The sequence below is a fragment of the Hibiscus syriacus genome, unplaced genomic scaffold, assembly GCF_006381635.1.
Source record: "Hibiscus syriacus cultivar Baekdansim isolate YM2019G1 unplaced genomic scaffold, ASM638163v2 tig00110330_pilon, whole genome shotgun sequence".
In the NCBI taxonomy this organism is placed as follows: Eukaryota; Viridiplantae; Streptophyta; class Magnoliopsida; order Malvales; family Malvaceae; genus Hibiscus; species Hibiscus syriacus.
The window spans coordinates 145,736-204,787 of NW_024062686.1; the positions used below are offsets into that span (position 1 = coordinate 145,736).

At 35.1% G+C, this 59,052-nt stretch overlaps 4 protein-coding genes and 1 pseudogene across 5 annotated transcripts; 1 reads left to right on the plus strand and 4 right to left on the minus strand.

Annotated features, from left to right (window-relative positions):
* Window positions 1-1,528: 1,528 nt before the first annotated feature.
* Window positions 1,529-5,417, minus strand: LOC120118934 (annotated as a pseudogene).
* Window positions 5,418-22,500: 17,083 nt separating this feature from the next.
* LOC120118935 (splicing regulatory glutamine/lysine-rich protein 1-like) lies at window positions 22,501-25,034 on the plus strand. 2 transcript variants are annotated; one of them, XM_039138843.1, is made up of 4 exons: window positions 22,501-22,819; window positions 23,711-24,056; window positions 24,167-24,267; window positions 24,373-25,034. In XM_039138843.1, the coding sequence occupies exons 1-4, from the start codon at window positions 22,739-22,741 to the stop codon at window positions 24,820-24,822; spliced, it is 978 nt and encodes a 325-aa protein (XP_038994774.1). In that variant the 5' UTR covers window positions 22,501-22,738; the 3' UTR covers window positions 24,823-25,034. The 2 variants fall into 2 exon arrangements, with proteins under 2 accessions (XP_038994774.1, XP_038994775.1); XM_039138844.1 differs by having other exon boundaries at window positions 24,167-24,200; window positions 24,306-25,034.
* A 1,194-nt stretch (window positions 25,035-26,228) lies between these two features.
* LOC120118937 (rac-like GTP-binding protein RHO1) lies at window positions 26,229-28,519 on the minus strand. Its single transcript, XM_039138845.1, has 7 exons — window positions 28,108-28,519; window positions 27,692-27,779; window positions 27,473-27,582; window positions 27,328-27,391; window positions 27,023-27,087; window positions 26,827-26,892; window positions 26,229-26,740 (listed from the first exon to the last, which is right to left on the minus strand). The coding sequence occupies exons 1-7, from the start codon at window positions 28,204-28,206 to the stop codon at window positions 26,651-26,653; spliced, it is 582 nt and encodes a 193-aa protein (XP_038994776.1). The 5' UTR covers window positions 28,207-28,519; the 3' UTR covers window positions 26,229-26,650.
* A 5,298-nt stretch (window positions 28,520-33,817) lies between these two features.
* On the minus strand, window positions 33,818-34,582 carry LOC120119058 (protein ALTERED PHOSPHATE STARVATION RESPONSE 1-like). Its single transcript, XM_039138962.1, has one exon. The coding sequence runs from the start codon at window positions 34,580-34,582 to the stop codon at window positions 33,818-33,820; it is 765 nt and encodes a 254-aa protein (XP_038994893.1).
* Window positions 34,583-43,996: 9,414 nt separating this feature from the next.
* LOC120119059 (protein ALTERED PHOSPHATE STARVATION RESPONSE 1-like) lies at window positions 43,997-45,073 on the minus strand. Its single transcript, XM_039138964.1, has 3 exons — window positions 44,638-45,073; window positions 44,370-44,566; window positions 43,997-44,290 (listed from the first exon to the last, which is right to left on the minus strand). The coding sequence occupies exons 1-3, from the start codon at window positions 45,071-45,073 to the stop codon at window positions 43,997-43,999; spliced, it is 927 nt and encodes a 308-aa protein (XP_038994895.1).
* Window positions 45,074-59,052: the final 13,979 nt, after the last annotated feature.

Here is a 59,052-nt window from a genome sequence, read left to right on the forward strand (position 1 = left end):
CTGGATTTATTCAACATCAAAATTCCCCCCAATCAGTTGGAGTATATATGCTCAAGTTGCATATATAACTTCTCCATTGGTACTATAACGATCGAGCTTAAGTTCGTTCTCTAACCATGATAGCTTCAAATGCGACCCTTTTAAAATAGATGGCGGCGACGTCTTCCCGATGTACTTCTAACAAACAAAAATCGAGTCCTTTTCATTTTTCCTCACCGCTTCCATCCTATTTATCGGGACTCTGAGTTGTAGGGCCACATCCATGAGAGCGATCGTGCATTTTCCACACGGTAGATGAAATGTATGAGTTTCAGGTCTCCATCGTTCAATCAATGCATTAATCAAACCAGAGACTAGCTTCAAGTCTCGAACAAATGTGACATCGTAAAATCCTGCCAATTTCAAATTATGGATAATATGATTGTGTGGCGTACTACAAACATTGATTTGATTATGAAGGTGTTGCTGCTAGTTTTCTTGCATTTTTTAATCCATTAAATTAATCATAAAATATAATTTTCATATTTAACAAGCTATTCTCAAATAAAATATATTATTAATTAACGTTTCGCATTTCTTAAAATAAAATTCTTTTTTAATTATCAATTAACGTTAACATTGTTTGCTACCATAACATAACAACGATTAAATGAAATTATAACATTATTTATTTACTTATTTTTTATAAAGTTGTGTTATTAAAAAGAATATTAAATATGATTCAACTATAAATAAGAAAATTATGAATTTTCAAGAAATTTAAAATACGACTAATTAAAAGTAATAAATAAATAATAGATAACAAATCGTTAAACCACAATGTCTTCTAGGCCAATAAACGAACGAACGAACACGAATGAGGGTATAATTATATTTGTTCATTTAATTTTAACCGAACAAACGAAAGAACATGAACAACTAAAAGAACAAAATTTCTTTTTCGTGTTCGTTCATTAAGAAATTTAACATGTTCATGTTTGTTTATTTAAATGATAAACAAACACAAATAAACAAACGTAAACGAACATAAACGAACCAACATAAAATTATTTAGTTTTATATTTGAGTTTTTTCTTTTCAAATAATTTTAGGATTTATATTTTCTTCAATTGATTTGAATATTTTTTTATTTAAGTTTGAAATTAATTGAGTTTAAAAATATTAATGAGTTTAAGATTAAAATTTATTAAATCTTAATATTTCAAATGGACTTGAAAAACATAAACGAACAGATTATCGAACGTTCACAAACGTAAATGAACAAACTGATCTTTTATTCGTGTTCGTTCATTTAATTAAATGAACATAAAATCTTATTCATGTTCGTTCAGTTAATAAATAAACAAGGATAAACAAACATCCCACCAAACAATTCGATAAACGTTTGGTTCGTTTATAGGCCTACTGTCTTCGGTTTGGCACTTTGTTCTTTCATCTAAAAGAAAGAACACAAATACACTGGAAATTTGATCCAAAACCACTATACTAATTACCAACTGAAAATCAGGTCTGATACAACAAAAACATATGTTCAATATCCAATAATAATTTCACTAATTTACATATATATATATATATATATATACTAATTACTAACTGAAAATCAGGTCTGATACAACAAAAACATATGTTCAATATCCAATAATAATTTCACTAATATATATATAGAGAGAGAGAGAGATTCAAACGCTGGGAAGCAAGTTTTTAGTACAAAGCTCCCAAGAGAACATTGTCTTTCATGATTCCATAAACTGTGATGGTGGAGGGCTTGTTTTAGTCTTCTCTGAACCTGCAAGTTCATATGAATGTCAATATTATGACATGAAGAAACCATGACATCACACGCATTGTGCGATGGTCCGAGCATTAGGGGGAAAATGAGAGATTTCGACCGTGATGTTCTTGGCATGATATATAAAACATACCATAGATCCCTCGCATCTCTACTTCTCGCCATTCTTGGACAAGGGCACAACAACAGCACATCAAATGCGAAAGGAAATCATCGATAAAGCCACCCTGCCAGAGGAAGAAATAGGTAACGTTTTGATGCCACTGAATTTCGAGTTAGATCAAAACTTACTATGCGGTGTGAAGAATAGGAGAAGAAGGCATAGATTATAGACAAACGGTAGAAGAACATCTGGTGTTAGCCCATTTTATCAATACATAGAATTATGGACACAATTACGCATGATAACAATGTTTAGACAGTTTACCGCAAATCCGCAATATACTTATCATTGTATGATAAACAATGAGACCAAGGTTTTATATTTTTCACTACTAGATTACTCTTTTCTGGCAGAGAAAGATACCGTAATGTTCAACGTCTTGCGAAGCTTCCTTCTAACACAGCAAGTGTAGCAACAGCAAGACAATATCAACGAATACGCCATTAATTCGTTGCATGCTTCTGCAGAAGCTGCCGAATGTTGTTGTGTAAGCTTCAAAAATCAAAATAATACCAAAACCGAAAACAGAATTTTAAAGGTATTGCAGTTTGATAAAAGGCTCCAACCAGCAAGCAAGCCTAAGAGGGAGAAGGTAAAATCCATTCTTGAGGGAAGCAGAATTCTCATAGTAACTTGTTCATGGGTGCTAAGCGATATAAACACACAGATGCATACATATTTTAGGATTCATAACCATTGTAGATTAAATTGGAAATAGTCTTCAGGCTGTGATGAAACAACCAAAGCACTAAAATATATCAGAAACACTTACACATGTGCCTGTTTGTTGCAACGGTAGCAATCTTTGAAAATGTACCACAAGGATAGAAGAATGTCTTTATACCTGAAATTAGAAAAGGTGGCTTAGGATACCAGATGATCGGAAAAAACAGGAAGGTCTTCCACCAGATACGTCTACAGAAAAGGAAAATATACAAAGAAAGTTTCCTTTCCCTCTCTTGGAGCTAAGTAATCTCAAATTTTAAGCTGTAACTTCTATCATGTCAAACAGAATAAAAAGACATTTAACACAATAATGGGGCAGTAATGACATAAAAAGGACTTACACAGAGATGGTTCGGAGCAACAACCGAGCAAATCAGCATTCCATTCTTCATACCGATGCGAACCTCTATGGGAGAGCAGATCATGTCCTGATGAAACTGAAGAAGTGTTTCTGGAAATGCATGACATGACTTTAGAAACCACATTTAAATTTAAGTCATGAAATGTATAAACTATAAGTGCAAATTCACAAGCTTAAGGACTCAAGGCACCAAAACTGAAACAAATGCCAAATTCCTAACAAATAACAAGGTATGAAGATATCAGCAACAAACTCTTGCATTAAAAGCATAAAATTGTAGCCTTTCCACCCAACTTTTAACTTTATTACAAGGTTCTGAGGAGATATATATAATACCTTCTGGCAATGTAAAATTCAAAATGAAAATAAAAACAACCTTGAAGTTGTACGAGAATCGGGCTTCTTAGGGGAGTTTGCATCATATGAATGATCTTTCTCACTATCGGCATCTGAGTAATTACGCTCCACTTTCTTAGACCCTTTGGTGGATGAACTCTTCTCCGTAACAGAAGTTGCAGCAACTTCTGTTACCTCAAGCAAATGCTGGATTACTTCACACTGCTTCACATCATAATTAGATTGCGAACGATGCAGTTCCAATCGAAGCTTCTCATTTTCCTTTTGCAGTGCTTCATTAAAACCCATGTTTGGGTACGAAGAAGAAAGAGTTTTTTTCAAATAATGGCATCATTTTTGAGGGTTCCGGTTTCATTATAACATCTTGCACCCTTCTATCCTCTTCATCCAATGTGTACTCGTGTTGATCTTTCTCAATAACTTCTAGTCTCTCCTGCATGTTATGGAGGAATGAAACAATTAGTAGCATGAAAAGCCTACTCTGCCAGGCTAAACATTCAAATAAATATGGCAAATACCGTCTAGTCATTGTGCTTTAGTGAAGTTAATCAAGCCATTAAGGGACAACAAACTGCAACCTTTTTAATGAATTACATATAAAGATGCATAAGATTAATAAAAACAGTTTCGATATTAGTCGGTACCCTGACTCGAGCATTATCCACCAGAGTGATCAGAGGAACAAGCTTCAAATACTGGTCTATTTCATTCTGGGCCTTCCTAAATTGATAAACAATATTCCACCCCATGGCCAGAACATACAGGTAGCTCCTCTCCTGACAGCTATTTACCAAAATGTAAGACCTCCTCAATGCATCCTCGAGCTGCTCCAACGGCTCCCTCGTCTCGGGATACCTTTTAAGCTCCGTTATCTTGAGCTGCTCCAGCAAGTTACCGATCAACTTCAGATGCTGAGCAAATTGCCTACAACTCTTCCTATGCATTCGTGCTGTGCTTGCAGCTTTAACTATCATAGCTATTAACCGCACAGCATCAAAGCCCGCAAGCTGGGCTATGTTTGCGATTTCTCCAAAATGTTCCCACGAAGATGCCATCCTTCCCTCTCAGTCAAACTTAAAACCTGTTTTTATGTAAAATTTATTAGATTACCGCATAATCCATTTTACATCATCAATCAAGTCAAAATTGAACTTAAATGAACATTAGTTTAATACCCAAAAAATGAAAGGAGCTTAATAGGGTGAACTTCGAAAGTTATGGCTTGTTCTGAGCTAGAACTTCAGTACTTCACCATAACAAGAGCTTTGACTCCAATTGTATTGCCGAAAAAATCCAGGCCTGAGTTATTAAGGGAATTGATGATATGTTGAAACTTGATAATAAATAGAAACTGTTGTTTCAAGCAGGACTTGCCAGGATCTATCCAGAAATCCAACACTCACTCGAGATCCTCAAAGTTTAAGAGCTAAAACAGCCCAATATCCGTTCCAGCAGCTGAAAAGATAAATAAGAACTCAAAATTTTAACTAGAAGATTACCCATCAAGCTTCTTCATTTACTTTCTCGAGTCAAAAAAGAGAAAATCAAAATGCGAAAGGATTCAACACTTGAAGAAGAAGAAGAAGAAGAAGAAGAAGAAGAAGAAGACGAAAGAGAGAGACCCAGAAAAGAAAAGAAAAGAAAAAGTACTGAAGTACAAATGACATGGAGTATATTTGACGGAATCGCTGAGTGAGCTCATTTACGAGTTATGAACTCAAAAGGCCAAAAAGAAAATGAGCGAATAGCAGCGAGACACTCACCTGCTCCTGAGAAACTTCTTCTCTTGTTTTTTATGCTTAACTCAGTTCTTATTTCCTTTCAATCTACAAGAAAGTTTCACTTAGAAGAAGATCATCGTATTCAGAAATTAACAGGCATTGTTTCGCGCAAAACGAAGAACATCTTCGCTCTTCTTCTTCTTTCTCCTAAATGGGCAAAAGCTAAAACCAGAAGAACTTTTTTTCCTTTGATTACTATATTATATGGCTTTAAAACAACGGTGTTGTCTGTTTGTGACCGCTGCAGACGAGCATTGAGTTTTGTCCCTTAGCGTAGGACAGGTGGTGGTAAATTTCCCAAGTGCGAAAATGTCCCCGCTTCTTTTACTTTATTTACGAAAAATGCCAGCGATTTTCACGGACGGCAAATAGTCACAGTAAAGAATAATTATGGTATAATATTAAAATTGCCCCCTCAATATTTTTGAAAATAATCATTTTATCCCTTTATTTTTTTTTTTGAAATATTTTACTCTGAAATTTTTATTTTAGGGTAAAAACACCTTTCATAAATAAAAATTATTTGTTAACATGGCTAATGATCTAAAATAAAAGTGTTTTTATTCTAAAAGAAAACGTTAATGACTAGAATATTATTGATTTAGTTGGTTGAGGTACAAGATTTCTTAAATAAGGTCAGGGGTTCGAACCCTAGCATTTGAGACTGAACCCAATCTGAATTAGTTAGTAAATAAATAAGATATCATTGATTAATTCAAAAAAGGTTAAAATAAATATTTTAAAAAACATTTTGGGTTAATTTTGATATCATGCCATTAATTTTTTAGGTTGACTCTTCTCTCTCCCACACGTCGTCAAATAATTCACCCCAGCTGGCATCATGGACCGCTCGGGTTTGCTTTTTCCGGTTCATCTAAGCACATGGTTAATGGTTCCATAATCCATACCCTTCATTGCATTTACTGCCCTTAACAACAGCCGTCCTACCATGATTAAGACATATAACCCTTTTCCCCCAACTAATAAATACAAGATTAATTAATTATCTAATTCTGATCCCTCGGAAACCGTCTCTGTTTTCCCGGAATGTTTTTTAATTAACTCATTAGATAAAAAATTATTTATTTTAATTAATCAGAAAACAACATACATTAAGCAAGTCTTGGTTCAATATATATATCATTTTTTAAACTAATTTAGACCGATCCGAATGATACACTTGATTTTAGTATGTAAGTCGTCTAACGAAGATTTTCTACATATACAAAGAATTCGATCTTAAAATTTTACTTAAACGATATTAAGGTCTTTTATCACTTTAGGATTGGACATCCATTCTTGTCCCTGCAATGCCATGTGGACCCATTATTGTGACAGTGCCTCACATGCCTTCCATTTCACATGTCTTCCTCTCCCCTCATCTGTTAGTCGCTCTCCTTCCCCTTTTCTGTCTTTCATGTTTAAAAACTCTTTCTGTCAAGCAAATTGTATTTGTTTTATATTTTTATATAGTACAAAATTAGTTTTAATTATTATTAATAGGTATAATAATTATATATCAAATAATTTATTTGTTAAAAAGAACAACAAAGGTCTCCCACGTTTCAACCTTGCCCTTAGCTTTGTTTTCTGTAACAGTTAACAAAGAACATGGCCTACTTACCATAGGTTATTATTCTCTGCTAGATATATCTACAAGGGAAAAAGACCGGGTATAATTGGTAATTTTTTTATTAAATTACAATTCCAACCATAAATATAATTTGGTAAAAAAAAATTGGACATTTCAATTACAATGTAACGCTTCGAATATTGGTCTAGTAGTTTTGTGTTGACTATATAATTTATTCAATATACTTATTATAGCATGAAGGTCCGTTGCTTCGAAATCGGGTTTAATAGGGTAAAAAATTAGTCTTGTAGAAGATAAAAAAAGGAGATTTTTAAACCTAGAAAGAATATACCAGGACCTAGAGTGTAATTTACCCATTTAAGAAAAGCGTGGATGATATTTTGACTTGATTCGATTGGGTAAGATTTAAAAAAACATATTCAAATTCAGGTAGGATCAAGTCGAGTTCTGGTGGAGGGTGAAAATTTGTGATATTTTTTATCAGATAAATCATCGAATAAATTTATGGAAATTGGTATAATACCCCTCTATCTGTTTTTTTAGTTAAGTTCTTATTTTATATTGGATCAGGTCGGATTTATAATCTAAAAATTTAGGTTGATCGGAGCCGAGCAGAATATATATATTTTCGGGTCGGGTCATGTTGGGTGGAGGATATATATATATTTTAGATAAGACCAAATTCAAATAGATGATACATATTTTTCATATCGTGTATAGTTAACCAAAAATCCGACACATTCCGATCCATTGCCATCCCTAAGCATAAATGATGACAAAATAAGGTGATTATATAATAGAAACTAAAACTTTAAGATGCGATTTGCTTTTTCCCCCACTTCTGTTTACCAAATTGTAATCATTAATTTGTGTTTTCTTTAGTTAATGGGGTATTTGTCTTTGTCTAGCGTAGTTATCATATTTGAATCTAATTAGCTGTTCACGTGTAACTTAGGTTGCACCTCAATTTGTCTTCTCCTTTCGATTGTTGGTAGGCGATTGAGCTTTATATTATAAATACTTGATTTTGGCACCCCTACAATATTTCACATAAAAATTTACTAAATAAATAATTTGTTACCAAATCTACAAATATCATTTATTTTATTTAAATATAAATATTATATATATGAAAAAAATAAAAATACACATATAATAATATTATTTACCTATTTAAAAATGATTTTTCAATCAATATTTTATTAATATGTAATGGCAATTCAATTAAAATTTCATTATAATTAGAGATGTCAGAACAAAGAAGTGACGGGCATACATTTTTATTTGTATTAGGGTTTTTTACTCTACCTTTTGGTACGCCTTCATCTGCCTCTGAGTGGCACGTTCTCTGGTATTGTCAGTTATCTAGCTTTGCTAGTTGTGTTTCTTTTGTCTCTCTTTTCTTTTCTTTCGTGGCTAGGGCACGGTATTCTCTTTAAATTTACAAGTTTGATCCTTTATAATGTCATTTTTATTTAATTTAGGACAAAGTATATATAGAGATGACTATCCAGTTCAGTTAGTAGAGCACAAAGTTTTTAACCGTGAGGTCGTGGGATCGGTTCCCACGGAGGGTATTTCATAATTCGGAGGTCTTCTACGGAAGTTGCTTTCAACCTGATGTTGGGGGCAGCCTACTATCTTACCTCCCCTTACCCCATTAGATATGGGAACAAGGGACAACCATTTTAGGATAAAGTATATAAAATAATCTTCAAACTTTTAGGATTTTTGTATTTTGGTCACTCAACTTTTGAAACTTGTAATACAGTTATCAAAAGTTTAGTTCGTTTTCATTTTGGTTCCTATCGTTACCTCCCGTTAATTTTTACTGACGTGACACATCAGCTCCTTTTTATTATTCTCTTCTTCTCCTTAAAATCTCAGCTCTCCTTCTCCTTAAAATCTCACCTCTCCAAACACTGCAGACTTCACTCCCACACTCAAATCCATGAAAGATTAAAGATTTATTCTTTTACCTGAAAATTAGAGTAACAAAAATGAATGTCCTTAATCTTTGCAGCCAAAGAAACGCAAGCAATCGCAATTAGCCTCAAAACCCATGGATTACCTTGCTGCAAAAGTTCAAATCCAGTCAATTATTTATTTTTGACGGCAAAGTGTTCATTATTCCATTTGCAAATTGGAGCAAATCATGAAAATCCCAGCAGCTTTTAACGATACAAATCATTCCATAATCAAACAAATACCATGGAAACCTAAAGCACAGCAAAATTCGGTTCGCGGTAATAAATGGAAGACAATCCTCAAAACAAATACTAATGTTTAACTGCTTCACGGCCATTCTTCGGACCTCTGAGAAGAACCTGCACTTCTACCCAAAGCACATCTTATAAACGTCGGTAGCAGACATATTCTTCTTTCAGAAGGGAAAAAACGACATGCAGTCTGCAGAAGCTGAAAAATCCAGCTCCAAAGCAAGCAACACTATCCACTTTCACGTTGATGGCTTGTTAACTTTGCTCATACACAAACGTTTCAATATAACAGCATTGAATTTGCTCCCAGTTCTTCTCACAAGTAAACGGTAAAGCTAAGACCCAACACAAAAATCAAATCATTTATTCAAAACAGCAAAATAATGAACATTCTTTTTAACGGGAAATGAAGACAAAGGTGAGACCTTGACGAGAAGCTTGAGGTAAATATCATCGGACTTGGGAGCAGTCCTTTTGGTCTTCTTGCTCTTGCTCTTGCCTCCTGCTACTAAATCGATCCCCATTGGTGAAGCTGCAACCCTTGTTTAACTTATATGCGTGTAGGTCGTTCCCTGCTGTCATTGTCTATTGCCATTGGGAAAGAAAATTAATAAAAACAGCCAGCACAGTCGTTGGATTTTAGGAGGAGGACGGAGAAGAAGAAAGAAGGAAGAAAGAGAAGAAGCTGCCACGTCAGAAAAAAATGATTAAGTGTCACATCAGTAAAAATTAACGGTATATAACAACAGGGACCAAAATGAAAATGAACTAAAGTTCGATAATTATATTGTAAGTTTTAAAAATTAGATGACCAAAATATAAATACCCTAAAAATTCGAAAACTTTTCCCTTTAATTTTGTTTTCATCTAATTATATGACAATATATTTTACTAGTGATATTACCACGTTGAAGGATTAAATTATAAAAGTAAATCGAAATTGAAAATATATTATTAAAATTTATAAATAATGAAAACTAAATATATAATCATACTAATTTTATTATTTACCATATCGGTTTTTATGTTAAAAATCATCTACACATCTAAAGATGATTGTCGACATCGTTTTCCGCCCGGGCGAGGGAAAAACTTAGTACAACTTGGAGTTTTCTTTGAAAAGGTTTTGAAAAGATTTTGAAATGATTTGGAGTCGCCATCGACTTTTTGAGTTATGTAGGTCGAATACTTAAAAATTTTCTTTTAAAAGAGTTTTTAAGAAAAACGTCATTTTAAAAGATACACTGATCCACTTGTAACCAGAAATTCATTTTTAAGCAATAATAAGGGTTCGGGGGTCGATTATGTGTGGGGAAGGATAAACACCCCCACAACACCCATAATTGGTACCCTATCGATTATAAATCGTCTCTAACAGTGAAAATCTAAGAATTTGAATATAAATTTAAGTTACGATCCTATTATTCCAGATTCAACCATACAATTTTTATTTAATGAAAAATTCTAAGGAGAAATATAAAATATTCTAATATTTCCAATTGAAGAGAAAATAATCCCTAAAATATTGTAGGACGAATATTTCTCTTTCCAACTGAAATAAAAAAAAATATAATAATTTCTCCCAATAACTCAATATTAAAATAATGTGATTCAACCAAAATGAATAAAACTAAAATAGGCATATTCAAAAGTTTTAGGTTTTTCTAAATAGAGTTTTTATTTATTTTAAAATATCAGAATACGACATATAGTTACTTTAAGACCGTCTCTTCTTAATATTTTAAAATAAATAAATACTACCCTTAATCCAATTATAAAATCAATTAAGTTATGCTTATGAAGCTTTCATACATATTCAAAATATCTAGATCTATATGCACAAACAAATTTTCATGGCAAAAGTTATAAATTAAAAATACTAATTAGGAACAAATAAATGAAAATTAAAGCAAAGATAAAAATTAAATGCTCAATGATGGAAATAAAATTGAACTAAATTAACAAGTGCATACTTTAAAGCATAAATATTACGTTAAATAAGCAAACAAAATATAATTACTAAAATGAACATTACAAAAATTAAAGTTCTAAATAATAAAGGTTAAATAATAAATACTAAAATGAACAATACAAATGTAAATAAAGAGAATAAAGTACTTAAGTTTAAAAAAATAAAATTGTACATTCACCTAAATTATAAATAATAAAATATAAAACATATGCATCACTTAAAATACATACTACAAATTTTACATGCCAAATATAATGTATAATACATTACACCACAACTCGGGACTAAATTAGAATATTACAAATTATATGCCAAATGAGAAATAAAAAAAGTGACTAAAATAAATAAATTACAAATATCACATCCAAATCATAATATAATAAAAACAAAATCCAAACAGTGACTAAAATGAATAAACATAAAAAACAGTGACTAAATTCGAAAGTTAATAAAATCAATATGCATATTCAAAATAAATAACAAAATAAATTACCAGAGTGCAATAGAAGCTAAAATATGAGGGCTTAAGGATGCTTTTACCCTAATAATGACCAAAATGCAAGATACGTTGAAATATGGAGGACCTGGAATGCGATTTGACCCTGAAATAAATGAACAAAACAGAAAACCCCTAGAAATAGGGGACCTGATACGTGATTTAACCATTTTCCATACAAACATAATATTTTCCTCCTCCATTTACGTAAACTGCAGAGAAGCTTATCAAAGCTTCAAAAGATTCATTCGACCGTCGTTCACCGGCCCCCACACGCCGTCCACCGGGCCAGGGACCGACCTACACCCGCCGTCGACCTCAAGCATGACGGAGGAGGACCGACTGACCCCTTGAACGGTAAAAAATCTCATCGTTCTTCATATAACACTCTCTCGTTCTTTCACTCACCCCATGTCGATGAGGCTTAAAACCGACCCTAAACGACGACCAAAACACCTTGGTGACCACCCCATGCTCCGAACGGCGATCGAGCCCGCCGAGGGATGTTAAAACGAAGGTCAAAGTGACCTTCTCCTCTCTCTTTGCTTTCAACCAAGACCCTAACAAAGACCCTCCCTACGCTCACCTCCGGCCACCAACAGCCGACACTCTCACTCGTCGGCCACAACTCAACGGTGGCCACTCTCCTGCAACTCATCAACCCCGAAAAACCAAAGAAAAAGCAAAGTAAGAAAGGAAAAAAGAAAGCCAAAATTGAGAGCCAAGACCAAGTCAAAAATGAAATCTGCTTTTCTTCCCCAAAATCGGGAAAAGGGAGTCTGATGTTACAAGGGTTGGTTAGGGTATTAATAACCCCAACCACTACATTTTAATATTGTTTTTTACATAATAAAATAAAATAAAAATGGGAAAAATGGTGTTTACAGCTGCCCCTCTTTGCTCATTGTTGTGGAACAGGAATAGAGCAAAGATAGTAAGCACCATTTTTTATCTAGCCTAAATTGCTAAAACCTTGAACTCCAATTTCTTTTGACCGGGCGAGTTCTTCTCATTATGAACTCTTCGCTGGGGATGTCAATCCACTTCCTTCTGTGATGGAATCACCAAGGTTGAACAAGTTCTTCTTATTATGAACTTTTTCTCCCTTATCGGATGAGTTCTTCTCATTATGAACTCTCCACTGGAAATGTGATCTACCTTCTTTTGTGATGACATCGAACAAAGTTGAACAAGTTCTTCTCATTATGAACTTCTTCTCCCTTGTCGGATTGGTTCTTCTCATTATGAACCTTTTCACTAAAATGTTGGTCCACCTCCTTCTATGATGGTTGAGCCAAGGTGATACTGATCCAACTCCTTATGTGAGGGACGAGGAAAAGTCGGTGATATTCCAACTCCTTATGCGATGTAAACAAGCTAAGGTTGAACAAGTTCTTCTCATTATGAACTTCTTCTCCCTTATCAGATGAGTTGTTCTCATTATGAACTCTCCACTAGAAAGGTTGATCCCTCGAGTGAGGTGTTGTTGTTTCAACTCCATATGTGACGAATCGAGCTAAGGTTAAACAAGTTCTTCTCATTATGAACTTCTTCTCCTTTATCGGATGAGTTCTTCTCATTATGAACTCTCCATTGGAAATGTTGATCCCTCGAGTGAGGTGTTGCTGATTCAACTTCATATGTGATGAATCGAGCTAAGGTTAAACAAGTTCTTCTCATTATGAACTTCTTCTCCTTCATCGGATGAGTTCTTCTCATTATGAACTCTCCATTGGAAATGTTGTTCCCTCGAGTGAGGTGTTGCTGATTCAACTCCAAATGTGATGAATCGAACTAAGGTTGAACAAGTTCTTCTCATTATGAACTTCTTCTCCCTCATCGGATGAGTTCTTCTCATTATGAACTCTCCATTGGAAGTGTTGATTGGTTTTCCCTCTCTTTGAAGAGTTTTAAACCTGCAAAAGATTATCATATGTCAATAATAATGGTGTTTGAAGTACCCGAAGGTATTGACCCAAAGGTCCTCGAATTTTGCTGAGATCCATTTCTTTCAATGGTGAAAACTATGGATTGATTCTTTGCTGAAGTCGTGAAATGAAATCTTTGTTGGCTCTTTGAAATACTTAATGTTGCAAATTGCTGTGTTTTTGTCTTTGTTGGGTCCATCCTGGAAACGAAACTGCTCATTCTCATTGAAGTGTCCTAGAAAAGTCAAGTTGGAAGAAAGACATAATTGAAAATGCTTTTAGGGAAAAATCTTAAGAAATACTCATGTGATATCCCAGAAAAACGGTCCTAAGAAGTACTCAAACAATTCTCTAAAAAATGATCCTAAGAAGGACAAAATAGTTTTTCAAAATAAACTTTACAGGAATCCTCATGAGAGGGAAATCAAAATTTATCATGTGTATGAAATGATGAAATGTATGATGCAAAGATGCTAGTCATGTATGAATGATGGTTTTCTTGATCTGTTGGAAATGGTTGCAAGAGCAGACTTCATTGCTAGATCAGTCTTCATTCTTAGATTAGTCTTCATTCTTTTCCTGGTTTGATTGTCTTCTTTATCTGTCGCACCTAAGTGTATTTTTTTCGAATCTTGACTTGTGAATGGGCACATCTTTCTCCAGTAAAATTTTTTCTTTTGATAAATTTAACTTCTTCAAAAATATTCATTTACAGTTATCAAGAAACCCCTAAAATTAGGCTTAACTTCTCTAAAAAATTCAAAAAAAATAATCAAGAAACCCCTGAAAACCAGGCTTAATTTCTTTGAAAATTCATTTGAAAACATCAATAAACCCCTAAAAATTAGGCTTAATTTCTTTGAACGTTCATTTGAGAAAAATCAAGAAACTTCTGAAAACCAGACTTAGTTTCTTTAAAAACTCACTTGAAAATCATCATGAAACTTCTGAAAATCAGACTTAGTTCCTAAAAACACATTAGCTGGGTAACATGCCCCACTTCAAAAATGATGATTGTTCTGTGTATTGGTTTCCTCAATTCTTGAGGTTCTGCCACTATTAATGTAATTCCCTCCATTTGAGGCTTGAATTCTGACTTTTATTTTATTTTTTTTCTTGGAAAATCTGTAAGAATTATGTATGTATATGAATGCACTTAAATGAATCTAAATGTAATGTATGACTTTCTTGTATGCAAAAATGTTAATTATTCTTCTTCTCGCTCCAAATTGGAGATCTCAGTCTTCCCTTACTTTGATCACCTTGAATGAATTTTGCCTCAATGGCAATTTATCAACTTAAGCTTGCATCTTCTGAGGAGTAATTTGACTACCTTGTGCAATCGTGTCATTTTGTCTTCTATCTTTGGTTTCTTCGTTACAGTCTTAGAAGAAGTGATCTCCTGCAGTCAGGCATACGATCTTGATACCTTTTTCTGTCTCTAATTCAATGGTTCTATCAGAAACAGTGAGGTAGGCTCTTCTTGTCCTCATATTATGCCCTTGGCACTCCCAAACGGCGAAGCTCATTCACCATGTATTTTTTATTTGAATCATGTATCTTAGCGAGATCTGGTTTTGGTAATGCCTCAATGTGGGTACTTGTGGATTTCTTTGTGCCAAAATCTTAATCTCGAATGGTCTCGCTCTTGTATCGCTAATTAGTAATTTTAACGAATAGCTTGATGGATTCTCTTCATGATACCACGACTAGATGAACACTTAAGAAGTGATCAGTTCTTCTAACAGAAATGTCATGAACATTTGCCATTAGATGAGATATGTGCCCCTTTCAACTAAAACGATCATCTGCTTCTTGATGAGTTACTAACGACGTCACAAGGAAGTGTTACTACTTCTGTCCTCTAGTCCTTATGATCTCTCAAACTATTTGCTTTCAAGAAATGCTTCATTGTTCTGGCATTGTTTGCTCTTTTCTCCGATAGAGGCAGAATGAGCCTCAAGGACCCTTTTCACTTGAGATTGTCATGTTTGAAAATGTTTTTCTCCTTTCTTTTAATTTTAGAAATGTGAAAAAAATTGATGAATAAATTTCAAGAATGCTGTCATTTTCTTTAGGCTCACAATCAAAAGAAATTGTAAAACAAGAGTTCATTGAATATCAAATAAATAAACTTTTCTTTTAATCCTTGAAAAATTATATACATTTGAAAAGGGTAAAGATTAATGCTGATATAAAGCTTAGGCTGACTTGGGTAGGTAATGTGTTTCAAGTTGACTTCTTGTTTCCTTGATTCTGGTGTTCATTGATCTAATGAAGCAACCGACATACTTCTCTTATGGAAATGTTCACTAGTTCTCAGCCCTCGTGAGTGTCTTTGGACTGTGCAATGCTTTATCAATAGATATATAAGATCTTATTCTGTGCAGTAGTTGATAATCTTCATATTCGAGCAGCCTTTTTAGGTTTTCAACTCGAATTCTCCTTTGGTTTCAAGACGTAATCTAAAATTTTACGTCTTGAACCCTCATTTTATTTTTTTCTCCTATCATGCATTAAAGATTTTAGAAAACTATTTTTTTACAAATAAAATTAACCCTGAGGGACGGAATGAAATCTGAAGATAGTCTCTCCACTTAAAAATCCATGTATGATTAGAAGGGACTTTTCAGGCACGTAACGTAGGCTAAGGCTCACGGTTATGAAAGAAAAGGATAAATAGGCCCAAACAAGTGTTTAAGGGTTATCGAACCAAGGATCAATTCGTTCTGCCATCTTCAATATTGCTCGGCCTGATTTGAATCTGCTCATCCGTCTTTTATTCTATTTTCTTTTGGTGTTCTCTAATCTTCTGGCGAATTGATTCTAAATCTTTGAACCGCCCATCTTGAAGTGTTGGATCTGTCTATTTCTTTTTTTTAATCTTTTTTTCTTTTTCTTCTATTTTTTCTCTTTATTTTTTCTCTTTTCCTGTTTTTTTTTGTGTTTTTCTTTTTTTTTTCTTTCTTTGTTTGTGTTTTTTTATATATATTTTCTTTTTCTCTCTATGTTGTCAATTCGATTTGATCATCGAGCGCTTCGTATTTGGTCCACCTTGTAATATCTTGTTATTTCTTCATATGACTCGCCTCTGTAGCGAAATATAGATTGATGATCTTCACACATGCGAGCAGATGTCCTTCATATTTACCCCTCAGTGTGGAGGGTGATCCTTGGTTAGGGTTGGATCAGAAGAAACAATATTATAGGCTCAAAAGGGGACAACAAGGGGTATATATATACATATAAAAGGATAAATGAAACAAAGCCATTCATCATCTCATACATGGAAGTCTTTGTAAACGAGGTATCCCCAGGGGGGACGAGTATTCAAGATTAATTTTATTTACATGAAAAATGTAATTAATGCATGATAGAATTATTTCAATGATACCCTTTATTTTTTTCTTCTTCTATTTGCCCCTGGTATGCCCCAATTATTCTAATCCTCATTCAAAAAACTTGATCTGCAACACTCCATCTTGTCTTTCTTCTTGCAGAAATGGTTCTCGTATATGCAGACATCTTGTACTTTATACCTCCCGATTTTATTGAAATTGGGAAATGAATGGTGGTTCTGTGTATAGGAAGGGAAATGTGTGACTTTAAAGTCGTAATTCTGAAAAATGTAATGTCATGAAAAGATTATTTATGTCTGGGAAGGTAAAAGTACCAGTTTTTGCGCTTTAGGGGATAAGGACATGACTTTATTGTTTCGAAGGGAAGTGATATCAAAGTTTGGTCCTTTGGGAGTAAATATGTGTTATTTCGGGTAAGGAACTCATCAATGGTTATTTCGGCTTTGGATGGGGTATGGAAGGTCTAATCTTGCCCATTGTCAAAGATCTAAAATTAATGAAGTAGTAAAAGAACCTTTAATTCATTCGATATTCAAAGAACTACAAGATTAAAACTTGATTTATTGCTCATAACCTTAGAAAACGACGTAAGTTCAATTATAAAAAATATATATTAAGGAAAGAACAAAAACACGTTCAAACAGGACAAGGCCAGGGCAACAAGGTTTCATGATGGGTGGAAGAATTTCTTGGTAACTGGCCCAGAATGTCTCATTATGAGTTAAAGGTTAATACCCTTGTGTTTAACAAAATCTGGGCCTTGCTTCTCCATGCCCCACGGATCTCAATGATGTGCCTCAAACTTCAGACAGCTCTAACATCACGTCTTTAGCTCTCAATTATTTTCTAAATGCGAAGGGGTGACTTCAATTTGCCTCAAAAGATACAACGAGTTACTCCCAGGATCCGTGATAATGCACGTTGATATGCAATATATATCATGCAATGTACGATGTATGGATGCTAATGTAAATATGTGAAGATGCACATGCAAATGAAAAGATACAAAAATGGGAATGCAAAAATACAAAATGTAAATGCAACAAAGGCATTGATCCCAAAGTAATTGTCATAAAACAACTTCCAAAGAACACACAATGTCTTAATACAATGAGGCAGATGGAAACTACAAATCACGTCATATTGCTCGACTTCTTCAATTTTGATCGAGAATGCAAGGAAACAATCTTCTTTTATCCTTGGCTTGATGAAAAATTCCAACGCTTCGACTTCTTTTCCAGAAATGCATTTGTTGAGCGACCATATGCGACTGACATCATCCACTGTCTCGTGTTGGCTGTCGTTGTTGCCTGATGACTTCAATCATATTTTTTTACTTGTATCAATATCATCGTAGCACCCTTGAAAAGCTTATTTTACTGCATCATTTGAGCTTCATGTATTCCAGCTTGACGTACCTCTTCAGTTGTTTCCTGGAACACCCTTCTGGACCATTGATGCATTTTTGCATTTCTATTATACCTCTTCGAGTGACATTGTCGTATTGAAAACCTTCTAATGTGACTATTAACTCGGGAATCAATACCTTCTATGTCATGATATATATGAAACATGTGTTAATTCCAAGGTAATTATCCTAGAACAACTTTCAAAGAACACACAATGTCTCAATATGTCAAAGTAGATAAAAATATTTTACCCCTTCGTGTGACGTTGTTGTTTTAAAAGCCTTCTAACTTTGATAAATAGCTCGGGCATTAACAACATGTTTATGCACAAATAAAGAAACAATACAAGGAAAAGATGTTAGTAAAAATAATAATCAAAGAGAGAAAATGTATGTTAGTGAAATATGAACAGATTAAATTCAACTAGTAAATAAACCATAAAATATAATGAATAAAACACATAAGGGGAAATAAAACCCTAACCGCATAATTTCTAATTCACATGCAATTATAAAAATAAATAAATAAAAATAAAAAAACAAAGGTTAGAGTTCATTTCTCCTTTGTGTACACTTATTTGGGTATCTATGGACGAGTTTCGGCATTGTCTTAAATCGGGTGGGTTTCTACGGTTTATTGTATGCATGGTTTAAGTTCTAAGAGTAAAGGTACTCGAATTGTCCTTGTCGGTGCCCCCTTGGGCGAGCCAGACCCTCAATCCTCACCCATTATAGGCTTAAGCGGATCGAGTTCAATTCGAGAGGGCACATTTTCCTATGCCTGACACGGAGAATAAATTCTCACGAAGACATAGGACATATGAACCCCGGAAGCTAATTGCTAGGTCTGACACGGAGAATAAATTCTCACGAAGACGTCGCTTTCACTCCCACTTAAAAAGAAGAGCTCGGGTATAGAGCTTATGTTATGCAATGCAAGTGTCGTGTGTGAGAAGAAATTATCAAACCTTTGACAAACAACCACACAAAAATGAACTAAAGCGAATCTGAAACTTTAACATCTGAAAATCAATCAAATACAAATATTAATATACAATGATAAAAAAATAATAAAAGAATTGAAAGAAATCAAAATAATCGTAAATTAAATAAAATCGAATTCTCAATTTACAACTATAGAAACAATATATAATCGATTTAGGGCTTGATCCACAAAATCACCAGCGGAGTCGCCAAGCTGTTGACACCGTTTTCCGCCTGGGCGAGGGAAAAACTTAGTACAACTTGGGGTTTTCTTTGAAAAGGTTTTGAAAAGATTTTGAAATGTTTTGAAGTCGCCATCAAATATTTAAGTTAGGTAGATCGAATACCTAAAAATTTTCTTTTAAAAAAGTTTTTAAGAAAAACGTCATTTTAAAAGATACACTGATCCACTTGTAACCAAAAATTCATTTTTAAGCAATAATAAGGGTTCGGGGGTCGATTACGTGTGGGAAAAGATAAACACCCCACAACGCCCATAATTGGTACCCCATCGATTATAAATCATCTCTAACAGTGAAAATCTAAGAATTTGAATATAAATTTAAGTTACGATCCTATTATTCCAGATTCAACCATACAATTTTTATTTAATGAAAAATTCTAAGGAGAAATATAAAATATTCTAATATTTCCAATTGAAGAGAAAATAATCCCTAAAATATTGTAGGACGAATATTTCTCTTTCCAACTGAAATAAAAAAATATAATAATTTCTCCCAAGAACTCAATATTAAAATAATGTGATTCAACCAAAATGAATAAAACTAAAATAGGCATATTCAAAAGTTTTAGGTTTTTCTAAATAGAGTTTTTATTTATTTTAAAATATCAGAATATGACATCTAGTTACTTTAAGACCGTCTCTTCTTAATATTTTAAACTAAATAAATACTACCCTTAATCCAATTATGAAATCGATTAAGTTATGCTTATGAAGCTTTCATACATATTCCAAATATCTAGATCTATATGCACAAACAAATTTTCATGGTAAAAGTTATAAATTAAAAATACTAATTAGGAACAAATAAATGAAAATTAAAGCAAAGATAAAAATTAAATGCTATTCAATGATGGAAATAAAATTGAACTAAATTAACAAGTGCATACTTTAAAGCATAAATATTACGTTAAATAAGCAAACAAAATATAATTACTAAAATAAACATTACAAAAATTAAAGTTCTAAATAATAAAGGTTAAATAATAAATACTAAAATGAATAATACAAATGTAAATAAAGAGAATAAAGTACTTAAGTTTAAAAAAATAAAATTGTACATTCACCTAAATTATAAATAATAAAATATAAAACATATGCATCACTTAAAATACATACTACAAATTTTACATGCCAAATATAATGTATAATACATTACACCACAACTCGGGACTAAATTAGAATATTACAATTATATGCCAAATGAGAAAAAAAAAGTGACTAAAATAAATAAATTACAAATATCACATCCAAATCATAATATAATAAAAACAAAATCCAAACAGTGACTAAATGAATAAACATAAAAACAGTGACTAAATTCGAAAGTTAATAAAATCAATATGCATATTCAAAATAAATAACAAAATAAATTACCAGAGTGCAATAGAAGCTAAAATATGAGGGCTTAAGGATGCTTTTACCCTGATAGTGACCAAAATGCAAGATACGCTGAAATAGGGAGGACCTGAAACGCGATTTGACCCTGAAATAAATGAACAAAACAGAAAACCCCTAGAAATAGGGGACCTGATACGTGATTTAACTATTTTCCATACAAACATAATATTTTCCTCCTCCATTTACGTAAACTGCAGAGAAGCTTATCAAAGCTTCAAACGATTCATTCGGCCGTCGTTCACCGGCCCCCACACGCCGTCCACCGGGCCAGGGACCGACCTACACCCGCCGTCGACCTCAAGCATGACGGAGGAGGACCGACCGACCCCTTGAACGGTAAAAAATCTCACCGTTCTTCATATAACACTCTCTCGTTCTTTCACTCACCCCATGTCGATGAGGCTTAAAACCGACCCTAAACGACGACCAAAACACCTTGGTGACCACCCCATGCTCCGAACGGCGATCGAGCCCGCCGAGGGATGTTAAAACGAAGGTCAAAGTGACCTTCTCCTCTCTCTTTGCTTTCAACCAAGACCCTAACAAAGACCCTCCCTACGCTCACCTCCGGCCACCAACAGCCGACACTCTCACTCGTCGGCCACAACTCAACGGTGGCCACTCTCCTGCAACTCATCAACCCCGAAAAACCAAAGAAAAAGCAAAGTAAGAAAGGAAAAAAGAAAGCCAAAATTGAGAGCCAAGACCAAGTCAAAAATGAAATCTGCTTTTCTTCCCCAAAATCGGGGAAAGGGAGTCTGATGTTACAAGGGTTGGTTGGGGTATTAATAACCCCAACCACTATATTTTAATATTATTTTTTACATAATAAAATAAAAATGGGAAAAATGGTGTTTACAATGATCATATTAAAATATATTATAATACTGATGGATAAATTATATCTTTCGAAGTGAGTCAATAATTTGATAGTATTATTAGTGAAGGAAAAGTTAAAAACAATAATTAGAATAATGTTATACAAACTAACTTATTTCAATAATTAAAGAAATTATTAATCCAAATGATGAACTTACGCCAAGGAGGCGCTGCCTGAGTATGTCTGGAATGTGGTCCAAGATCCGGAAGCCGGTCAGCTCGCCAGGGCCACCTCGTCTGAAGTCAAGTACACCACTGCTTTCAGTGATGAGAACCCAAATGCTTGTGTTTATCATGTGAAAGATCCTCGCATGCATATGGCGGCTACCTTCAGTTCCACTTCAATTTTGATCATCGTCATATAAATATATTATTTAATAAAATAAATATGAATTATTTTTTATAAAACAATATAAAATACTTAATCTTTGAACTCCCATTACATTATTTGAATTAATATTATTAAAAACATAATAACTAGTCATAACTATTTAATTACAATATAAAATTTAAAAATTCAGAAAACAAAATCTTTATATAGAATCTAAATATAAATAATATCTCACATACATTAAAAGTGCAAAAGTTTTATAAATTAATTAATACATGTAATACAAGTGTTATTATTTTTTAATACTTATTTTTATGTATATTTATTATGCATACTGGGGGTACGAGAACTATTTGTGTACTTTGTTTTTAAATGAAATGGCTTCACCTTAAAACGACAGCGTTTCACTAGTAATTCTCCGAAATAAAGGGTCAAATCCTCTATAAATATTAAATACCCGCTCTTCGCCTGCGTCCAGACAATTTGGATCCAAAGCTCCCATCTGCGTTTGGATCTAAAGAGCGTCTCCTCTCTCAAACCCTAATCTAAGAACGGCCTATCTTTTAATTAGCTTCCCATTTTTCAAAAACTTTCATTTTCGGAGGGAGAAGCTGAAGGTTTTCCCTTAAAACGCCCAATATTTTACAGCTGCAGTTCTTTCTTTTCTTAATCCGACCCCGATCTAGGGTTTCGTTTTCGTTTTCCCTTTTCGGTTTCGTATTAATCGGTTGTTGCTGAATCAATAGATGTCTCGGTGTTTTCCGTATCCTCCCCCGGGGTACTTAAAGAACGGAATCCGCGATGAGGCACTGATTGAGTCGATTAAGGTTTGTTGAGCAAATCCCCAATCGAATGCACAGCTTTTGGGGGGGGGGGGGGTTCACCCTTTCTGCTCGACTGCTATATTTGTCTTTCCTCGATGCTTTGCTTTTGTTTGTATAGCAAAGGGATGGGGGGAAATATATATTTGGTGTCAGAGAGCTGAGTGTTAGTAAGAGCCTTAATTCCTAATGAACATGTGTTGCATATTATGGCTATAAAAGCTGTGAAGAGATTGGATAGAGAATCAAGCAATTTCAAGTAACCGTTTCCTTACCGGCCATGTCATCTGTTCGTTATCTGGATTTATTGTAAAATAAATGGAGAGTTTTTTTTAGTAATGTTAAAGTTTAACTTTGTGAAATTGAACCCAGATAATCCAAGAAATGAATGAGGCCTATTGTTATCCGTTCGTTTGTGTATCAGCATGGTACAGAGGCAGCAATTGTTATTAGTTCAGTATCTAAAGGAACGATGTGAATGTGTGCTCAAGTATATTCATGTATGGACGGTAGTATGGAAGTTCTATTGAAGCTTAAAATTGAATTGTTAAGACGCTAGCTAGAATTTAGTGAAATTGTATTGGCCTCTTAATGAAATGTTGCTTGAAAATGGAACCGAAGTTTTACTAGAGTTGCATGTAAATTTGCGCTGGAGAGAGGAACAAAGAATCGTGTCAATTTTATAATGGGACTAGCATAATCAATTGTGAAGTTTGCAGTCATTTGTAAATGGTAAACTTTACTACATGGTAAGAGTCTAAGAGAGAATATTTCATTTGTAATTCTTCATGCTGAAGTTGGTTCAAGGACTGCCTGTGTTCCCCTGTTTGCATTTGCCTGTTTGCATTTGCTTCCACTGTATGTTCATAAGCTGACTCTTTCTCTTGTAATTTGTAGATTAAAAGAGAAGAAGAGAAGGCCAAGAAGGAAAGGAAGAAAGAAAAGAAAGATAAGAAAGAGAAAAAACGGGAGAAGAAAGAAAGAGACAAGGCCCCGGACATTGGAGAAACCAAAAGTAAAAAGCATGGTCATAAGAAAAGGCATAAAGACGAGAGGAGCCAAGAAGCTCAAAAAGGAGGAGACTATCAAAAGAGAAGAGAAAATGAAGTTGAATGTTATGAGAAGAGTACGCTTACTGAAGAACATGGTCATGCAGTGGGACCCCAGAACTCCTCCGATAGCACCCTTAACAGCAGTAAAAGACAGAAGCTGAGCTTGTCCCCTGACAGTGGGCATAATTCTGGTGAGTGTGTTTGTATCTCTTGCTTACCTGGGAGAGGCTGTTTACTTGGGTTTGTTTTCTTCACATGGGCACTGATACTGTGTATTCGAATTGTTATTATTAATGTGAAGGAAGAATTATCCGGTTCCGGTTGCTTTCTCAAAGGCATAAAGATCCTGAAGTGCTACCCACCAAGGAGCAGCCTTGCTCTACCTCAAGAAAGATTGATGAGGCCTTTGTTCAATCGACGCATGGGTTGCCTTCGCGAAGGCATAAAGATCCTGAAGTGCTACCCAGAAAGGAGCACCCTTGCTCTACCTCAGGAAAGATTGATGAGGCCTTTGTTCAAGGGACGCAGGAGAATGTCCCTAGAACAGGCACAGAACTGGAAGAACATCCTTGTTCTACTGCCAATATTGAACTCCCCGAGTTAAATCCCAAGCTCAGCAAAGAAAAACCTCTCTCATCTTCTGGTGTATCAGAAAGTGTTGCTCGTAGTGCTCAGGCATCATTGCCAACAAGCTTGTGCAGCAGTTGCTCTCCTACACTAGCTTTAGGATTCAAAAATCTTGTGGAGGATTGGGTTGTGCCTACACAGCAGACTGAGTTAACCAGTTTTGTTGATGAGGACTGGCTGTTTCGGAGGAAGCGAAACCTCAACAGTGGGTTCAAAAGTAGCAAAGATGGAAATATTGGTTCGTCTCAAATGAAATCAACAAGTTGGCCACATGCTCACTTCTTGCCCGAGACTGATTTATATGCTTTACCTTTCACGGTACCTTTCTAAACTAAATGTGTCGAGCCGAGAAAAAGGCATGCAAAGCGTGAGAACTAGAAAACGGTTACACCTTTAGTTCTTGGTGCTGAAAGTGTGAAGAGTTTGTTGCCAGCATTTTCAGCTCCTTTCTTCCGGTTTACGTCTGGGACTAGGACTCTGATTGAGGAGGATCAATTTTGTGCGACGGCCCTAACCGGAAAATGGTTACCGAGGCTTTTCCTTTCAACCCTTATTGGTGGGAAAGAAAAAATATATATATATATAATTGATGTATTACAAAATTCATTTATTTCCAGTAATACGAGTATTACCCATTGTTCAAATGGTCGTGTTACCCCTCCATTACCATTTTCTTACATTTCCGTGTCATTGCATTTTGTAAATAAATGGACGTAAAAAATACTTGAATATTCGAGTTCGGATTATAGGAATTATGATCCTTTGCTTCTTGATCCGCCATTGCTAAAACGATAAAATGGTCTACTCGTACGATAAAAGATAAAAAAAATTAACTATATGGATAATCATTTGTGTTTTGTCTAGTTTTTGTCATTGGTTTCAAATAACATAAGATATATCACTTTTGTTTTTATTTAATTAAGACGTGATCATTACATGTTAATTGTAGTTAACAATTAACAGAATATGTGACACGATAGTTGGTATATTCACACATTTAATCTATATTATTTATATATTTTCTCAATTTAGTCATACTTTTAAATAAATTTTAACATAAAATATATATTTTTAAATGAAAATAATTTTTTTTTAAAATTAAGTTAATAATAAAATATATTTAATAAGTTAATATAAAAATATTTTTTAAGTTAATATATATAAATTATTATTAATTTAAGTATTTATACACTAAGATACAAAATATATACACCATGTTATCTATTTTAGACCAAATAATGGTATTGACTTAATGGTTGGATAAATGTTTGATTTTCTAAGTGGCCAAAGTTTGAATCTTTTATGCTCAGCTTGCTTTCTTTTGTTTTCTTTCAACCAGAAGGTGACACATATCACTCTTTGATTAGTGAAAATAATTATATTAATTAAAATAAAATTAATCTTCCAATCAAATGGTGACACATGACATAACATGTGACATCATTCGATTGGAGTATTAAATTTATTTTAATTTATTAAAAGTATGATTAAATTAAGAGAATATGTAAATAATACGGACCAAATGTGTGATTACATTAAAATATTTAATTGTTGTTAATAATAGTTAACTCAAGGTGACCACATTCTAATTAAATAAAAACTAAAGCAAGTGATCAAAAGTGAACAAAACACAAACATAAGTTATCATCTGTGTAGTTAACCCAAAGATAAAATAGGTTTATTCATATATGTTTTTCAAAAATAAATAATCATCCCTCATATTCACTTTCAGCTTCTTGGTGCCTGGTGATTGCAATGTGGTTGACCCGCAGATCCATTGGAAACAAACATGTTGCATTGCAAGAAACTAAGCACAACACCCAACAAACATACCACTGATTTTCTAAAACCAATAACATGCAATAAATTTAACCGTCCGAGCAGTTTACTAACTAGAATGTTCGAGGGGCACTAATACAAAAATCGTATCCGAAACAGAGTGCGGACGGAGGCTGGCATCGTATACTTCATTTTAACGAGAGTTTCAATAAAGCAATCCTACCATCAGATGTGTTACTAAGATCCTGAGCTGTCAGCTGGGTAACTAATATGATATCCAGGGTTTTAGCATCTTCAAGTGCAAGGAGAAGGGGAGAGCGGGATGATGGGACAACGGAATGGGCTGAAGGCATATTCTTTCTACATTTCCCTTCTCCGCTCACAATATCGAGCAGGCTTTGCTCTTTTTCTTCAGCTTGGGAGGTTGAAGAACAACTTTGATCGCTGTATCAAAAACTGACTTCACATTCTACAGTGAAGTCGAAATAAATCCCTTCAGCGTAAAGCATCTCCCACTATATGAAGTATACGTACATTTTATGAAACAACAGATACCTGCTGCGACTTTGCACTGCATTCAATATAAGCAGGTGCATCAATCTGCTTCCTCAGCTCCTCTCCCTTGAAGGAAAAAAGGGGAGGAAGGGTAAGAGTTGGATAATTGCAAATAATAAAATTCCATGCAAAAGTAAAACAGGTTAAAACAGAATAACATTTCACAAAAAGCATGGGCTGATACAAAAACCGGTACCTGGGCTGTAGAAATGGGCACAGCTCCAGGATGATCATCAAGGTACTGCTTATCGTCCCGAAGATCTGGCTCAATCGGAAAAGAAAAAATGAACGCTAGATTGAGTATATAAAACCCATGCAATTGTGGATCAGTCAGCAGTAGATTACTCGCAACTCCATATAAGCCATTCATGATTCACTAAAACTTGTAGCATAGAGAAGAACAGAACTACTCAGAAAGGCTATAAGATAAATAGCCTTTCCATCCGTTATTATTCGAAAGAAAAATATTTGCAGTTGAAGTGCACTTATGTTTAAACCTACCAAGCTTGGTTCCAACGAGAATGACTGGAACACCAGGGGCATAATGCTTCAACTCTGGAATCCACTGAAAAGAAGCGGAGGAAATTATTGCAAGTAAACAATAAATTGAATGCCAGTGTGCAAAAGACTTCCCTTATAACCTAACCTTTTTAGAAACATTTTCGTAACTGGCCTTGCTAATGAGGGAAAATGCCAATATGAACACATCCGCGCCTCGATAACTCAAGGGTCTTAGTCTATTGTAATCCTCCTGTCCTGTTGCCAAAATTACAAACTAAAAATCACCAAATAAAACAGCAGATCTCTTCAATGGTTCTAACAATGGAGTTCTAAAAGAAATGATAAAGGTCAATGAGCAAACTACCTGCAGTGTCCCACAACCCCAGATTAACAGTACTCCCATTGACAACAACATTTGCGCTGAAATTGTCGAAAACAGTTGGCACATAATCCTGTTTTAAACCGCAGTGAAAAGTGTAAGGAAAAGGGTAAACACCTTCTTAAACACAGCAATTCAAAAATAAAATCGGCTCAACAAATGTTAACAACACAACAATTGCATTAAAAAAAAAACAATATTTCATGATAGAACCTCGTTCAATCCAAAATCAGACAGCAAAACATCACCTTTCAAAAATTAAACAAAGGCATACCTTACTCTACCATCTCATAAAAAATTGCTCATTACCAAGAAGCAAGACGATGATTTTTCTTAAATGAGTGCAATTCAACCCTAAACATTGAATTACCAAAAAAGGGGAGAAACAAAAGAAAATTTACCGTAGGGAAAGTGTTGCTGGTGTAAGAAATCAGCAAACAGGTTTTACCAACGGCACCATCGCCCACAGTCACGCACTTTATAAACCTTGTAGCGCTCATTTTATTTTTCCTTTTCTTTTCACGGAAGAGAAAAGAGAGAAAGTTTAGCCTCAGATCAAGACCCGAGAACAAGTTCGAAATACCTAATAAAACCCTCAAAAGATTATTCCTTTTCTTTATCTTGTTCTTCGTCTTCTCCTTTTTCAATCAGCCATCTGCATGGCATATTGTTCACCGATCAAACGCAAAGGGAGAAAGGTTGAAGGGAACCCTAGGTGTGGAATTAGAGAAAAGGTAGCAAAAGTTTGTTTTTGATTTTGATTATTTAGAGCCGATTGAATCGTTCATGGAGCCAACCGATCTAAATCAACTGATTTCTTCCCCCGTTTTCTTCTTTCTTCTGTTAAACTGCATTAGTCACTGAATTTTAAAGGATTATTTCGTTTTAGACATTCAATTATAAAAATATCAAATGTTATCAGTTTAATTTCGGGTAAACTACACGCTTAGTACCCAATTATTATTATTTGTCCCGATTTGGTCATCCAACTATTTTTTTAAAGGCTTAAGGGCTACTTTTGTCCATGTAGTATATCTAATTTATCATTTTGTCCCTACATTTTTTTGTACCAATATAGCACTCCAAGTTGTTTAGGGACATCATCTTAGCTCTGAAGTCCATGTACTGTTTTGACTAACAAAAACGTAAGTCTTATGTATATATGGATTAAGCGATTAGGTTAAAATATTTACTAAACATAAGGATTAGATTTTTTTTCAAAATATTATTATTTATTTCAGTGAGTTAAGGGATTAAGTTAAATTTTTTGGATTTTTCTAATCGTTATATTTAGTAAATATTTTATTATTTTATTTTTTTAATAAATGTCACATCATCATCAAGCCACGTCAGTAATATTGGCCAATGTGGAAATTTTTGGCGTCGATAAACATAGAAGACTAACAATTTTGTTAGTCAAAATGGACTTCGAGGGCTAGGATGATGCCATTAAATGACTTCGAGGTTTAAGTTGATGTGAAAAAATCATATGGACAAAAATGATAAATTGAGACTACTACAGCGGTCAAAGTAGCTCATAAGCCTTTTTAACATCATGCCTAAATTGTAGTTATGTTTCCATTTTGATATCCTATAATATCCCAAATTTGTTACTAGTGTCTGGAATGTAAAAATTTGAAAGCTTAGGGACCAAATTTTACAAGTTTTAAAAAAATAGAGACTAAAATATAAATTTTCAAAAATTATATTTTGGGTATGTAAATAAGTAGTTCAGCCCAAGAGAATTATTGTAGTGGGTTTTAGATATTTGATCTTGAGAGTGCATAAAGTTTATTGAAGGACAAATATCGAAAGAATATTTGGATAGTCGGATTGAATTGAAAGTCTACAAATATTTGAAGGAAGGTAATTTTGGGTTAGAAAAATTATATGGATATTTTAAGTTTGTGGAATTTAAGTTGGATTGGTGGAATTTGGTGAGAATTTCTTGGTTTCATGCTTAAATGGGAGACTTGAATTCAATGAAATTCATTGAATTAAAGCTAGAAATAGATGTTAGACGTGTTGGAGAATTATAAACAAGTATAAAATTGGATTAAAATCATTGGAAATTGAGAGTGAAGCATTCGGCCATTGAAGGATGTATTGGAAAATGGGTTAAATTTGATTGGTTTTGACTTGAATTAGATTGAAATCGATGACATGTAGATTGCGATTGAAAGTCAAATACAAGACGAACTAAAGGAAAATGACATGATAACATGTGAGTGCAACTAACTTTTTAATGAAGCAATACGAGAAAGACTTACGATGAGTCAGCCTCGATCGTTTTATTTAAAAAGTTTTTTAAGTAGTAATTGAGTATAGATTTTATCAAATTATTTTATTTTATAGTGTATGATTGTTTTGGGTATGAACTGCCCAATACAGTATTTAAGAAATTTTATTCGAATTGAATATATGATTAGATTACATGCAAAATAGTTTATGAATTTTTTTAGTAGGCCCATTGTATGTAAGTGAGAGTTAATAGTACAATTGGCATGCCAATAGGTAGAGTGAACAAGTATAAGCTTATGAGCTGCACCAATATAAATTGCTCATATGACTCGTGTGTTTTAGTGGTGCCGAAGTGGAGTGATCTGGTGCAATCTATAGGGTATTTTATATGTTATATGATACGACATTGTTACTCATATGACTCGGGTGTCTTAATGATACACAAGGTGGAGTAATCTAATATATTTTACGCGTATTACTAGTAGCAGTTCCAACTGCATAGTGTGCCCTCACTTATATGACTCATGTACCATAGATTTCTTATAATAATATAGTAGGCAACAATACAAATTAAAAATAGAAAAGTACAAATTTGATACATAGTTTAAAGTAAATGATTTTTAATAATTGTTTTTATTTTATTTTATGCATGATTTATTTAAACAATGTTTTTATATACAATTGTTTTTTATACGTTATTTATCTTATAAGTTGTCTCACTAAGTGGTATACTTAGCGTGTGATTGGTTCACACATAAGAAAACCGACGTCAGTAGAGTAGGGAGCCAAGCAAGATATCCTACATTTTGGCTGACTAGTTTAGATATACAGAATCAATATGATCTCTTTTTTATATTCGTAGTTGGCATGTATGTATTTTTATTTTGATGCTCAGATTCGAATACGTCTGAACTCTTTTTGATCGTATGATGAATTAATAATATTTTAAATATTTTACATTATAGTTTTTTTAAATGTTATTTCAATTATTTTAAATGAAACAAAATTTTACTGACTTTTAAACAGTATATGCTTTATATGTTTGATATGACATTTTTATCTTGTATATGAGATTGCATACGGGATAAGGGTGTTGCATATCCCATTTTGTAAAATGTGTCACAATAATTTGTTAACATATGACACCTCTTGATTAAAAGGTTAATTTTTTGGATTAAATTAAAATTAGGTTTAAATTGATAAAATATAGAATGAATGAGGAACAAATATATAATTATGTCAATTTTGATAATTATCATGTCATTATTTCTATCAAATATTAACTACTAGTTATTTGCTTACAACAATTAAATAATTAAATAATTTGTTATAAAATTAAAAAATAAATGACCAAAATAGAAAGAGAAAATAATTAAATGGTGATATATATATAAAAAGAGGTGAATTCTAGTCACGAAGTCACTACTGGAAATTCAGTTGTAAATACTTTTAGGCGGCGTTTAGTTCGCTAGAATGTTTATGAGGGAATTGAAATCTGTGAAGGAATTGAATTTTGAATATGAAACATATTTGGTTGGCAGAAAATTGAATTGGAATCCAATTTCATATTATGATTGGTTTGCAGACATGTCAGATGAATTTGATTTCGGTAATGTAGAATGATAGAATTGCCCTTCTTTTTTTTTTGCTTAATTTTAGTTTGTTTTATAACTTACATGTTGTAATATATTATAAAATTTTAAAAATATTAAATTTTTATTTTATTGATTGATTATTTATTTCAATAAATTATAAAAATCATTCTAATAAACATCATAAGTTAAAATCATCCCAATTAGGGATGGCCATGGGTCGGGTTGGGTCGAGTTTTTTGTCGACCGACCAGAGAACAAGGGAATCTCCACCCGAGATCAGACCCGACCCAACCAAAATAAAGTTTCACCTGACCTGACCCGACATGAATATATGAATTAGAAACCTGACCCGACCCGAAATAAAAAAATGTTTTTATTCAATAAAAACAGTGACTTAATTGAAAAAAAATTATATATAGAGGGGTATTATTGTAATTATTCCTAAATATATAAGGTAAAATTATATATTTTTTCGGGTTGGGTCGGGTATTTTTCACCCTAAACCCGAACCCGACCTGAATATCACACTTTAAAAAACCCGACCCGAACCCAAATTTTTTTAAAAAAATCCGACCCGATCCCAAATTTTTTTTTTAAAAAACCCGACCTGAATATCACACTTACAAAAACACGACCCGATCCGAATATCGTACTTTAAAAAACTCGAACCTGACCCGAACTCGAATTTTTAAAAAAAATCCGACCGATCCCGAAATTTTTTAAAAAAATCCAACCCGAATACTAAAAGATTGATGAGGGTAGTATGGTCAAATTTCACATTCCATCCTCCAAAGGATTTCAATTTCATCATGTTATGGATGAAATTTACTTTCTTTCCCTTGATCGAATTGGATTCTAATTCCCCCTTTAAAACTTGAACCAAACATGAGAAAATGGTGAAATTGAATTCTAATTCCCCCTAATTCTAAGGGATTCCAGAGAACTAAACACCACCTAAGTTTGTGTACTTTATGAATTTTTATTTTTTAAAAAATAATATTAAGTTAACATAATTTATAAATATTGAGAGATAATTTATGGATAAACTATGTGTTTAGTACCTAAATTATCACTTTTTTTTATTTGGGCACTTAAACTTTCATTTTTTAAAACTATATCTAACATTTTTTTGTTTCATTTTAGTATAACAATTAAAAATCAAGTGACACTGAATTTAAGAGTAATCTGACTTGGAAGTTATGGTACATTTAGGGTTAAATTGTTAACGTCACTACACATCCTTGCCCGCCAAACAAACCCCTCAGCCTCCTCTTCCTCCATCTCCTGACCCGAACCCTCTATTGCCTTCAAGATGCCGACAAACAAGGAACACAAAGTGCAGTACATACCATGCGTCCAGCTGCGACTTCTATCACGACATTATCTCACATAATCCATAATGACAAACGGGAAGGATCCTGTCTGTATGCGCTGCTTGAGGAACGTAACAGATGACGCATATCTCATGCTATTTAGATGATGGAGGATCACTCTGCTGAACATTCTGGTATCGGTACCCTGCGGTCCTTCATCTTCATTGTTTCTGTCTAAACAACGCCATAGCCAGAACAGAAGAATGAAGAACAGAGAACGAAAGGCTTCATGACATTTATTATTACAACACTGCAGGGATAGTAGGGATGGGCAGGGGACTCAAACCCGACGGTCTCCGATTCGACCCGACCAGATCGAGTTGAGATTTTTTTTTAATTTCGGGTTTGAGTCTAGTTTTTAAAGGTGATGTTCGGGTCGGGTCGGATTCGGATTTAAGATGAAAAATACCCGACCCGACCTAAAAAAATATAATTTTACCTTATATATTTAAGAATAATTACAATAATACCCTTTTATATATTATTATTATTTAATTAAATCACAGTTTTTATTTAATAAAAAATAATAATTTTTATTATTTCGGGTCGGATCGAGTACGGATTTTATCTCAAAAAGTCGGGTTAATTCAGGTCGGATGAAGGGTATATATTTTTCGGGTCGGGTTGAGTTGGCCGAAACCGACCCATGTCCATCCCTAAGGGATAGAAGGGCCTCTTGATGTTTATCCAGTACAAAAACCCTATAAACACACTGGATATATATAAAAAAGAATATCATATTCAAATGGCAAAAACGTTAAAAGAGATAATTTCAAAGCATTTTCAACACCTTCCAATCCTACATTCCTAGCTACTTGAAAACCATTGCTCTTTCTATACACGAAAACCAGGTTGTTTATTCATGGTAATATCGTTTTCGTCTGGTAAGCTCGTCATTTTTCTCAAGGGAGAATTCTCTTCACGTCATGCTCTTGTTCGATACACTTGGCTTGGTTGTATACGGATTCAAATGCTTGCACGCATACACTTGAGAACCCTACCATTGCTTGAAACACACGAGGGAACCCCATTTGAAGGTTGTTCAAAGTCATTGCCCTCGTTACACTCACCGTCTTCTCATGCTTGCTCTTTTCCTCCTCGGCCTTCGCTCTCGATAAGTCCACATTTGTTCTCTTTTCTGCAATAGGGTCCTTGCTTGTTTCCGGCACGGAAAAAGTGCTATACTTACTCTCCAGTGATCTGAGCTCTGCCGCTTTCTTCTCAAAATCTTTGAATGCGGCATCTGCCTTCTTCTTTTGCTTATACTCCTCCGCTTGCTGAACAACAATGGCATGGATTACTGTCAAGAAGCTCTTGATTCCTTCAGATGCTACCTTATCCGGAATCCTGTCATCCGCAAGATGCCACTCTTCGCAAAAAGAGTAAATTTCAATTTCCTTGCTGTTTCTTAAACCAGGGTTTTTGCTGAATTGGAAAAGGCTAAGCCGGAGCCAGCCAGAAAGATTTTGAATGTAGTCTCGTTGAGCCTTGACTAAGTTGCAGAAAGACAAAAGCCATTGCTGGACTTCAAGCTCGAGCTGGAGAGTCGATTGCCTGTGAATCTCGGATGTTGGCTCATTAGAAGGGATGAAGTTAAGGTACTTGAGCTGTTGAACAATGTGTGTGTGAACTTGATGGATCTTATACATGCTTCTCCACATGGACATTGTCGCAACCGTCTTTCGGTTGGGCCCCGGAATTGGGCTTCGACTTGAAAAATGTGATTGGAGTCGCCACCGATTATTTATTTAAAAAATAAATAGGTTAATCGGATACCTTATATCTTACCTGATCTGCGTCTTACCAAAGATATGTCGGATTCGGGAGTCGATTACGGTCAAGGAAGGATTAGCACCCTTGAACCGCCATTTCGGTACTACGTAATTTGCCGGTTGTCTTAAATTAAGAAAATTGTAATTTAAAATTAAAAGGTAAAATACGATCACAATTACTTACCTTATATAGTTTTAAAGGTGTGGCCTTAAGAAGGTCAAAAAACCATGTTAGATAAAAATGTAATAGATAAAAAGGTAAGAAATAAATAAATTAATTAAATTAAAATAAAGAGAAAACAAATTAAATAAAAGATAAGATAAAGAAAACAAAGATAAAATAGTAAGTAAAATAAATATAAAAAATAAAGAAAAAGAAGAAAAAGAAAAAAAATATAGAAATAAAACAAATAAATAAAATAATAATAATAAAAAAGTAAAAAAATAATATATAAAAAATAAAAAAAAAAAAGTAAATATATATAAATTAATAAAACTGATAATAAAAAATAATATATTTATATATAATCTGAAAAAAAATAAAATATTACTAAAGTAAAAGAAAATACATAAAATGTAAAAAAATATTACATGAAAAAAGAAAAAAAAAAATAACAAAACAATTAAATAAAATGAGTAACAAGGGAAATGTGCTTATAAATAAAGTTAAATAAATAAAATAATAATAATTAAAACGTAAATGTAAGAGACCAAATCAAAAGTAAAAAAGATACTACCTTTTATTTATTTTTCGAATCGTTTACAATAGCTTTGCCTTTATATCTTCTCGTGCTTTCCTCTATGTTTTGTGTGTAAATCGTGTGTTACAATGGTGAGTTACAATGGCTATTTATAGTGATTGTGGATCCTATCTTTAGGAATTTAAATCTTAGTAGAACTCTATCCTATTTTTAGGAGTTTGAATCCTAGCAAAATTTTATCCTATTTTTAGGAGTCCGAATTCTAGTAGGACGAAAATGTGTGTTGACAGCTGCCCCTCTTTGCCCATAGTCGTGTAATGGGGATAGGGCAAAGATTAAAAGACACACTTTTCGTTCAGTGGAGTTGAAAATTAACTCTGATGTTTCAATAACTCCCTGTCGAATTGAGTTACGGATGACTCCTCCATCGTGAAGTCGAGTTCATCTTGAAATGATATGAAATTGAAGCCGTAGTTCAGAATTTGAATGAGCACGTGGCTTCCCGTTACCCTTCGGTCTTCTTCTCGGTTTAAAGACCTTGGATCGGAATCGAACTCAGAAATCTTCATTGACAGATAGCTTTTTCTTGACTTAAGCTATGTTGTTTGAAAATGGTTGCTTGTCACTGAGGCACGGCTAACCCAGGTCATCTTCTCGACTTGAAAACCTCGACTGCAACCGGAAAGTAGTGCGATTGATGTGTCATCGAGCTGAATGGAGTCGAACTCGACAATTTTGATGGCAGATAATCCTTCTTTGAGTTGGATATCCTTCGTCGTGAAGTTGAAATCCAAGTAAGTAGCATTGTTCCGAGTCCAATATCCTCCGTCGTGAAGTTGAAATTGGCTCTGGAACCGGGAAATTGTTTGTTGACAACCAGCCGTCCCTTCGTTGTGAAGTTGAACTTGTGTTGTCTCGAGTCCAATATCCTTCGCTGTGAAGTTAAAATTGACTCTGAATGAAATTTTGTTGACAAGCAGCGGTCCCTTCGTCGTGGAGTTGAACTTGCGTTGTCTGGAGTCCAATATCCTTCGTTGTGAAGTTGAAATTGGCTCTGAAATTGAGAAGTTATTGTTGACAAGCAGCGGTCCTTTCGTCGTGAAGTTGAACTTGCGTTGTCTGGAGTGGCACGATATCCTCCGTCGTGGAGTTGAAATCGCGGATGAAACTGAAAAGTTGTTCGTTGACAACCAGTCGTCCCTTCGTTGTGACGTTGAACTTGTGTTGTCTCGGGTAGCACGATATCCTCCGTCGTGGAGTTGAAATCGGCTCTGGAATTGGGAAATTGTTTGTTGACAACCAGTCGTCCCTTCGCTGTGAAGTTGAACTTGTGTTGTCTCGAGTCCAATATCCTTCGCTGTGAAGTTGAGATTGGCTCCGAAATTGCTTGTCGACAGTCAGTCGCCCCTTCGCTGTGAAGTTGAGCTTGTGCTGTCTTGGGTCCAATATCCTTCGCTGTGAAGTTGAAACCGTGGAGACCCCTTTATTGTGAAGTTTGGCTTCGAGCTAGATATCCTTCGTCGTGAAGTTGAAATCCACTCTCGAGCAAATTGTGTCGCTTTGAGTTCAATATCCTTCGCCGCGAAGTTGAAATTGACTCTAGCTAAAACCTGAAAAAGTTATGCATATATGTGATGCTATGTATGCAATGCTCTTAGGTGTGCCTAAAATGTATATGCAACATATGTTATCTTGGGGCTCTGGAGAGAAATCTCGATCTCCAGTTGCCTGTCTGGAATCTTGATTCTTGAATCTTCAAATTTTGATCTCTGATCTTGAATTCTTCAAATGTTCAAATCTGATGTGCACATTCTATTTTTGATTTGAGAAATGCTTCTCGACCATCTCAAGTATGTGCCTGAGCTGAGTGTAACGGTTCAGATGATGCTTCAAAAGAAGTTGTCTTGAAAGAGATAAAATTTGTTTCAAGGGAAACAATCTCAAAGATATCTGTTGTTTCATGAGAAACGGTCTCAAGGGAAACAAAATTATGTCTTAAGGGAAATAAATTTGAAGATTTTGTGTTTCAAGAGTAACTGTCTCAAGGGAGACAAAATTTGTTTCAAGAGAAACTGTCTCAAGAGAGACAAAACTTAGTTCCAAAAGAAACTGTCTCAAGGGGGACGAAATTTGTTTCAAATAAAACATATTTAAATATTTTGTTTCAAGGGAAACTGTCTCAAGAGAGACAAAATTTATTTCAAGGGAAAATGTCTCAAGAGAGACAAAATTTATTTCAAGGGAAACTGTCTCAAGAGAGACAAAATTTTGTTTCAAGGGAAATTATCTCAAGAGAGACGAAAATTTATTTCAAGGGAAATGTTTTCAATGTTTATGTTTCAAGAGAAGCTGTCTCAAGGGAGACAAAATTTGTTTCAAGGGAAACTGTCTCAAGAGGGACAAAACTCTTCTAGTGAAAACGGTCTTAAGCGAGACAAATCTTGTTTTAAGAAAAACAATCATGAGTGAAATAAATCTTCTTTCGAGTAAAACAGTCCCAAGTGAGACAAAGTCTGTTTTAAAAAAGCAATCTCAAGTGAGATAATCATCTGCATTAAATGAGACTGTCTCAAGCGAGACAGAATTTATATTGGAAATGTCGAATCTGAAAATGAATGTCGATCTTTCTATCTGTCTAGTTGGTTGAAGTGTAGCTTCTTGCTGCTGAGCTAAGCAACCGATATCAATTTGTAAAGGTGCTTTTGAATCGAGTATCCTTCGTCTTGAAGTCGAAACTTGACTCTAAAAGCTGCAAAAATTGTGTATGTGGGAAAAAAATGACAAATATGATGTTATAAAATGTATGCATAAGATGCATGTAACATGAATTGGTTATGTTTTATCTCTTGAAAAAGGTATGATAATTTGCATTAGGATGTTGAATCCCCAAAGATGCCCCAATATCCAAAAATACCCCAATATTTGATGTTGAATCTCCAAAGATGCCCCAAATGTTCCTCATTTCTTGCTTCATCATTGATTCTAAGCATGAGCTTTGTGTTTGAGAGTCACATGCCATTTACCAAGATCCACTCTAGAGAGACTGTCTTGTTTGAAAAAAAATGTTTTTCTTTCTCTTTTATTTTCAAAGTCATGAAAATATCAATTAAAAGAGTTTCAAAAAATGTTTAATCTCAAGTTTTAAAAATATTGCCCCTATCACGGTTTTACAATTGAGACGAATCATAAAACTAGAGTTCATCGGATATCAAAGAATTAATTACAATGTTAATCCTTCAATAAATTATAGCTATTTGACAACTGCCAAGATCCAAGCTATCTTTGGGAGATAGTCAAGTAAGGAAAGGATAAAAAGTCTCAGGTTATTGTGTTTGGTCAAAGGTTTGGCATTTGATGCTCAAAAGTTTGACATTGGATGCTCAAAAGATTGATGGGGTAGCTTGCATGCTCCTCTGCTGGAAGTGTTCCCTGACTCCCAACCTTTGTTGTCACACTCGGATTGTGCGATGCCTTATCAAGAAATTTACGTGATCACCTCAGTTGCACAATTTTTATATTCGAGCCGCCTTTTTAGGTTTTCAACTCGAACCCTCCTTTGGTTTCAAGACGTTATTCAGGATTTACGTCTTGAACCCCCCTTTGTTATTTTTTCTACCATGCATTAATTACATTGTTTTTTTGCAAACAACGATTAATCCTGATGGGCGGGATGAAATCTGAAGATAGTCTCTTCTGTTTAGAAATCCATGTATGATTAGAAGGGACTTTTAAGGCACGTAATGTAGGCCAAGGCTCATGGTTATGAAAGAAAAGGATAAATAGGCCCAAACAAGTGTTTCAGGGTGTTGAACCAATGATCAATTCATTCTGATGCCTTCAATTCTCTCTTGCTCAATTTGGATCTGCTCATATGTGTTTCTCTGGATTTTCTCTGGATGTTCCATGATCTTCGAGTAAAGTGATTCAGAGATTCGGGAATGATTGTGCTTGATCAATCTCATAGTTTGAAGCTTGATGTGCCATTTGTCTTTAGGGAATCTTTGCATGTGCTTTTTGTCCCTTTTTCTTTTTGATTTTTGCTTTTTTTTCCTTTTGTTCTTGTTTCTCTTTTTCTTTGTTTTTTTTGCTTCTTTTCTTTTTTGTTCTTGATTGGATCTTCGCACTTGCCATTTGGTCCACCTTTTGGTGTCTCCTTTTGATTGATGTCTTCACTCATGTGAGCAGATTTCTTCTACCTTGCCCCCCAATGTAGAGGGTGATCCTTGGTTAGGGTTGAATCAGAAGAAAAATACTACAGGCTCAAAAGGGGACACAAGGGATATATATTTTCTCCTGTTGTAAAGGGATAAAGAAAGAAAGCCGTTCATCATTTCATACATGGAAGTCCTCACAGAAGAGGTATCCCCAGGGGATAGATTTTCAGGATTAATTTTCTTCACATGAAAACAGTGTAGTTAATGCGTGATAGAATTATTTCGAATGGATTATTTTTTTGCTCCTTGCTCCCAACATATCTCAATGTTCAGGCTCCCGGCGAGATGCCCCAAATTGTGTCTTAGAAGAATGCTCATGTTCAAATGAACAACTCAATGCCTTGGGTATTAAAATGTCAATTTTGAGTCTAAAAAGACAATGGTGTGACTTTATTGACTCAAAGAAAGGTATGGGTGTATCAAAAAGATAAAGGTAATGTTCAAGAATTTCAAATGGAGGTAATGTCAAAATTTGGTCTTTTTGATCAAGGTATTTCATTTTGGGGGTTTGAGACAGGATAAGAAATGTCTAATCTTGTCATATGTCAAAAATCTATAATTCTTGAAGAATTAAAAGAATCCTTAATTCATTTAATATTCGAAGAACTAAAGATTAAAATTTGTTCAATTGCTCTACCTTAGAAAGTAGCATAAATTCAATCATTTAACAGATTAAGCGAAAGATCAAAGACGTGTTCAAACAAAACAATCCTCTAAGTGCAAATGGTATATGCCATGCCCCCTTCTTCGGCAAGCGCCTTACATGTTTCAGAGGAATGTTTGGGGCTTCTTACGTGGTAACAGCTAGCAGCTTCAACATCGCGGCCCATAGGATATGGGGATTCTTTTCTTAGATCATCCTGGCAAGCTTTGTCCTACAATCAGCTGATCAGGCTCCTACTGTTACAATCTTACTTCCATGTGGTTAAATTCGCTTCATCGAGCCCTTCACGACTTAATTTCATCTTTGTGAAAATGCTTAAAATGTAGATGAAAATGCAAAAAGGCAAAAATGCAAAATGCAAGAATGCATGAAATGTTCGAGGCATTGATCCAGAAAAGTGTCCATTATCATAAATAATCCTTATTCAGACAAAAATGTTTTATCTTGTAAGGCACATAAAAACAATAAAAGGTATGTTCGGACTAAATCTTCTAGACATCCATCCGAGATACTTTCTTCCATGACTCGACTGCTTCTTTGATCATCTTCTTATAACTGTCACCGTGATACATAAACTCTGATATAGATAATCCATATGTTGCTGGGACAAACTGATGTGCCCCATACTGTCTAAGTGCCAACAACGGAGCATACCCAACTGCACCTCAAAGTCCAAATAGGGTCATAGTGTCAGAATTCCCACACTTGAAAAGAACATCACTAAGGAACAACCAGGGGGCTCTCCAGGTAATATCCCGGTCCTGTAGATGAGTGAAGACTTTTATCCATTTCTCTTTTGAAGCGCCTTCATATCCTGTCATGGTGATGAACTCTCTCAAAGGTGAATACGTAGTGTTAAATCTACAGTAGGCAACCCCATTAGTCTTCTAGAAGTGGATGTGAATCCAGACTTGAAGGAACTGAACACATCCAATGAATCTACCTCCGCCAGCTCTTCGACAATGGTTGAGAGACCAAAAGGTCTCGGCTGAGATGGTCGGTGATGGGTTGACTCATTTCGGAAGTTGCTCAAACAGTTCCACCACGGCTGCGTCAATGCATCCTAAAACCTTCGGAAAGATGATCAAGCCATACAGACCTAGTGCAAAAAGGTCTATAGTCTTGCTCGTTACCTTTGTTTCGGAGTCGGCCAGTCACCTATTTTTCATCAACTCCTGTAATCTTAGCCAGTCCGTTCTTGAAAGGCTGACTCTTGATGTGTTTGATGTAGACTCGCTCCAGTTTAATGCTTTCACAGTGCAATAGTGTAGTATACTCCTCGATGGTAGGTACCATGTCCTCCTGGTTAAAAGTGAAGCAACTGTATCCCAGGTTCCAAAATTAAACCAAGACTCTGATTAAGGGCTCATTGGTCTTAACATGAAGCAAAAGTGCAATGTCACCATACCGCTGATTGAACTTCTGTTTCCGATCATTCTTCCAACTATCTCATATGTCTCGAAGTTCTTGCACATTATTCTGTTTTAAACTGATAGAGGCGTAGCTAACAAGCTCTGACACATAGCTTCCTTGAAGACTATCTCCATTTTCCTTCTGAGTCTTCTCGGACCATAGTCGTACCTCGGGGTTTTTAATCTCTTGTATTACAACACCTTATTCCATGGATTCAGATTATTCGAGTTTTAACAAACACGTTTTAGTAGATCAATGACCTCTTTTATGATGCAAGTGATGAAAATAAAATAAAATAAAAGAAAAGAAAGATGAAAAGAGTTAGTGAGATGAAAAAATAATAATAAAAAACGATCATAAAAATGAAAGTCCTACCCCACATGATATCTACCACACATGCTTATTATTCCTACCCGGACATGATCTCTATCCCGCATGCTAATTTCAAACAAATCCTAACCGCATATTTATCTTGTTCGCATGCTTTGAACAGAAACTAAAGCAAGAAACAAAGCAACCTACGTTTGGAATGAAGTTTTGGGGTGGGCTCTAATTCTTCATGGTCTCCCGGTTTAGGTGCTAAAAAAATAGTACCCGAGTTCTCCTTGCTGGTGCCCCCTTGGGCTTGCCAGACCCTTAGTCTTAAACCCATCACAGGCTTGTGTGGACTAAGTTAAACTCGAGAGGAAACATTCCCTTATGCCCATACGGAGAATAAATTCACACGAAGGCATAAGGTATATGAATCCCGAAGGTTACTTGCTAGGCCCATACGGAGAATAAATTCACACGAAGGCGTCACTTTCACCCCCACTTAAATAGGGTTCGGAGCTCGGGTATAGAGCCTTTAGATGAAAAATCTTTAAGGGCTGAAATCATTAAAAAACGGTCAGTACAACTATTTACTTCGAAAATATAATCAAAAGTAAGCAATAAGGATCGAAATGTTACCTTAAAATTTAAACTTACCATTTTCATTAAAAAAGACAACTGTAAATTATCTTAGCCTGACTCACTTACCTGTGTCCCCAGCGGAGTCGCCAAGTTGTCGCAACCGTCTTTCGGTTGGGCCCCGGAATTGGGCTTCGACTTGAAAAATGTGATTGGAGTCGCCACCGATTATTTATTTAAAAAATAAATAGGTTAATCGGATACCTTATATCTTACCTGATCTGCGTCTTACCAAAGATATGTCGGATTCGGGAGTCGATTACGGTCAAGGAAGGATTAGCACCCTTGAACCGCCCTTTCGGTACTACGTAATTTGCCGGTTGTCTTAAATTAAGAAAATTGTAATTTAAAATTAAAAGGTAAAATACGATCACAATTACTTACCTTAGATATTTTTAAAGGTGTGGCCTTAAGAAGGTCAAAAAACCATGTTAGATAAAAAGGTAATAGATAAAAAGGTAAGAAATAAATAATAAATTAAAATAAAGAGAAAACAAATTAAATAAAGATAGATAAAGAAAACAAAGATAAAATAGTAAGTAAAATAAATATAAAAATAAAGAAAAGAAGAAAAAGAAAAAAAAAATAAAGAAATAAAACAATAAATAAATAATAATAAAAAAGTAAAAATAATATATATATAAATAAAAATAAAAAAAGTAAATATATATATATAAATTAATAAAACTGATAATAAAAAATAATATATTATATATAATCTGAAAAAAATAAAAATATATACTAAAGTAAAAAAGAAAATACATAAAATGTAAAAAAATATTACATGAAAAAAAAAGAAAAGAAAAATAACAAAACAATTAAATAAAATGAGTAACAAGGGAAATGTGCTTATAAATAAAGTTAAATAAATAAAATAATAATAATTAAAACGTAAATGTAAGAGACCAAATCAAAAGTAAAAAAGATACTACCTTTTATTTATTTTTCGAATCGTTTACAATAGCTTTGCCTTTGTATCTTCTCGTGCTTTCCTCTATGTTTTGTGTGTAAATCGTGTGTTACAATGGTGAGTTACAATGGCTATTTATAGTGTTTGTGGATCCTATCTTTAGGAATTTAAATCTTAGTAGAACTCTATCCTATTTTTAGGAGTTTGAATCCTAGGAAAATTTTATCCTATTTTTAGAAGTTTGAATTTTAGTAGGACGAAAATGTGTGTTGACAGACATCAATCTGCAAAACGAGCAAAACAATAACATTACACCATGTAGTTATAACTGCAGATCAATGAAGAGCATTTATCCTCAGTTTTCCAAATTCCACACGATTAGGACCATATGATTATCTTCCCTTAGAAAAAACTGAAAATTAAAGGAATCGACACAAGAGCACAATTTGATTCGATTCATCTTCTTTGCATCAAAAGCAGACAACGAGGGCAACAACCAGCAGTGACGAGAAGAACCAAGACTAACCCTTTTACAAGCTCAAGGAGCTGAGGATAAAGCTCTGACTCTCTCAGTCTGATGATTTCAGCAGATGTAGTTTCAATGGCTTGTGAAGCAACCATCATTTGGGAGTCCAATTTATCAACTTCTTTCTTGGTTTTCTCGGTCTTCATATAATCAGCTCTCTTCACCTCGAGCTTCCTCAGATGGGCCACCCTCTTCTCATGCTCTATCTTTATAGCCTCAGCATTCTAAAAACAAAGAGAGAGACCAATATAATGAAAAAGATGGTATGATTAAAACTTGCATGCACTTGAATGATGAAAATACCTTGACCTCCTGGTATAATTTCTTCTCCCAAGCGTATATTCTCTCTACGGTGGAACAATGGCTGCTGCTAAGAGCAATGCCACCTGCATTTCCAACGTTATTGTTCTCCCCCAATTTTCCCATTCCTTCCAATTTTTTATTCCAATTCCATGCCCATGTTGTTGGGGTCAGATTGCAGCCATAGTTATACACTTTGCCTGCAACAAAAAGGAACAAGAATGATGAAATTTTGAAAGAAAACGAGGCAATGAGAGAGATCTATATATACCTCCTTTGCTTTGTGCTGAAAAAATGGAATTTGAGACTTCTAAAAGCAGGGAGAGATGGCTACCGGCATCGGCAGCTTTGAGAAAATACTCGTCTACCTCCTTCGCGATCTCCACCAGCTCTTTACTGTTCCTGGAAACGACCATAGCAAGCTCACTCCCCGTGTCTTTCGAGAACATCCCACTCACAACAGAAGGAGGTGGCGCCACGCTCGCAACGCCGGTTCTAGAGGTGATAGCCGCCTCGGATGCAGACGTGGCAACCTCCCATTCCTCATCCGTGACAGACCGAGACGCATTAGCCTGTGCGAACGGATCCCAGAAATCCCAGCTACTCGATGGAGGAGGAGGAGGCGGGAGAGCAGGGGAGGCAGTGGTAGTACCACAAGACGTCCAAGTGTCAAAACAAGGACTCATGGACGGCGGCGGCGGCGGCATATGGTGGTGTCAACACACATTTTCGTCCTATTAGAATTCAAACTCCTAAAAATATGATAGAATTTTGTTAAGATTCAAACTCCTAAAAATAGGATAGAGTTCTACTATGATTTAAACTCCTAAATATAGGATCCACAAGCACTATAAATAGCCATTGTAACTCATTATTGTAACACACGATTTACAGACAAAATACAGAGGAAAGTACGGAAAATACAAATGCAAAACTATTGTAAACGATTCGAAAAGGAAATAAAATGTAGCATTTTTTTTGATTCGTTCATTTCTTGCATGTGCACGTTATTTTTCTTGAGATTTGGTTTGAATAACCCAAAACGTGAGTTGCGTCGATAACAAAAAATGGGTGGGGTTTCGAAGTTTCGAACCTATATCTACCCCGAGGCGTGTTCATTTTTTATCTCCTAATGCGCAATATCAACGTTAATTGTCTTTCAAATTTGGCCCAAATCTTTATTTTTCTTTATATTAGTCCTTTTATTTATTGTATGGATATTTTTATTTATTTATTATTTACATTATTGTCATTATATAAATATATATACGTCATGATTTTTTAAATGATTTTCAATTGATTTTTTACACTATATATTATTATATATACATATTTTTTTATTATATTCATTTGGTTATTTTTTAATATTATTATTTATATATATATATATATATATATATATATTTAAAATATTTTACTTATAACGTATTATTACTATATATATATTGTAATTATCTTTATTTAGTTTTTTTACTTTATCATTATACGTGTATATATATATATATATATATATGTTTTAATAGTTTATTTATAAGTCAATTATCATTATATGTATACTTTTATATTTGATTTATATTTTTTATTTTTTGTTTTTGGTTTTTTTTATTTATATTATATTATATTTTCATATTACTATCATTATTGTTATGATTATTATTTTTCTATTTTACTCATTTATAGATATATATATTTTTTAATATTTCATTTATTTATTTATTTATTTATTTTTACTTATTTTTATTCTTCATTTTTTTCATTTATTCATTTTTCCCTCTAACACATCTTATGACTTTTTAAGGGTATTGTCGTCAATTAATCAGAGGTAAGTAATTCATGATCAAATTTTACCTTTTAATTTAAAATTACAATTTTCTTAATTAAGACAACTGGAAATTACGTAGTACCGAAAGGGCGGTTCAAGGGTGCTAATCCTTCATTGACCGTAACCGACTCCCGAGCCCGTCATATTTCTGGTAAGACGCAGATCAGGTAAGAAATAGGGTATTCGATCAACCCATTTATTTTTAAATAAATGATCGGTGGCGACTCCAATCCACATTTTTCAAGTCGAAGCCCAATTCCGGGGCCCAACCGAAAGACGGTTGCGACAACTTGGCGACTCTGCTGGGGATTCTCAAGTGAGTCAGGCTAAGGTAATTTTCAGTTGTCTTTTTAACGAAAAGGGTAAGTTTAAATTTTAAGGTAACATTTTGATCCTTATTGCTTACTTTTGATTATATTTTTTCGAGTAAATAGTTGTACTGACCTTTTTCCCAATGATTTCGGCCCTTAAAGTCTTTTTTCATCTAAGGCTCTAAACCCGAGCTCCGAACCCATTTTAAGTGGGGGTGAAAGCGATGCATTCGTGTGAATTTATTCACTGTATATGCCTAGCAAGTAGCCTTCGAGATTCATATACCTTATGTCTTCGTGTGAATTTATTCTCCGTATAGACATAAGGGAATGTGTCCTCTCGAGTTTAACTTAGTCCACACAAGCCTGTGATGGGTTTAGGACTAAGGGTCTGGCAAGCCCAAGGGGGCACCAGCAAGGAGAACTCGAGTACCGTTTTTTAGCACCTAAACCGGGAGACTTTGAAGAATTAGAGCCTACCCCAAAACCTCATTTCAAACCCTAGGATGCCAGAATTATTTCATGCTTTACTTTCTGTTCAAAGCATACGAACTAGACAAATACGCGGTTAGGATTTGTTTGAAATTAGCATGCGGGATAGAGATCATGTCCGAGTATGAATACTAAGCATGTTCGGGTAGATATCATGTGGGGTAGGATTTTTCGTTTTATTATTTTGATTTACCTCACTATTTTTTTTTTATTTTGTCCTCTTTTATTTTGTTTTCATCATTTGCATCATAACGAGAGGCCATTGATCCCTAAAAAGGTGTTTGTTACACAAAATAATCTGAATTAATGGATAAAGGTGTTGTAATACAAGAGATTAAAAACCCCGAGGTACGACTATGGTCCGAGAAGACTCAGAAGGAAAAGGGAGACAGTCTTCAAGGAAGCTATGTGTCAGAACTGGTTAGCTACGCCTCTATTAGCCTAAAGCAGAACGACATGCAAAAGCTTCGGGACATCTGGGGCAGTTGGAAGAATGATTGGAAACAGAAGTTCAGTCAGTGACATGGTGACATTGCACTTTTGCTTCATGTTAAGACTGATGAGCCCTTAATCAGAGCCTTGGTTCGATTCTGGAACCCGGGATACAGTTGCTACACTTTTAACCAGGAGGACATGGTACCTACCATTCTAGGAGTATACTACACTATTGCACCGTGAAAGCATTAAATTGGAGCGAGCCTACATCAAACACATCAAGAGTCAGTCTTTCAAGAACAGACTGGCTAAGATTGCATGAATTGATGAAAAGTGGGTGATTGACCGACTCCGAAACAAAGGTAACGGGCAGGGAATTGAGTGGATCCACATAAGGAAACTAATGAATGACCACCCTGATGAATGGAAGACTATAGACCTTTTTTGCACTAGGTCTGTATGGCTTGATAATCTTTCCGAAGATTTTGGGATGCATTGACGCAGCCGTGGTGGAACTGATTGAGCAACTTCTGAAACGAGTCAACCCAACACCAACCATCTTAGCCGAGACCTTTCGGTCTCTCAACCATTGCCGAAGAGCTGGCGGAGGTAGATTCATTGGATGTGTTCAGCTCCTTCAAGTCTGGATTCACAACCACTTCTGGAAGACTAATAGAGTTGTCTACCGCCGATTTAGCACTACGTATTCACCTTTGAGAGAGTTCATCACCATGAAATGGCTTGAAGGTGCTTCGAAGGAAAAATGGATGAAGGTCTTCACACATCTTCAGGACCGGGATATTACTTGGAGAGCCCCCTGGTTGTTCCTTAGTGACGTTCTTTTCCGATTTGGGGATTCTGACACTATAACCTTACTTGGACTTTGAGGTGTAGTTGGGTATGCTCTGTTGTTGACATTTAGACAGTATGGGGAACGTCAGTTTGTCCCAGCAACATACGGATTATCTACATCAGAGTTTATGTATCACAGTGACAGTTATAAGAAGAAGATCAAAGAGATAGTCGAGTCATGGAAGAAAGTATCCCGGATAGATGTTGTGGCTGCTAGAGATATGCTTACTCCGGATTATGTGGAATGGCGAAGATTGAGAAAGAATGATAACATCCCGGTGCCAGACTGTGAGGACACACGGACCATGGAGAAGCATCTCAGGCATGTCCCTTCTGGACTTGAGATAGCCAAACAGAGTTTGAAGCTGTGAACAACAATGTTTTCAAAACCGGACCGGACATTGAACCGGTGAAGGTACTAGTTCACTGGTTCATTGGTTCAACCGGGTTCAACCGCGGTTGAACCAGATTTTATATAAAAGAATTTTTTTTTTAATTTTACATAATATTCAAAGCAATATTAATATATATATAACACTTTTTTTAAGTTTACAATATTAAAAGGTATAAAAATATCACAAGTCATAACATGTATAAATGAAAAAACATAAAATCAAGTGAAACAAAATGATTCAAATCAACTACAACATAATATTTAAAGTAAAACATATTAAATAATAAATATAATTATATAAATATAATTATATAACTATAATAAAAAAATAAAATTGGGGCTTAAAAAAATCATAACAAATGATGTCATTTGGTTTAATTGTTTAAAAAAACAATCTCATATGGCTAAGAAACATAGAAGAGTATCCCAAAAGTTTAAAGAGTAAAAATATGAGAACAAAACAATCTCACATGGCTAAGAAACAAAGAAGAGCTCCCAACTTATTTCTATAAATAATAGAGGTAATTTGACATTCAAAATCATGGAGCCTTTTGGTGAGCACAAAGCGAACTACTCTTTCGCTTCAATTGAGCTCAAATTTTAGGCTTCAATCGAACTTCTAAATTTTTTTTGAGTTCGAGCCTTTTCGATTTCAAGTTTTAATATTATATTTGAGTTGATAATTTTTAGCTCGTGAGTTTTTGAGTCGAGTTGAGCTTACTTTTAAAGTTTTTGAGTTCGAGTCGAGCTCAGCAATACTCGAATTTGACTCGGCTCGTTGAACAAACGACGTCGTTTGGTTTAATTTTTTTTAAAGAAAAAAAAAGTGAATCGGCGGTTCAAACCGGTTTTCAGCAGGTTCATCCCGGTTTTCAACTGGTTTTTCCGGTTCTGTGCTAATTCGGTTTTGGGAGTTAACCGGACCGGACAGGCCATCGTTTCACGGTTCAACCGGTCAAACCGACCGATCCGGTCCGGTTTTAATAACACTGGTGAACAATGAGCTGGGGAAGAGGATAAAGGAACTTAAGGCTGAGCGCTATCAGTGGAATACTCTTAGAAAGATCGAGCAGACAAACTAGAAAGAGAACAAAAAAGAGTCCGTTTAGAGCTTGAAGACTTGAGAAAGGGGTATCAAGATAAAGTCAATGATAACTCCAAGTTGAAAGTGGCTTCTAAATACTGGAATGAGAGAGCTTGGAAGGAACAGATGAAGACTGCCCAGAGGCGCTTAGCAGGCAGTCAGCAACAAAACCAATGCTTGAGAATCCGGATGGCTGATCTGGAGAAACAACATGAGAGAGATGGCAAAACAATAGCTGAGTTAGAAGCTATTGTAGATGGGTTCAAGAAGCAAGCAAGCAAGCTTCAGTTAGTGCCCTTCGACGGATGTTTACAGTGGCGTTTCCGTTGGGAGCAAGCACAACAAAGGGTGAAGGCCAGAGACGCAGTCATCCGAGACTTCCTGGATCAAGTACAGAAGGTAACTCGTCATCTACACGGCCTGGCAAGGGAAACTGGAATGGTCCGACAAGGCATACAACCAGTGACAGATAAAGACAGAAGACTTGTCAACCTACTATAAGCTATTTGGGGTCTAGAGGATTTAGTCCGAATGTACCTTTAATTATTTTTACGTCTCTTACAAGATAAAACATTTTTGTCTAAGTAAAGATTATTTATAATAATAGACACTTTTCTGGATCAATGCCTCGAACATTTCATGCATTCTTGCATTCTTGCATTTTGCATTTTTTGCATTTTTGCATCTTCATCTACATTTTTAAGCATTTTCACTAACATGAAATTAAGTCATGGAGGATTCGATGAAGTGGTCTTAACCACATGACACCACATTGAAGCAAGATTTTAACAATTAAAGAAAAAGCTGAAATCAATACAGTGGGAACCTGATCAGCTAATTGTAGGACAAAGCCTGCCAGGATGATATGAAAAAAGAGTCCACATATCCTAAAGACTACGATGTTGAAGCTATTTGCAGTTGCCACATAAGAAGCCCCAAACATTCATCTGAAAATTGTAAGGCGCTTGCCGAAGAAGGGGGCATGGCATATACCATTTGCACTTAGAGGATTGCTTTGTTTGAACATGTCTTTGATCTTTCATGTTTGCTTAATTTTTAAAGGATTGAATTTATGCTACTTTCTAAGGTGGAGAAATTGAAAAAAATTTAATATTTAGTTCTTCGAATATTAAATGAATTAAGGATTCTTTTAATTCTTCAAGAATTACAGATTTTTGACATATGACAATATTAGACCTTTCTTATCCTGTCTCAAACCCCAAAATAAACTACCTCGATTATTTACCCAAAATAACTCATGGTCATTACCAAAAAGACCAAATTCTTGAACATTGCCTTTATCTTTTCGATACACCCATACCTTTCTTTGAGTCAATAAAATCACACCACTGTCTTTTTGGACTCAAAATTGACATTTTAATACCATTAAAACCCAAGACATTGAGTTGTTCATCTGAACATGAGCGTTATTCTAAAGACACAACTTGGGGCATCTCGCGGGGAGCTTGAACATTAAGACATCTAGGGAAAAAAGAAGAAAAATTCATCCGAAATAATTCTATCATGCATTAACTACATTGTTTTCATGTGAATAGAATTAATCCTAAAAATCTATCCCCCTGGGGATACCTCTTCTGTGAATACTTACATGTATGAAATGATGAATGACTTTATTTCTTTATCCCTTCACAACATGAGAAAATATATATCCCTTGTGTCCCCTTTTGAGCCTATAGTATTTTTTTCTTCTGATTCAACCCTAACCAATGATCACCCTCCACACTGGGGGCAAGGTGGAAGAAATCTGCTCACATGAGTGAAGACATCGATCCAAAGGTGAACCAAATGGCAAGTGCGAAGATCCAATCAAGAACAAAAAAGAAAAGAAGCAAAAGAAGAAAAAAAAACAAAGAAAAAAGAGAAACAAAAGAAAAAAAGAAAGAACAAAAATCAAAAAGAAAAAGGGACAAAAAGCACATGTAAAGATTCCCTAAAGACAAATGGCACATCAATCTTCAAACTATGAGATTGATCAAACACAATCATTCCCGAATCACTGAATCACTTCACTCGAAGATCATAGAGCATCAAGAGAAAGATACATTTTGAGCAAGACAAGATTGAAGGCATCAGAATGAATTTATCCTTGGTTCAAAACCCTGTAACACTTGTTTGGGCCTATTTATCCTTTTCTTTCATAACTATGAGCCCTGGCCTACATTACATGCCTTAAAAGTCCCTTCTAATCATACATGGATTTCTAAACAGAAGAGACTATCTTCAGATTTCATCCCGCCCATCAGGATTAATCTTTGTTTGCAAAAAACAATATAATTAATGCATGGTATAGAAAAATAACAAAGGGGGTGTAGATGTTTAATTTGTCTGGGCCTATATCATGGGCAAATGAAAGTAGTTTTTGGGAGTTGAAAAAACAAAAGAACGTGGAGGGTCAGTTTTATTGGAATTAACTGCCATTGGAATAAAGGGAGACATTTTCATACTTCACGGGGGGAGATTAACAAAAAACAGAGGAAAAAATTAGGAAGCATTCCACAACAACAACAAAAATTAACCGCCAGAAGGAGATCAAAAACACACAGAAAAAAAAACATATCAGCAAGGAATCGAGAGTAGAATAAAAAACCTCCCTGATCGTTTCTTTTGGAAAAAAATAGGAAAAACAGAAAGTATTGTATTGTTTTTTTTCATTCGAAGATCAAAGAGGAATTCCTTCCTTTCGGTGAACCAGAGCAATACAAAGAGAAATTCAATTCATACAAGGTTTTTATTCGTTGTTATTTACATTAATTTTTTATCTGTTCTTCAATTGTTTTAATTATTATTAGTATTATTTTTTTTTTGTGTAAATCCAAAAATCTGAAAATAGAAGTAGATACCTTCGGTATAGCTTTGTTGTTGAAATTGAATGGATCATAGACTCTAGAGTTCCACTGTCGAGGCGATAGATCGTCGAAGTTGGGTAACCATGAGTGATTTGAGTCCTTGCATGTCATTTTTTGGGTCATGGGTTATCATCTATCGGGGTTTAAAAAAAAATAAAAAGTAAAATAGAAATAAATAAGGTTTAAAACTTACTGTAATGTTTGAGCATCATACCATTGTTGAACGGCTGAGCATAGAACGAGAGGAGATAAAGGTCGTCGGGGAGAGTGAATAGCCGAGAAGTCAAGGAGATTTAGGGGCCATTTATGAGTGTTTGGTGATGTCAATACTGGATCGGGATTTCGGGAAGTTATTTGAATACTTTGGAGTTATTAGGCTCGGTCTTGGTCTCATCGAATCACCAAAGAAGGCAACCGGAGTGTGGGTCTTGGCTATTTTCTGGTTATGGGGTTTCGGTGACAGGGGAGAGGGAAGAGATTTGGCAGCTGGTCTCCTTTTCTGGTAGACTGCGTGAGGAAGAAAGAGGGTTAGAGAGTTGAGAGTGATGGAGATAACGGTGAGGGCTCTGTTGGGTTTAGATATTAGGGTTTTGTTTCTAGGATAGATTTTATTTTAGAATTAGCCAAAACGCCGTCGTTTCAGCCGATACTCTCCTAGTTTTTATTTCTGACCCAGTATTCTGCACGCATTTCATTTCGGTCCCCAAAATCAGGCATTTCGAGATTTGTTGTTATTTTAATATGGTCTCTTAATTTTAAAAGTCTTATATCTTAGCCCAGAATCATGTTAGAGCCATTTTCGTACTGTTTTTACATTGGTTGTGTAATTTACGGAACTTTTATTTTGGTCCTTGAACGAATCTTTTGCACCTTATTAATTTTGTCTTCATATTTATGAGCGTTTTTCATTTTAGTCCTGAAATGTTTTTATGTTTTATTTTTGAAATGTAATTTGTAATTTTGGTTGTTTGACAATTTAGTCACTCAGCATGTTTTTTAATTTAATAGTTAATTCCTACTTTGCATGCTTAGTTTAATTTTATTTTATTATGGTCCTTCATGGTAATTTTGAATGTGAAGTCAAGTTTATTAATAGTATGTTTTATTGTATATATGGTTTTATTCTAATGTATGTTAATGTCGTAAATACATATTTTTTTATTTTTTTTATTTTTTTAGAAATTTGTTTGAGTGCATGGCATATTTTAATTAGTTTTTGCATGACATTATTTTGCATAATATGCATGATAACCTCATTTGCATAACTTGACATATATCACATAATTGGATTAAGGGTAATACCCTTTTAATTTAAAATTGTTGAAGTGGGCAGTCATAACTGATTTGAGGTTTGCTTTTAATGATTTTAAATTAAAAGTGTATCCCGAAAGTGAAACCAAAAAATTTGATTCGTCACCTAAAATTTGGGAACGAAAGAAAAAGAAATGTTCGTTTATTTAAATATATCGAGAAAAGGTTGTTATATCTTTAAGATCTGGTCTCGATATTTGTAGATAATCGAACATTCTTTATCTTTCTAAAACGACTTGGTAATTTTAATTTAATTATTTGAATGCTTTGAATGTTTTAAATTTACATTTTTGTTTATGGGATCAAAATTCAAATTAATTTCGAATTTGTAAAGTTCATTGCAAAAACGTTAATTAATCGATTAGGTACCGATTTAGGGCGTTGTGGGGGTGCTAATCCTTCCCCACACGTAACCGACTCCCGAACTCGGATTTTGGTAACGCAGACCTCAATTTGTTGTTTTAATAAAAATTAATTTTTATTTAAAAAACAAACATTTTGGGTGCCCAATCACACCCTAATCAAAGATTGGTGGCGACTCTTTGAACTATATTTTTTCGATCATAAAGGAAATCTGATTTTTTTTTCGAAACGAGAGGTTTTCAAATCACATTTGTTTTTAAAATAAAACTCAATTGAAAGAGGTAAATTACAAATTAATGTGGTTTTTTAAAATCTCACTTTTTCACCATTTAAGAAAAAATCGTTTCGACAGCTTGGCGACTCCGCTGGGGAATTTTTTTTAGAGAGTTAGGCCGATAGTCGATTAATTAATTGTCTTTACAATTGAAAATTATAAATTCGATTTAATTTGATTTTTGATCCATTGTTTGGTTTTTAATAATTTTGTTGTATTTTGATTTCTTAATTTAATTTGATTGACAATTAAATAGTTGTACTGATCTGTTTGTTAATGATTTCAGATTAATTGTGTGAATTTAGGAAATTTTGAGTGTTTTTATTGTTTGTTTTTTCCGCTTTTCCTCACACACTGCACAGCTGCATTGTCATAACATGAGCTAAAACCCCGCTCCGTCCTATTTAAGTAGGAGTGAGAGACTATGCCCTCGTGTGGTTTTCACCTCCGCATGGGATAGTGGATCGCTCCTGGAGCTCACGCCTTATGGTCCTCGTGATGGTAATCACCTCCGCATGGACATAAGGAGGTGTGTTCCCTCGAAATTGAACTCGATCCCTAAAGCCTGTGATGGGCCAGGATTGAGGGTTCGGCAGCCCAAGGGGGCACCGACAAGGACAATTCGAGAACCTATTACTTTAGAACCTAACCCAGCATATAGTGAACATAGAGCCTGAACTTAGGTTGAACCAAACCCGAACCTTAAGAATCCCGTGAGGAGAGTACACAAGGAAAAGCTTTTTTTTGAGTCATTTATTTTCGTTTTTTTCGAATAAATGCATGCGAACTAGGTATCATGCGGTTAGGTTTATTTTTGAATAAGCATGCGAATTAGATATCATGCGGTTAGGATTTCTTTTTGTGGATAACAAAGCATGGGGGTAGATATCATGTTGGGTAGGATCTGATAAAGCATGATTGGGTAGCCAGCATGTGGGTAGGATTCTTGAATAAATTATTATCCCGACTTAATTGCTTTATGTTTACTAACCGATCTTTTGTTGTTTTTGCCTTGTTTCTTTTCTGTTTTGCATTGCATTGTCCATTATATGGTGTTGATTTGGGGTCGATGTCCATATAGAAGGCCAGTAATATGGAACGAACGGTTCGGAAAGAGGTTGATGACAATGCAGATGTTCTGAGGTGGTCGGAACAGTCCCAGCTGACCAATGGAGACAGCGTGATGCCTGGATATGTGTCAGAGTTATTGGTTACACTCACATCAACGTACGTCAGAATGATCTGAGTGAGCTAAGAGAGATATGGGGAAGATGGGAAACAGCCGATAAGGAGATATTTTATCAGTTGTACGGCGATATTCCTTGTCTTCTGGATGTTCCTATTGACCGAAATCTGTTTAGAGCATTGGCGCAGTTCTGGAATCCGGCTTATAGCTGTTTCACATTTGGTAGGGTGGACTTGACACCAACAATAGAGGAGTATCAAGCTTTGGTTCGTTGCCCGAGGTCCCAAATGGATAGAATATATACCAAGCTGCCAGTCACTCCTTCATTTAAGAAGAAATTGCTATTGATGACCGGAATGAGTGAAGATTGGGTAGTCAGAAACATTAAGAAGAAAGGAGACAGCGAGTGCATTTCTTGGGCTGCTCTGAAAGAAATAATTGCTCATCATCCTGATAAGAGAAAGAAGTTCGACTTGTTTGCTTTAGGGATTTATGGGCTCGTTATTTTTCCAAAAGTATTAGGATATGTAGACGTATCAGTTGTTGACCTGTTTGAAAGATTAGACAAGCACGTGGATCCTGTTCCAGCTATTCTAGCTGAGACGTTTCGGTCTTTGAGTTCTTGTAGGCGCGAGGGAGAAGGACGCTTTATAGGATGTGCGCCTTTGCTGCTAGTATGGATTCTGAGTCATTTCAAACATGTTGAAAGAGCACCAGGACGAGTATTTCTAGACGGTTTCTCACCTTTGAAGGATTTTCTTGCTAAAGAGTGGCCTGGGGGTTTTACTGAAGAAAAATGGATGGTCATCTTCAAGGATATCAGAGATGGAGATATTTTGTGGCGAGCTTCGTGGAATACCTCTTCGGATATACTTACCGATGTGGAGAGCGAGATTGGGTTCCTTGCCAGGTATATGGGGTTCTGTTGGGTATGCACCGCTACTAGTTTCCAGACAGTATGGATCGAGACAGTTCATTCCAGCCACGTGGGACTTGGTAGGGTCGGATTTTGCATTCAAAGGAGATCAGTATAAGGGTAAAGTTAAAGGGGTTGCTGAGGCTTGGAAGCAAACTCGTCGTGTGAATCTGTTCACTTATGATCTCGAGTTATCTCAAGAGTACGAGCAGTGGAGAAGCGGTCGAGTAAATGACAATATCCCGATGGTGAATCCTGAAAATATTCAGCCAGTGGAAGAACAGTTGAGAGTGGTGCCATCTCCATTAGAGTTAGCCAAGCGCGATTTCGAAGCAGAACGAAGACAATGGAGAATGACTTTGCAGAAGCTAGAAGATGAAATGTATCAAAAAGGATTGGAGATTGACATTCAGAAGAGTAGAGCAGACCGAATTGAAAAAGTAGAGAAGCAACTTCGGCTAGACTTTGACGATCTTCGGTCAACTTATCAGCGAATGGTAAAAGCTCAGACCGGTTCTAGCTCGAGTAAGTCTGTTGAATTGAGGCAAGAGGTGGCGAGCCTCAAAAGAGTAGCCGGAGAGAGTCAAGAAGAGCTCAAGCAAAGCAGGCACCAAGTTAAGATTTTATCGAAAGAAAATGATTCTTTAGAGCAGCGGTTACAAAAGAGTCAAACCCAGAATGAAAAGTTGAAGGAGAAATTTTAAGTTTAGAGACTGCATTACGACGATACCAAAACAAGGAAGGTGGCTCGAGCCAGGGGGAGGTTGAAAGTCTGAAAAAACAAGTGAGCGAGCTTGAAGCCATGGTTCAAGATTTTCAGAGGCAAGCAAGTGAGCTATCGATAGTTCCCTATGAGGGGGATATACAGTGGCGTTTTCGGTGGGAGCGAGCTCAGGCGAGAGTTAAGCAAATAGAGGATTTTATTGCTTGTTACCTAAACCACGCGCGGGGAATAGCTCAATATTTGGTCATTCTATCTGAGGAAGCTGCTGATGTGACTGAAGAACTGGATCCCGAGGCTGAAGAAAACCAAAAGATCATGGAGTTGCTAGCACACGTACAAGAAATAGGAGAGATGGTGCAGATTTATTTGTGATATGTTTCAACTTTGTACTTGAACGTCGTTCTAATATAAAGAGTTGTTCTAAGGAGTCGTTCCAAGATCAACACCCTGCATTTTGCATATGCATTTTTTTAATGCATTTAATTTTTGCATCGCATTTTATTCATTCATAATCATATATTTCATATTCATTAATAAATATCAGCGATAACAAAATGACTCTGTGACAGAGTAATACTGGAAAATCCCAAGTATATCTACAAAACCAGGAAGAAAGTTATGGAAGACAAACTTGCCCAAATTGAGAAGGCTCAGTCGGAGTTACAAGATAATATCAAGAAAATGCAAGAAGATATGATGAATGCCGAAAAGGAGATGTTTGCCAAGTTTGCGAGTATGCTGGAAGGAAGAAATCCAGAACATGGGAAAAGCCCTATGCCAGAAGGTGTAACTGAAGACCCACTTCATCATCCAGGGTTAACCCCAGAACAATCTCAGAACGTTCAAGGGACTCATGTTCATGTCGGGAAGGTGCACATTAATCCAGTCGGTGCTTCTGTTAACGTACAGCCTGGATCTAGTTCGTATCAGGAAGAACATCAATATCATCAAGTTCCGGACCTTGATGAAGAAGCCAAGAAGGACCAAAACAATTTGTTGGAAGAGAAATGGAAGCAGTTAGAAAGAGAGGTCAGAGCCATGAAGGAAGATACCAGTGTCTATGGATTTGACGCAAAGGAGTTAAGTCTAGTTCCTGATCTGGTCTTGCCTCCAAAGTTTAAAGTTCCTGAATTTGAAAAGTTTGATGGTACCAGGTGCCCCTCTGCACATATCACAATGTTTTGTAGGAAGATGACCGGATACATAGGGGACGATCAATTATTGATACACTGCTTTCAGGAAAGCTTAACTGGCTCGGCAATCCGATGGTATAACCAGCTGAGTAGAGCTAATATTAAATCGTGGAAAGACTTGGCTAAGTCTTTTCTTGAGCAATACAAACATGTGAAGGATGTTAGGCCCAACAGGATGATGTTGCAAGGAATGGAAAAGAAGTCTAACGAAAGTTTTAGACAATATGCTCAAAGATGGAGAGATGTAGCAGTGCAAGTCCACCCGCCATTGGAAGAGGAAGAAACAAATATGCTTTTTGTCAACACCTTAAAGGCTCCTTTTTTCTCTCATCTTATTGGTAATCCTTATCGAAGTTTTGCTGATGTAGTTACGGCAGGAGAAATGATTGAAATGGCTGTTAAGAGTGGGAAGCTCGAGGGAGGAGAGTATAGTAAGAGGCCACCAACGAGGAAAAAAGAAGG

What these genes read in the sequence shown, in the direction of transcription:
- LOC120118935 (XM_039138843.1), top strand. Translation starts at nt 22,739, where the DNA reads ATGTCTCGGTGTTTTCCGTATCCTCCCCCGGGGTACTTAAAGAACGGA. An exon ending in TGACAGTGGGCATAATTCTG is followed by an intron (nt 24,057 to 24,166) that starts GTGAGTGTGTTT and finishes ATTAATGTGAAG; the next exon opens with GAAGAATTATCCGGTTCCGG. An exon ending in CCTCAAGAAAGATTGATGAG is followed by an intron (nt 24,268 to 24,372) that starts GCCTTTGTTCAA and finishes AAGATTGATGAG; the next exon opens with GCCTTTGTTCAAGGGACGCA.
- LOC120118937 (XM_039138845.1), bottom strand. Translation starts at nt 28,206, where the DNA reads ATGAGCGCTACAAGGTTTATAAAGTGCGTGACTGTGGGCGATGGTGCC. An exon ending in CCAGCAACACTTTCCCTACG is followed by an intron (nt 27,780 to 28,107) that starts GTAAATTTTCTT and finishes GGTTTAAAACAG; the next exon opens with GATTATGTGCCAACTGTTTT. An exon ending in ACGAAAATGTTTCTAAAAAG is followed by an intron (nt 27,392 to 27,472) that starts GTTAGGTTATAA and finishes GCTTCTTTTCAG; the next exon opens with TGGATTCCAGAGTTGAAGCA.
- LOC120119058 (XM_039138962.1), bottom strand. Translation starts at nt 34,582, where the DNA reads ATGTCCATGTGGAGAAGCATGTATAAGATCCATCAAGTTCACACACAC.
- LOC120119059 (XM_039138964.1), bottom strand. Translation starts at nt 45,073, where the DNA reads ATGCCGCCGCCGCCGCCGTCCATGAGTCCTTGTTTTGACACTTGGACG. An exon ending in TTCAGCACAAAGCAAAGGAG is followed by an intron (nt 44,567 to 44,637) that starts GTATATATAGAT and finishes TTTTTGTTGCAG; the next exon opens with GCAAAGTGTATAACTATGGC. An exon ending in AATTATACCAGGAGGTCAAG is followed by an intron (nt 44,291 to 44,369) that starts GTATTTTCATCA and finishes CTTTGTTTTTAG; the next exon opens with AATGCTGAGGCTATAAAGAT.